General features: G+C 54.2%; 2 protein-coding genes across 11 annotated transcripts in view; one reads left to right on the top strand and one right to left on the bottom strand.

The window, feature by feature from the left end:
• The window catches only part of FGFR3 (fibroblast growth factor receptor 3), a 15,479-nt gene extending 5,125 nt beyond the window's left edge, over positions 1-10,354 (top strand). Inside the window, exons 3-18 of one of the 10 annotated variants that reach the window (XM_041752992.1) lie at positions 643-912; positions 1,019-1,072; positions 2,798-2,967; positions 3,044-3,167; positions 3,245-3,435; positions 5,242-5,386; positions 5,896-6,086; positions 6,450-6,595; positions 7,007-7,128; positions 7,212-7,322; positions 7,405-7,595; positions 7,686-7,808; positions 7,929-7,999; positions 8,162-8,299; positions 8,453-8,558; positions 8,650-10,354. In XM_041752992.1, coding sequence (XP_041608926.1) covers positions 643-912; positions 1,019-1,072; positions 2,798-2,967; positions 3,044-3,167; positions 3,245-3,435; positions 5,242-5,386; positions 5,896-6,086; positions 6,450-6,595; positions 7,007-7,128; positions 7,212-7,322; positions 7,405-7,595; positions 7,686-7,808; positions 7,929-7,999; positions 8,162-8,299; positions 8,453-8,558; positions 8,650-8,796 — 2,300 coding nt within the window. In that variant the 3' untranslated portion in view covers positions 8,797-10,354. Of the gene's footprint in view, positions 1-642; positions 913-1,018; positions 1,073-2,794; positions 2,968-3,043; positions 3,168-3,244; positions 3,436-4,364; positions 4,516-5,241; positions 5,387-5,895; positions 6,093-6,446; positions 6,596-7,006; positions 7,129-7,211; positions 7,323-7,404; positions 7,596-7,685; positions 7,809-7,928; positions 8,000-8,161; positions 8,300-8,452; positions 8,559-8,649 lie in introns of all 10 variants that reach the window. The other 9 variants (XM_041752990.1, XM_041752988.1, XM_041752985.1 and 6 more) reach the window with 9 other exon arrangements.
• Positions 10,355-14,565: 4,211 nt separating this feature from the next.
• On the bottom strand, positions 14,566-56,219 carry LETM1 (leucine zipper and EF-hand containing transmembrane protein 1). The gene is made up of 14 exons (XM_041752316.1): positions 55,960-56,219; positions 50,603-50,663; positions 42,519-42,969; positions 36,596-36,739; positions 35,924-36,061; positions 35,046-35,249; positions 27,553-27,672; positions 25,588-25,719; positions 25,167-25,313; positions 24,477-24,611; positions 20,830-20,964; positions 19,478-19,668; positions 18,390-18,528; positions 14,566-17,449 (listed from the first exon to the last, which is right to left on the bottom strand). The coding sequence occupies exons 1-14, from the start codon at positions 56,036-56,038 to the stop codon at positions 17,300-17,302; spliced, it is 2,226 nt and encodes a 741-aa protein (XP_041608250.1). The 5' UTR covers positions 56,039-56,219; the 3' UTR covers positions 14,566-17,299.
• Between the last annotated feature and the right edge of the window lie 13,389 nt (positions 56,220-69,608).

Here is a 69,608-nt window from a genome sequence, read left to right as displayed (position 1 = left end):
TTTTGGTACCTGGCCCATGGCGAGTCCTGTTCTGGGAGGTTTGGCCACTGCTGCCTTCTTGTGCTGGGGAGGGTCTGTTCTAGGGAGGGAACTGGTTTTGAAGCCAATATGAGGGATGGGGGGCATTCAGTGGGCCCCTCCTGCTGGGTAAATCATGCTGTCCCCAACCCCATCCTTCATGCCTTGAGCCTCCATTTTAACCAGAGGTCTGTGAGGTACTGCCTGCCTGTTGCCTGATTTTGTGCAGCCTGTTAGCTCAGGGTGGATTTTGCATTTCTAAATGGTTGGAAAAAAACCAAAGGACAGTAATACTTAGTGACAGTTGGCAACGTGAATTTTCAAGGTCCATACATCTAGCTTGTAGCCGTAGCCACCTACTTGCGCATCATCTACGTCAGCACTGGTTCTTGGGGCAGGGCTGCACGTAGCACCGCCTGGCCCTCTGCGGGACACTTGGCAGGACTGCAGGCCTTGGACGCGGTGGCCTTGCCCCAGCACTGTGGGTCCTAGACGCTCCTGCTGCCTCCTCCTCTCAGTGTCCAAGCAGTGGGCATGCCATGGTGCCTCCCGGGGGGCGTGTGCAGGTGCTCAGTATTCCTGCTTTGGGGGCACCTGCCTTACGGTCTTCCATCTCCCCTACAGAGGCCCCGGGACCTGAGCCTGGCCAGCAGGAGCCACTGGTCTTTGGCAGCGGGGACACTGTGGAGCTGACCTGCCCCTCACCTATAGACAGTCCCACAGGGCCCAGCATCTGGGTCAAGGATGGTGTGGGGCTGGTACCCTCAGACCGCATCCTGGTGGGGGCTCGGCGGCTGCAGGTACTCAATGCCTCCCATGAGGATGCTGGGACCTATAGCTGCCGGCAGCGGCTCACCCAGCGCATCCTGTGCCATTTCAGCGTGCGCGTGACAGGTAAGTGCCTGTGGGGGGGTCCACCCAGGGCAAGCCTGGGAGCAGATGCTGGACAGGTGTGGTCAGGGGGTCACCTCCTGCCCATTCCCTGCTGCCTGCCTTTCAGATGCTCCATCCTCTGGAGATGATGAAGATGGGGAGGATGAGGCTGAGGACACAGGTGAGTCCAAGTTCCAGGCATGTGGGGCTGGCCAGGGTTGGGGGACTGGCTTCCTAACCACCAAACCCTCTGTGCTGCAGGTATGGGGTCTCCTGCTCATCGAGCAGATAGGAGACCAAGGCCTGTGGCTACCTCCCCAGAATCACACCGAGTGTAGGGTCCCCTCAGGGCGCAGCGGCCCTGAGCTCTCTGGGCAGAAGCTAGGGGGGTGGGGGACATTGTACTGCAGGTGGGACAAGGAGGTGGGGGGTGGCTGCAGCGGGGGCAGGAGGGCCTGTGGGTAAGATGGTCCAGGCCAGGTGTGAGCATAGCTGCTGTGGGGTTGATGGACATGGGGTCAGAGGCATGTAAGGTGGGAGAGGAGGGTGGCTGTGGCTCCAGGACAGCAGGTTTGGGCCTCTGATTGCTGTGAAGGGGATGCTATAGCATCTGCTGGTGCAGGCTGTGGGGGCGGGGTGAGGTAACAGCACTCAGGTGTTTAAAGCCCAGTACGGTGGCAGGTACGCTTTGCCTGTCATAGAGGGGCTGGTTATGGGAGGTGGGCCGTCTGTTTTTGGAGGAGCCAAGTTTGAGATGCCAAGAGATGTGAGATAGGGGCAGGGGTCCTGTGGGGTCTGGTGGGCAAAGAGGTGAGGAGGAGCCAGCCAGGGAGGCAGAGCAGGGTGGGGATGTGGGTGAGGTGAGGAAGGGTCCCAGGAGAGGAGCCAGGTGTGGGGTGCTTAGGACAGCTCTGCCTTGGGTATGTGCCCTGCCAGGGGCGTGGAAGGGGAGCCTCGAGGTTTCATGCTTCTTCCCTATTTCCTCTGGCTGCCAGGAAGTTCAGAAGCCAAAGTCCAGGCTCAGTTGCTCTGTCCTCCCGACCACCCTGGCCACATGGGGCAGTGCTGGTACCTCCCCGACCCCAACCCAATCCAGTGGGCTCAGGGGCCCCAAGGGCCACCTCCAGGGCTGCCCTCCACAGGCACTGTCGGGGGTGCTGAGTCACCATGGTCTCTGCCTCCAGAGGGCTCCCTGCCTGGGCCTCAGTGCCCTTCTTCACCAGATGGCTATGTTGAAGGCAACAGGGCAGGGGTGGGGGTGAGAGGGGTGTCTCTCCCCGGCCCTGGGGGATGCCCATCCAGCCTCCAATGACAAGAATGCACCCCTTACCCCAGCATTGGAGGATGGAAACCACTTAGGGTGGGGATGGGCTCAACCCTGAAAACCAGGAAAGGGCAGGGCCTCCCGGATGCCACATCTGTGCCTTGTTGCCGCGTCCCCTCCCGCTTCCATCAGGCCCTGGTATGAGCTAGAGGGTGACTTGGGGTCTCATGAATCCTGGCAGGCACCTGGCTACCTTTAAGACTCAGGGCTCTGTGGGTGGTTGGGTCTTACATCCTGGTAAACTGCTTCCAGAGCCTGGCATGCCCATCCCGCTGGGCTCTGTGCCCTAGGCTGACCTGGTTCCACTGCCAGCGGGGTCTCCATCAGTGGGCCTGCCCCAGATGGGCCTCCCCTGGGAGGTACCCTGGTATCTTGAAGGCTCCCGGGTCAGGGAGCCCTCTTGTCGGGAGTGGGTTCCTGGGGAGGCAGTCAGGGAGGGACCATGTGGCTTAGCCTTGAGAATGCCAGGAGGTGATTCTGGGACCATCGAGGCAGAGGGGATGCTGAGGCTGGAGAGGCAAGGGACAGGTGGGCCTCTGCTCCCCTCGGGGGGCTAGCTGCCATGTGCCCCTCTGCCAGCAGGGGCCCCGTACTGGACGCGGCCTGAGCGGATGGACAAGAAGCTGCTGGCTGTGCCGGCCGCCAACACTGTGCGCTTCCGCTGCCCGGCCGCTGGCAACCCCACGCCGTCCATCTCGTGGCTGAAGAACGGCAAGGAGTTCCGAGGCGAGCATCGCATTGGTGGCATCAAGGTGGGCCTGGCGGTGGGTGGCGCTGGCCGGTGGGGGCCTCGGCCTGCTGTCCCCTCACCCGCGCGCCCGCCTGCAGCTGCGACACCAGCAGTGGAGTCTGGTCATGGAGAGCGTGGTGCCCTCGGACCGTGGGAACTACACATGCGTTGTGGAGAACAAGTTTGGCAGCATCCGGCAGACGTACACTCTGGACGTGCTGGGTGAGGCCCCAGAATGCGGGCAAGGGCTGGTGGCTGGGCAGAGCCAGGGGCAGCGCTGACCCCATCTGCCCCCCCAGAGCGCTCCCCGCACCGGCCCATCCTGCAGGCCGGGCTGCCGGCCAACCAGACGGCCGTGCTGGGCAGTGATGTGGAGTTCCACTGCAAGGTGTACAGCGACGCCCAGCCCCACATCCAGTGGCTCAAGCATGTGGAGGTGAACGGCAGCAAAGTGGGGCCCGACGGTACGCCCTACGTCACTGTGCTCAAGGTGGGTGGCACCCCTGGCTGGGCGCCGGCAGATGGGACCCAGGCCTCGCACCATCAGGGGAGAAGTGGTACAGGGAGGCCCGGCTCGGCTCAGCACTGGCGGTGTTGGGGAGGGGAGGTTGGAGCATGTGGCCCTGCTGTGAGTCCTCAGTTTCTCTGTCTGCTCTAAGGGTTGGCCTTAGCCCTGGAGGCAGGCCTGCAGATGGTGCCCTAGGCCGGGCTCAAGCTCCAGGCCTGGGGCAGGCAGGTGGCACGTTCTGGGCCTGAGGTGCTGTTAGCCACTCCTTGTGCCACCCTCACCCAGCACCGTCCAGGTGTGCAGAGCACGGCTTGCTGCCTGCCTGCCTCCCTCGGCCCTTGCTTGAGCCAGCAGGGCCTCAGCTTCGTTCCCACAGCCTGAGGGGTGGGGGCCACCCGAGCTGGGAAGGTTGCAACACTCTCAGCCCAAAGAGAAACATCTGTTGCTGGTGGGGGTGGGGAGCAGGCACTTGGGCTGAGGGCAGGAGTCCAGACCCGACTGGAGAGGCCATGGTGGCCTGATCGGGTGAGATCTCGACATGCATGGGAACATGCTTACCGTGAGCCAGGCAGCAACATAGCAGGCCCATCCAGGACCCCAGGGGCAGGCAGGCTGCAGGCCAGCCCACGAGGGCCTCTTGGAGGGCTGCCTGCCAGGGCTGTACTCTGGGCTGTAGTGGGTGCACGTGGAGAAGGTGCCTCCTGTGGAACCATGGCCTGCCACTGGAAGGTGCTTCTGTTGTCTCCTCCAGGCAGCCTTCCTGCCTGGCATAGCCTAGCCACACCCCCGTCTCCATTCTCTGAGGGCCACCCTCGTGGCAGGGTCTGTACCAGGGCCTGCTCCTGCATGGCCACTCTGTGCCCGGCCGGGCTGCCAAGGGCGCGCCTAAGCCGGGTCTCTTGTCCCCGCAGTCCTGGATCAGTGAGAGTGTGGAGGCCGACGCACGCCTCCGCCTGGCCAATGTGTCCGAGCGTGACGGGGGCGAGTACCTCTGTCGAGCCTCCAATTTCATAGGCGTGGCTGAGAAGGCCTTTTGGCTGCGTGTTCACGGGCCCCAAGCAGGTAACAACTCTGTCCCATGCTGTCTGGCACGCCGAGCTCCAGCTCCGATGCCCTGGCCATGCGCCCACCTGCACGCCCCCATCCTGCTCGCTCCCCGCCCTGTGGCTCGCACTGCACTCCCGATGGAGCCGCCTCTGCCATGCTGGTGTCTCTGGTCTCCACTGTGACCGCCTGCTTCCAGCCCCCGGGCCTGTGCTGACCCTGCCTGTGCTCCCACACACACCCCCAGGACTTCAGCTCCAGTGGGGGCTGTACCTCTCTGAGCTTCTGCTTCTGCCCCTGCTCCCGTGTGTGTGCGTGCGTGTTGGTGTGTGTGCACACCGGTGTGCTGTGTATCTTGCTCTCACCCTTTCCCGCCCCTGGCCCCGCTGCCTACTCACTTCCCATTGGTCTGTTTGTCCGCCCATCAGTTCACCTATTCTCCTGCACCCCCCAGCATACACGCTAACCCTGCATGCTGCGTTTGCGCAGCCTGCTGCTGGCCGCACGCCTGGCGCTCACCTGGGACAGAGGATTCGCCGGTGGAGGGACTGGCTTCGGGCTCTGTGTGGACGCACGAGGCAGAGGACCCTTGGCGCCGTGGCCGTGGTCACGGCAATGGTGGTGGTGGTGGTGGCGGCAGCGTTTTCTTTGCAGCCTGGCGGGATCGTCACCATGTGGACTCTGGCTGTGGTGCCCGTGGGAGGTGCTGGCGCTCGCCTATCGCGCTCTGTTCTCTCTTTATAGACGGCGGGCGCTAACACCACCGACAAGGAGCTAGAGGTTCTGTCCTTACGCAATGTCACCTTTGAGGATGCGGGGGAGTACACGTGTCTGGCGGGCAATTCTATCGGGTTTTCCCATCACTCTGCGTGGCTGGTGGTGCTGCCAGGTACTGGCTCCTGCTGGTGCTCGCTCTATTCCTGTCCTCTTGGGGTCGCTGGCTTGGGACACTCCACGGCTGCCAGGGACAGGCAGGGGGCCCTGCAGCTCACGGCCACCTTCCTCCGCAGAACTCGTGCGCCAGGCCCTGTGGCTGATATGGGAGCAAAGTTGACATGCGGTGTCTTGGCTCAGAGGGGCCTCCCTGGAGCCCCCCCACTCTCAGTCAGGTCCCCACAGCCTAGGTGGCAGCTCTGGTGTCTCCCTGGGTGGCGGGTGTGAATGCTGCTGGCTGTGCTGGGCTCCTTCTCTCTTGGGTGTCCCCCTCCTGACCCAGCATTTCTGACTGCAGGACCCTCAGTGAAGGGGGGCCACTGAGGCCGTGGCGTTCCCCCCCCCCCCATCCTGGCGTCTCAGTCCCTTCCCCCATGCCCACTGTGCCTCTGGTTCTGGCCCAGGGCAGCCCGTGGGGGCCCCCTGTGTGGCTGGGCCAGACCTGCAACACCCATGTCTTTGCAGCCGAGGAGGAGCTGGTGGAGGCTGGTGAGGCTGGCAGCGTGTATGCAGGTGTCCTCAGCTACGGGGTGGGCTTCCTCCTCTTCATCCTGGTGGTGGCAGCTGTGACACTGTGCCGTCTGCGCACTCCCCCGAAGAAGGGCCTGGGCTCGCCTACCGTGCACAAGGTCTCCCGCTTTCCACTCAAGCGACAGGTAACAGAAAGTAGATACCAGGTTCCGAGCCGCCTGGCCTCCCGGACATCCCCACGGCCCAGGCTTCCAGGCTCCTGAGCTCAGGGATGCCCTGCGGTGTCTGAGGCCTGGGGCCTGCCCTGGGGTGCAGGTCTCTGTGGTGGCTGAGCCAGCCCAGCCCCTGTCTAAGCAGTCCCCACATGGAGACTGGGTTATTTGTCTTCACCAAGTGACACCTGGGAGTTACCCTGGCCCACACAACCTGGCCATCCCTGTCTACACGGGCAAAGCTGAAGCCTTGCTGTCCCCAGGGGCACCCTGCCACCCCTACCCCTGCTGTGGTTTGGCCCCGTGGCACCAACCTGTCCCTGCCGACCCAAGCAGGTGTCCTTGGAGTCCAACTCGTCCATGAATTCTAACACGCCACTGGTGCGTATCGCCCGGCTGTCTTCTGGGGAGGGCCCTGCACTGGCCAACGTCTCTGAGCTGGAGCTGCCTGCTGACCCCAAGTGGGAGCTGTCCAGGGCCCGGTCAGTGTTGGTGATGTGACCATGTGTGCTGGGGCTGGGTCCTGATCTGGTGGGGGTCAGGGCACATGTGGGGTGTGGCCCTGTGGTAGGGGAGGAGGCACCACTCAAAAATATGATTGGGTTTAGATCAGAGGCAAGTAGGAATCCGCATGATGGGCAGTGTGATGACTGCTGGATGCAGGGTTGGAGCCAGATGCTCCTGAGGTGCGGGTCACCCCTTGCAGAGTGCTCTGTTGGAGGGCCCTGCAACAGAGTGAGGCTGGAGGGTCAGCGTCCTTCATCCTCATGAGCAAGGTTGTGGGGCAAGTATGGAGGGCTTCCTGGAAACAGCAGCAGTGGGCCTCAGAGACCACCCAGGACAGGGCCCCAAGCTGGTGGGAATACTCATTGCTTCTGTGTTTCTGCCTCCAGGCTGACCCTAGGCAAGCCTCTTGGGGAAGGCTGCTTTGGCCAGGTGGTCATGGCAGAGGCCATCGGTATTGACAAGGACCGGGCTGCCAAGCCTGTCACTGTGGCTGTGAAGATGCTAAAAGGTGAGGAAGGGGAGGGATGTAGCAAGGGGAGCTTGGGCAAGGGCTGCTGTGGCGGCACCTGACGCACTCTCCCTCCGGCACAGATGATGCCACGGACAAGGACCTCTCAGACCTGGTGTCTGAGATGGAGATGATGAAGATGATCGGCAGGCACAAGAACATCATCAATCTGCTGGGAGCCTGCACCCAGGGTGGTATGTGCTGCGGCTGGGTGGGCCGCTGGTGCCGGCCAGCCCCGAGGGCAGGGGCCCTTCTCTCAGCCGCCTTTGCTCCCAGGACCCCTGTACGTGCTGGTGGAGTATGCAGCCAAGGGCAACCTGCGGGAGTACCTGCGGGCAAGGAGGCCCCCGGGCATGGACTACTCCTTCGACACCTGCAAGCTGCCTGAGGAGCAGCTCACCTGCAAGGACCTGGTGTCCTGCGCCTATCAGGTGGCACGGGGCATGGAGTACCTGGCTTCCCAGAAGGTGAGCAGGAGGTAGGAGGAGGGTTGCTGGGTCCCTCAGCCTGCCAGGGCCACTTGGGAGCTTCAGCCCTGCCCCCCGCCCTGCCCCCAGTGCATTCACAGGGACCTGGCAGCCCGTAACGTGTTGGTGACCGAGGACAATGTGATGAAGATTGCAGACTTTGGCCTGGCCCGGGACGTGCACAACCTTGACTATTACAAGAAGACCACCAACGTGAGCCCAGCTGGAGGGGGGGGGGGGCAGTCTGGGGAAGGGGGGGAGGGAGAAGCTGCCACCCCCCCCCCCCCCCCCGCCAGGGCACCTGGCCGTCAACATGCCCCCTCCCCCTCCCAGGGCCGGCTGCCTGTGAAGTGGATGGCACCCGAGGCCCTGTTTGACCGAGTCTACACCCACCAGAGTGATGTGTATGTGGTCTCCCAGACCCGGGGTGGGGCCGGGGGTGGGGAGCTGCAGGGATGAAGGACAGAGCTGGATGTGGCCTCTCGGGCTCTCTGCTCTCCATGGGGTCCGTTCAGGGCAGGCGGTCGGCTGGCAGGGTAGGCTGACGGTCCGATGCTCCCCGCCAGCTGGTCCTTTGGGGTGCTGCTCTGGGAGATCTTTACCCTGGGGGGCTCCCCATACCCTGGCATCCCAGTGGAGGAGCTCTTCAAGCTGCTGAAGGAGGGACACCGCATGGACAAGCCAGCCAACTGCACACACGACCTGTGAGTGTACGCGCCCTGCAGTCCCCTTCTGAGCACTCGGCCCCACAGGTGGTGGCAGCCAGGGCCTGGCTGGGGCCAGGGTCATGGGAGGCAGTGTAGGCTGGGTGCAGGTGGGCACCGGGTGGAAGCCTCACCCCAGCATGATGCTCCCAGGTACATGATCATGCGGGAGTGCTGGCATGCCGTGCCTTCCCAGAGGCCCACGTTCAAGCAGCTAGTGGAGGATCTGGACCGCATCCTCACTGTGACGTCCACTGATGTGAGTGCAGGGTGGGGGCGGGGGGCCCAGGGGGTGCAGCATCCCCTGGACTGTGCAGTGGGGTACAGCACTGACCGCCACGTGCCCACAGGAGTACCTGGACCTGTCAGTGCCTTTTGAGCAGTACTCACCGGGCGGCCAGGACACTCCCAGCTCCAGCTCCTCGGGGGATGATTCCGTGTTTGCCCATGACCTGCTGCCTCCAGCCCCACCCGGTGGTGGGGGTCCTCGGACGTGAAGGGCCACCGGCCTGCAGGCTGAGCCCCCGTCAATGTGAGAGCAGACCTCAGCTCACCATGCTGCTGGTGGTGTGCTGTCAACCACTGGGGCCTCCTGGCCCAGGCTTGAGCCCTGGGCCAGCCTGATGGACAGACGACTTTCTGTCTGTGTGGGCACACATGTGTGTGGGTGTGTCTCGAGGCCCCGGCGCTGGGATCCCTGGGGCACCCGCCCTGCTGTACAGTGACCTCCTGGCCACCTGTGCTGGCTGGCAGCACCAGGGGGACCGAATGTAGAATGTAAAGGGGCTCCTCCCTGGGGCCCCTTCCCCCAGGCTCCCCCATTCCCTCAGCTGCTGCCCCACATGGAGCCTTCAGTGTGGACCCAGGCCCCTCCCAGTGCCTGAGCTGAGCCTGCAGGGAACCCCCACATGGCACACATCCCTCCCAAGTGGCATCTTGTCCCCGGGGGGTGGAGTGAGCACCCCCACCCCAGCCTTCCCCACTTCCCACCCTGCTCCTTGGAGACTGAATTACGGGTACCCGAAGGCAGGAGCCTTTAACTTCTGAGAGGTTCATCCAGAGACGAGTGTACATTTATATAAATAGAAGCTGTGTATAGGACACACACATATATATATAAATATCTATATGGGAGAAGAGCTGGTGTCGCGGGCACGGGACCCCGGAGGGCCAGGGAGGCTTCCAGTGAGACTCAGTGCGGAGACGACACAAGAACCAGCAGAGGATGGAGGGCTTTTCTAGCACTGCGGTTTTGTTTTAAAAATTGTACCTGGACCTGTATATTTGTAAAGCTATTTATCAACCCCCAGACCCCCTATCCCTGTCCCCCGCCATGTTTAGCCCGCCGCATGCAGAGAAGTTTCAGTTTTAACTTATTAACAGCTGAGAAAGTCCAAGCTTCTGTTGGCAGGATGGCCCCATTGGAGGGGCAGGTGCTGGGTGCGGTCAGCGTCACCCCAGACTTGAGCTTGGTCTCCAGTGCCCGCCAGGGTCCTGAATAGTTTGAGGTGATTCTAGCGAGGATATTCTATTTCCTTTGGCCTCCTTTTGCAGGGGAATTAGATTTCTATAGGGTTTTTCTTTAGGAGATTTATTTTTTTGGACTTCAAAGCAAGCCGGTATTTTCATACAAGTTCTAATTGCCGTGTGTTCCGGGCGGGGAGGCCATTTCCAGTGGGGGCCAGCCCTGTGCGCCGGTTCAGATGTTATTAGATGTTACAAGTTTATATATATCTATATATATAATTTATTGAGTTTTTACAAGATGTATTTGCTGTAGATTTAACACTTCTTACGCAATGCTTCTAGACTTTTATAGCCCGGACTGCTACCTTTCAAAGCTTGGGAGAGAAAGCCGTGAATTCAGTCCTGTTCTTTTTTGTACTATTACTGACCCAAATTTGGATGGCTATTTTTTGCTCATCAGCTGACCAGCTGGGCAGTGGTTCAGGGTGGTCTTTGTTCTCAGGGCCCCCCGCCTTATGGGGGCCAAAGGTGTCGACCCAAACTGGTAGCCATACCTTCCAAAAAATAAACAGAGACAACTGGCTCACATCCCTGCTCTGTTGCTTTCCTGTTTCCTGTCCTGCTGGGACCCCAAGCAATTCACTGTCCTCACTGTCCACCCAAGGCAGGTTCTGTCATCAGCCCCCCCCAACAACCCAGGAGTGAGGGCTCACCAGCTGCTACCAGAACCCACAGACTGGCTGCCCGGTCACAGTCCCAGGTATCGCCTTGAATAGGACAAGTCCCAGGCAAAGCCGAGGTGAGGGTGAAGGTGGTCCAGTGTGTCCGCTGCCAAGGGGTCCAACACGGCAGGGCAGGACCTCAGGGCCACAGGTGGTCTTCATTGCCTCAGTCCAAGGTCCTCAAGGACAGGGAATGCCGGCAAGGGGGCATCCAGGGGTGGGTGCGAGAGCCTCATGGGATGCAGCAGCAAGTGGAGGGAGGAAGGGCCTGCCAAGCCCCCTGGCTGCCCCCAACTCATGAAGTCCAGGTGGGCTCTGGGGGTCCTGTGTGGGCACCTGCAGCTGCTTTTGAAGCTCTCCCTCCACACCCCACCTACTGGCATCTGTGGTCAGCTGGGGAGGAGAGGTTTCTACCTGGGTGTGCCCCCCCCCTCCCCCCATGGAGCCACAGGTCAGCAAAGCCCTCACCTGGCCCTGGATTCAACTAGACTCAGGGAGGGCGCTTTCTGCTCCGGGGACCATAGTCCTCCTGGACGCTTCCGCTTCCCTTCCCCATCCCAGGCCTGGCACCCCCTCCTGGGTCTCCAGCAGTACCCCCCTGCACTCCACTGCTGCTTCGAGTGGATGGGGCACTGAGGACCCAGTGACAGGATCTGGCCCCTCTGCTCTGGAGTTCTGGGCCTGAGGAAGTAGGGACACAGATCAGGGCCCCCACTCATGCCTCAGTGGTGGGGGGTAAGTCTGGGAAGGCTTCCTAAAGGAGGCAGCAGTGCTCAGGCTAAGTGGTAAGGCTAGAGAGGATTCAGGAACCTGTGGCCATGCACAAACTTGGCCCAGGTCCTCTCCGGACCCCAGTGCTACCCCAGCATCATCTGTCCCTCCCTCCTCTGGCCCAGCTCACCCCGTGTCAGGTTTGACCAGAGGGTGGCAGCTGGTTAACCAGACCCTGGTCTTGTGCACTTTGACTTGGCTTCTAACTGGCTCCCTCTATAGCTGTGTCACTCACTTCCTGGCGTCTGGGGCCTCCCTGGAAGGGGAAGCTGCTAGGGTCCTGGATGGGAACCTAGTGCCGCCCAGTACCCTGACCCCACTTGGGGAAGTACCCCAGCACCCCTCCAGCCTGCAGGAGACCCCTTGTTTTGTGTCCCCAGCGCTCCAGGAGATGGAGGTGGAGGAGGGCGAAGGAGTGCCTGCGGCAGGGCAGGGCCCCAGGCCGTCAGGGAGGTCGGCGGGGCGGGGGCTGGGGTGGGGCTGGGGGTGGTGGGAGCCCAGAAGGGGGCCCCCCGCGGAGGGGGGCCTGGAGTGGAGCCCACTGGCGATGGGGCCTGGGGGGGTGGAGCTCGGCAGAGCGGGTTGGGAGATGGGGAGCTGAGTGGTGAGCCCGCGGGGAGGAGGTATCCAGTGGGGGGGCGTGGTGGAGGGGTGGTGGGGCCTGGTCGGGAGACCCGGGAGGGGCGAATGGCCCTACAGGGGAGGCCGGGGGCCTGGTGGGGGGTGGGGTGCCAGGCCGGGTAAGCTTGGAGCGGGGGTGGTGGGGAGAGCTGGGGAGGAGGGGAGCCTGGCGCAGAGGAGCCCGGTGGGGAGTCCGGGTTGGGGAGCCCACGTGGGAGCAAGCGGGGGTGGGGGGGTAGGAAACTGGGAGGCGGGCGGAGCGCGGGTCGGGAGCGCCCTCTAGTGTCGGCCAGCGTCCCCGCCGCGCCCCCGTCCTCGCCTGCGCGGCCCCGCGGGGCTCCAGAGGCCGGCTCGGGACCCGGGTCCAGGCCTCCAGGGGAGAGGCCGGTTCCCCAGACGCCAGCGGAGACCCCGGGCGGGACGCGGGCGGACAGGGAAACAGGCCAGGCGGGCAGGTCGGGGCGCTGGACACGCAAGTAAGGGTAGCTCCGCCCTCCGCACTGCGGGAAGCCTCCCGCCCCCACCTGCTGGCCCCGCCTTTCCCGCGGCCCCGCCCCCACATGCTGGTCCCGCCTTTCCCCGGGCCCCGCCCCCACCCGCTGGCCCCACCTTTCCCGCGGCCCCGCCCCCACCTGCTGGCCCCGCCTTTCCCCGCGACCCGCCCCCTACCTGCTGGCTCTGCCTTTCCCCGCGGCCCCGCCCGGTCAGACAGCACCTGTCAGGCGGCACCTGTGGCCCTGCCCCTCACCTGCCTGCTCACCTCCTCCTGCAACCCGGGCTGGCAGTTTCCCGAGTGTTCTCTGGTCCCCAGGGCGGGTGGGTTCCGCCCCAGCCCCGGGACAGGCCTCAGTGGCGGCTCAGGGAGTGAGGCACCCACAGGCCTCCAGCCCTTGGAGGGTGGCGAGCTCCTCATTCCTGGACTCGCAGGCCCGGCCCTGTTCACCTTTCTCCCACGCTGCCTGGGTGGCTCACCTGGGCTAAGGGCCTCGACACCCTTTCTGGCCCCCTGCAATCTTGTTCCTAATCTGCCAGCTGCCGCCCACCCACCTGTCCTGCTAGGCTGGACACCAACCATGCACCCCGCGTCCTTCCCCCCAGGCAGGTGGGTGCACACTCTTGGCTGCAGCTGTCAGTCTTCAGGGGAGATGGCCCCACACTAAGCACACTTGCAACCCGCTGGAGTGGAAGGGCTCCAATCGCCCCTACCACAGCTAACCAGTGTGTTTGTTTTTAAAGATTTTATCCATTTATTTGACAGAGCAAGTGAACTCATGCTTGCAGGAGAGGGACTCCCCGCTGAGCAGGGAGCCTGCTGTGGGGCTCAATCCCAGGACCCCAGGACCCTGGGATCATGACCTGAGTGGAAGGCAGACACTGAACCCACCAAGTTCCCCAGGCACCCTTGCGCTGTTTTAAATGGAGACCTCACCTGTCTCTCCTTTGCCCAGACCTGCCTTTCTCTCCTCTTCCCAGAGCTTTCTGGGGGTGTAGCTGTGTCTTGCTGGAAGGCTTTGCTTTCTGGAGATGCTGGTGCTCCTGAGGGGGTCACCAGGCTTTGCTGGGTGGGCACGAGGGGCATATGCCCACGGCCCTCACACCCAGCTCCCTGCCCCCACGACCCCCAGCCCCCAGGGAATGGTGCCGGGGACTCCCAAGCAGCACAGGTGGATTCCAGCGTTTCTGGGGGTCCACAAGCTGGAATTGCCCCTGAGGACATTCCATGGATGGACCCTCCTGGGATGACAGGGGAGCATTTTCCTCTTTCCTTCTAATGAGCTGTTTTCAGTCAGAAACTGGTGTGGTCATTTGCATGTGTTGGGGCAGACAAGTCTGAATATCACCATAGGGGCCTGGATCTCTGCTGACAACCAATTCTCGGGATTCCATCCTTGTTCTGATCAGGAGCACATTCCCCTGGACTGCAAGAGCCACCTCCTTAAACAGCCCCTGCTGCCACTCCCCCCCACTCCTCCCTGCCCTGTCAGCCTCTCCAGAGCCCTGCTGCCTTACAGGCTTACGGAAGCCACTGACCCAGGGCCCAGGCCAGGGAAAGGCAAGGGCTGAGGCCCAGCAGCGCCCCCCACCCCCACGCATGCACCCATAGCAATAACCTCTCCCACGTGGTTCCAGAGCCGTGTCTCAGCTCTCAGGACCTATGGGACAGAGGGGACAGTGGCCAAGGCTGGCCTCAGGAAGAGATGGGATGCTGGTGACAGTGGCCCTTGGACAGGGCATGTCAGGACTCGCAAAGGTGGAAGGATCCCACATAGCCTGCCATGCAGCCTGGCACCAGTGAAGGGGTGAGGCCACTTGAGACAGGGTGGAGATCCTGGGCTCAGGTGGGGTGATCTGTCTGCTAGAGGGAAACTGGGAGGATGGTTCTGCTGCCCACACTCCCCTGAGGCTCTGTGAGCCCTGTCCAGGCTGCAGCATAGTCAGAGCCCCCACATCACCCGGGACCCCTTCAGCAGAGTGCACAGCCCTCGGGCAGCAGTGTCCCCAGCCCCAGGAGTCCTCAGGGTCTTTGAGAACAGAACTGGGCTGGTGACCCTTCAGCCAGGATCCTAGTCCTGCCCACCCTGGTCCCAAGGCGTCCACTGAGGACTGGGGTCAGTGGGGAAAGCCTGGTCAGGCAAAAGCCTCCTTCACCAGTCTGCACAAAGCAACCACCACACAGTGGACAGGTCATGGAGACAGTGCTTTATTCAGCCTTCATACATTGAACTAAGCATCCAGCCACCAGCACAGAGATGGGTCTAGATGCACAGTCTGGCGGGACGTAAGGGCCCATGTCACAGAGCCAGGGGGCACCTGAGGCCAGAGCTTGAGCTCTGGAAGGCCCATGTCCATGTGGAAGCTGGCCTCACAGTGACACCACCACACCCACAGTCCACCCTTCTGCTGCAAAGGTAGAAGCAGACCTCAAAGCAATGGCAGACGCTCCAGCAATTCTGACAGTTACCACCTTGACTTCTGATGCATCACATGGTTCAAAAATCTTACTCGGAGCTATTATAGGAATATTAATTTGGCATTTTAATAAAAACACTATTTCTAAAAAAAAGAAAAGAAAGAAAAAAGAAAGATGTTTATACACAGCCAGGGAGGAAGTGGTTCTCAGGTGGAGCCGGCCCTTGGACCACAGGATGTCCCAGAGACAGAGCTGGTCTCAGGACGTCCATGGGTTCCTGCCCTGTCAGCCCAGGGCCCCACTGGGAGAACCACGGCCTGCAGCTTATTCTCAAAAATTACAAAGTGCCCTTCATTTAAAAACAAAAAGTCTGGATTTCAATATTCCAAAAGGGCTCCAGAAGCCACATGCCAATTTCCGGAATCCCAACTGACGACATGGGTGCTCAGGTGAGGTGAAGGATGAAGCATGTGCTAGGAATTGGCTTCCTTTCCATGCAGGCGTCCACACCACAGGCTTCTCCTCCTGAATTGCGGAAAGGCCATAAGTGCAGCCACACAACATAGGTGGTCAAGACACAACCGCCTCAGAAACCTTATTGCACAGAACTCTGATTTCCAGGTCCACTGTTTGTGGTGCCCACCCCCGGACATGAGCTTCAGCTTCAAGAAATAGCCAAGGACAGTAAAAGGCCACACCACACTGAGAAGGGCACCTGCAGCAGGCCACAGCCACCCTGGCAAACACCTCCGGCCTACATGCAGGTGAGCATCTTTCCCAGATGATGTGGACAAGCTGGGGGTGGGGGGCTGGGGGAGGAGGTGGTGTTCCAGAGCAGGGGGTGCCGGGCTGTGGCAGTGACCGTGTCGTGGAGATGCCCAGGGCACCCAGCCAAGGTGGCAACGGTGAAGACGGGAGTTGGGCACAGCTGACAGGGCCCCTAAGCACTGCTCACCAGAAAGACAACCGCCATCCTCGGGGTGCACGGGCAACCCAAAATACACACATATACTTCCTATGGCTCAACACCAGGCTACTAAAATAGTATAAGGTAATTCATAAATATTTTAATTAAGCATCTAGAATATATATCTTTCTCAAATAATCGAAACAAAAACCCTTTAGAACCCGATACTTTACAAAGGTTTACATTTGAGAATACATAATCTTATTCCTATTTTGTCAAGTTTCCTCTTTAATGGCTGAGTAAAAAGTTTCAAGTAATTTAGAAGCCATCCTTTCTGGGACCTCGTTCTCTGTTCCTGGCTCACCTGGCCACTCTTGTTCCCATGTCTTTCAACTCCTATGCCTGCATTCCCCCAAGAGAACGTTCTACCCATTAACGGACCTGGCCTCAGAAGGATGAGTCCAACACAGCTGAGACCCCAGGGCACAGCCCTGCCTGTCCCCACAGAGCACCAAATATCCGAGCTGCCAGGTGCCAAGGCGGCTAGACGCCAAGCCCTCTGAGGCTATCTTGCTCCACCCCAGCATGTGCCAGGCAAGCCTGATACTTCCAAAGCCAGGGGAGTGCCTTTCTGGAAGCCCCTCAGGACGTCCCGCCGCAGGCCCAGGAGCAGACACCAGCCTGCTGGTTCCAGAGGAGCTGGGAGTCACATGGAGACCCCGACACTGCACAGCTACCCTGGGGCACGGTTATGTCTGCTGAGCGCCCCCACCATCCTGGGGCCCAACACCCACACGGGTGATGAGGTGCTGACACCCTCAAGGTGGGAAACTTTCTAAAAACCACAAGAGCGTGATAAATTAGTTGAATGGAAAGGCTTAATCTCCAAGTTCTTCATTACTATCTCTCTCAGCCTCAATCACATCAGCTATTCTAGGTCAGACAGGCTGTCATTTGTGGAAATTCTGTACTAGTTAACTGGTTAAAGGGTTAAGGTAAAATCAAAGGTTAAACCAAGTAAGAGCTGACACGCACAACAGGGGACTTGCACAAGGCACCATGTTCCTGTCAGAGAGCTGTGGATTTCCAGAGGCCATTAGAGACACTTTTGCAAATGAGCGTGAAGCAGTGCCATGTATGGTGATGGTCAGGAGTTGCGTCCACTGGCCGATGGGGACATCTTCTCCAGAGCTGAGCAGGGCTGTGTGTCGCTAATCCCCATCTGCACACCTCAGGATCCATGGGCACAGGGAGTCCACAAGGCTGGTCCTTTCTCCTCCGGGGACAGGCACCAGCAGAGTGAAGCCCATGCAGGGGGTCTGGCCAGGCTCACTCTGGAGCCAGGAGGCCTGTGTGCGGCCGATGGTGGGCTGCCCACATGACCACCACGGCTGGGGCCACTGTGTGAATCCAAACATGATTCCCGGGAAGGGTTCAGGGATTCCAGACTGAATCAATCTTCACGGAATGATGAAAATTAAAAATTACTTGATTATGGAAGTTTCTGATTTATTCCAGACAAAATATTAGATCTGTCACTAAGAATCACGTCACAGCCATCACTATCACAGCAGGGCCGGCAGCTGGCGCTGTAGGGGTCCCTAATTCTTTACTTCGGCAGCCTCCTTCTCCGCCTTCTCCTTCGCCTTCTCCTTCTCCTCCACCTTCTCTTCCTTTTCCAGCAGGGCCACGATCTCAGCCACCTGGCTGGTGGAGATGTGGACATCTTCCTTGTCCACCAGCTCAATCACCTATGCACACAAGAAAGGGACAGGGGCTCAGGGATGGCCTGGACCCTTGCAGCACTTTCCCCGCAGGGCACACAGCGGAGTCAGAGCATATCTCCGTCATCCCAGAGAAGAGCCACTGGGGTGCTCCAGCATCAGACCCCACCAGACCTTAGGAGGCCCACGGGGTCCAAAAGCCCCAGGCCAGGTGAAGAGCTACGAGGGAGAGGGGCTCAGAGAGCAGACATGGGGATGAGGGTCACAGCTCTGTCAAGGGCTAAGGATACGGGCATGCAGGGCACAGGCCTCCCAACTGCCATCCACACCACGGATCTGGCCCCAAGGAAGGGGCGGCTGACATGGGCTCAGGCCTCCCAGCCCCGGCTGCTGGCAAAACAATGGTGTCCAGCATATGCACCTGATGATGCCTTGTCTTACAAGCGGACTATAGTCAGTCAACAGCTAGCTATACTTGGTAAATGTGTGAAAAAAAATCACTATCTGGACACACTGAGAGCCATTTAGACACTGTGAAGGGGTGCTCTCCTCAGACCCCCTTATGAAAGTGGAAGCCCATTCCAAGTCTCTTGGGCTGCCCAACACCAGGTACCTGAGTGTTCCCCCATTTTACATCCCACCCCCCACCCCTACCCCCCGCCCAGGAATTGGGCGACCCCTGCTGAAGCCTGGCTCTGGGGACGGTCTGACGCCACCATCCTCTGAGGTCTGGTGCCCCAGGGGCACTGCTGCTACCACACTTCCCAGACCGCACCGTGGCCCACTGGATGCTTCAAGCAGATGGGCTGCTCTTGGTGGACATTAACTATGCTTTTCTTCATTTCATGTGAAAAATAAGCCAAGGGTTTAGTGTGAGGACAGAGACAGGGCCACGTGTGGACAGTGCCCTCCCCAGAGTGAGCCCTCAGCTGGTCTGTACAGCCCCAACCCAGTCCCACCAACTCACCTTGACGAGGTCATCAATGTTGATCTTGCCGTCCTTGTTTTCATCCAGAGCTGAGGCCAAACTCATGAGCTTGTTTTCTGGAATGTGCTTGATTTGCTTCATGGCACTGATGAGCTCATTGATGCTGATGACATTGTCTCTGGGGGGGGGGGGGGGGGGGGGACACACACACGACACAGCCTGTATGTGGCACCACCAAAGCCTCACCAGGCCTCCTATGGGTTGGACCCACACAACCTCTTCTTCCAGAACTCCCTTGCCCCTGCCTGTGGAAACACCCAACCAACTCAGACGCAGAACCAGAAGCCTTCACGCATGTGTGCTGTACCCGGGCCAGCCTGGTCTCTCCACTGCTGCTGAGGACAGAGTCCCATGGGTACTGGGCAGCGCTCCTCAGGCCAGTCTGTGCTGGGGCCCAGGTAGGAGGGTCCGAGTATGGCTGTGCTGCCTTCTGACCAGTGAAGGCAGGCAGGCACACAAAGCATAGCAGGTCAACTCAGGAAGCGACATGGACCACGTCTGGGGGTGATGGTCTCCGAACCTGAGGACCAGCCTACCTGCCCCCTTGGAGACGTGGGAGCTAAAAGCAAAGTGCCCAGCCAACAGGAGCACCGGTGCCAGCTGCTACCACCTGGCAGGGCTGTTTCACCAGCCTGACCACTACTCACACAGCGACCAGGGTGGGGGTCGTCATGAGCGCCACTCTGTGCCTGTGTGAAGGGCATTCAGAAAGAGAGAGAGGAGGGCCCAGGGGTCTCCAGGGGAGCTTCCAGTCCTATGTACATTCTGGAAAGGTGATGGCAGCCTGGAGAGGTGTGTGGCCCCTGGTGGCCGGGGGGGGACCAGCCAAGCCAGGGCTGTGGTCCTAACAGTGGCCAAAGTGTGTATGTGTACGTGTGTGTGATGAGATGATTCCGAGAGCTACTTCAGTAAAATGGTTACCCACAAGTGGAGACTGAGGTGTGGCTGGGCTTCTGCCCAGAACTGCTGGCTCAAAGGGCAGGGGATGGGCATCATAGCTGAGAAATGCACCACATGGTTAATAAGTCTGAGAGCCTCCCTGTGCCTGACCTCCATGCCACACTCACCCCACAGGCGGGCTCTCGGCGGCAGGGCCCAACTTGCCAGCCTTCTGGTCCATCTCCAGCTGTGAGAGCAGGCTATCTATCTGCCCGATCATCTGCTGCACCCTCTTCGTCAGCCTCTTGCTGGCTTTAGACTCCTCCACATAGATCTCTTCGCCAGTCTTTGAAAGTTCCTTCTTGATCTCTTGCAAGTCCTAATGAAATTATTTGGTTTTAAGAGAATGTCTTAAAAATGGAGAACCCACTCACCCCAGTCACAGAGCTGCAAAATCCTATCTGTATCCCTCAAAAAAAATTTTTTTTAAGATTTTATTTATTGGGGATCCCTGAGTGGCTCAGCAGATTGGCGCCTGCCTTTGGCCCAGGGCGCAATCCTGGAGTCCCGGGATCGAGTCCCACATCCGGGCTCCCGGCATGGAGCCTGCTTCTTCCTCTGCCTGTGTCGCTGCCTCTCTCTCTCTTTCTCTGTGTGTCTCTCATGAATAAATAAATAAAATAAAATCTTAAAAAAGATTTTATTTATTTATTCATGAGACAGAGAGAGAGAGAGAGAGAGAGAGAGGCAGAGACACAGGCAGAGGGAGAAGCAGGCCCCATGCAGGAAGTCTGATATGTGGGACTCGATCCCTGGACTCCAGGATCATGCCCAAGGGCGAAGGCAGCACTAAACCACTGAGTCATCCAGGGAACCCCTATTTGCTCTTATTTTTGCACTCAAATATTATTCCTATAGTAAAGGAAATGGCATCTATCTGAACCTCAACTTTCTTCATATTTGTTTAAAAAAACAAAGATATGAATGAAAGAATCAAGGAAGAGAAAGTGATTTCTTAAATCCCAAGTCTTGACTGTCCCCATGAGCAAGCATCACAAGGAGGAATGGTTGGTGGGGCTGGAGACAGGGAAAGGGCGCTCAGGCTTACTGGTGAACTCCTAATTTCCAACAGAAAACCCACCACAGCAATAGGGTTGCTATAAAAATGGCTAATTATTTTTCCAATCTCAAACCTAGTCAAATTTTCCTAATGGATCTGTGAAAACATAGTTCTTTTATAAAGCAGGGTCCAAAGCCCAGGTGGGGCTTGAGTTCACAACCCCAAGATCAAGTCACACGCTCCCATTGAGCCAATGAGTGCCCCGAAACAGCTCTTTTCAATCAGATTCAGAAATATTATTTATAAAAGACATATTTTCTTAAAAAAAAAAAAAAAAGACCTAGGTATAAGAAAGAAGTGTCTTCTGGGGAAACACGAATAAGAAGAGTTTATTTATGAAGCAGCCAGACTATCTGTCTGGCACCTTCGCAGGTCCACACACTGCCAGGGTGCATACCCCACCCGGAGCAAAGGGCCCACCTCGCTGTAGTCCTGCACGTCCTCCTTGAGTAGCTCCAGCTCCTCCTTCTCCTTCGTCAGGGACGACTTCTGCTCCTTCAGCTTCGAGCAGGCATTGCTCAGTATGTCAATCTCCTCTTTTGTTATCTCCTCTTCCTACAAAGAAGACACATGAGCACCCCCAAAGGACACCCAGCTGGAGGGAAACCATCACTGCCTCCCCTCACCCCCGGACTCAGCGCATCTTCTATCCACACCGTCTGCTCCTACCGTGCCTGGCAGAGGCCTGCAGACGTGCACAGTCCCCACCCTCGCCCCTGCAGCACCCCGCATGCCAAGTGCACCCATGCTGTGTGCATGTTGGATACACACATGAATTTGTGAAATCATCACACCTGATAGAGACCTGTCAGCTGCCCCAACCATTTCTATCCCCAGGCCACCACCTTGGAGCTGCCTTCCAGCAGGTCACACAATCACACCCCAGACTGTGAGCTCATGCACAAAGGGCATCGTCGGCCTCTTACTCAGAGACCCATCCGCATTGTCTCGTGCCCCTAGGCGCTTAATGGCATCCCATCCAGAGCACAGACCAAATTTGCTCATCCACCACCAGCTATTTTAGCTCCTCTGAATTTCCATATACATTTTATTAACTTATTTTTTTAAAGATTTTACTTATTGAGAAAAAGAGAGAGAGCTCAGAGGGAGGAGGAGACTACACCCTGAGCAAAAAGCTTGATGTGGAGCTCAATTCCAGGACCCTGAGATCATGGCCTGAGCTGAAGGCAGACACTTAAATAAGGCCCCCAGGTGCCCCTCCATATACATTTTAGAATAAGTCTGCCAATTTCAACAAAAAAGCCTGCTGGGATTTTGATGATTTTGAATCTACGGCTCATTTGCAGAATTCCTATCTCATCAGTGAGGACCCCCTGCACCCACGAGTGCAGGAAATCCATTTGAGTGAATTACCCTCAACAACACGATAACATTCACTGCACAGTTCTTCATGGCTACTTTCAAATGTGTCCCTAAGTGGCTCACTTCAGGGGACTGTAAACGATATACTTTTGAAATTTCAATTTGATTGCTCATTACCGGTACAGAGCAGCACAGCTAATTTTTAGCTGCTCACATCCTCTGTAAAGAGGCAGTTTCACTCCTTCCTTCCAACTGTGTGGCTTTATTCTTTTCCTTCCTAATCCTGGCCAGAACCTCTGCACAATGCTGAACAGAAGCAGTGGGAGTGGACGCGTGCGCCAGCACCCTGCCATCAGGGACCCAGCTATCTGCAGCTGTTTCCACAGATGCTCTTCATCAGGTTGAAAACATTTTCCTCTACTGGCTCACCAAGAAATTTTTTTTTTTTTTTTTTTTTAATCAGGAACAGATGCTGGATTCCGTGAAACGCTTTTTCTGCATTTATTGAGATGATCACATGTGATTTTTCTCTTCACTCTGTTCATACACTCATTACATTAACTGTTGTTTTGTATCCTCTGGACAAGCCCCAGATCATGACAGATTACTCTTTCTTACAGAGTAGCTATATCTGATTTGCTACAAGTTTTTTTTTTTTAAGATTTTATTTATTTATTCATGAGAGATGGGGGCGGGGGGCACAGGCAGAGGGAGAAGCAGGCTCCATGCAGGGAGCCCAATGTGGGACTCGATCCCAGGTCTCTAGGATCACGCCCTGGGCCGAAGGTGGCGCTAAACTACTGAGTTTACTCAGTAAACTCAGTAATAAACTACTGAGTTTATTACTAAACTAATAAGTTTGTTAAGAAATTTTTACACTTGTGTTCCATTCCTCTCCCGTGGACCTGGTACTGCTATCAGCTAATGCCCATCTCAGAATGAGCTTGGACACTCCCCCTGCTCGGACTTTCTGGAGACAGTCTGCATAGCTCTGCAAGGATCTCTTCCTTACATGTCAGGACTCACCAGGAGCTTCACCCATGAAGTCACATGGGCCTGGGCTTTCTCCTACAAGAGCTACCAGACTGCTCTCCTCACAGGGGCAGAGCTATTCAGGTTTCTTGCCCCCACGGCAAATGGGCACCATGAACCTGTGAGGTCGCACCGCCGATGGGGCCAAAGGCACTCGTCCTTCCTGTCCTTACGTATCTTTCCAGGGACACACGCCTGTCACTGAGAGTTCTGTAAAGGTCTGGGCTTCCTGCTAAGAAATCCTCGGCAATCCTTAGTTCTCCTGACAGTCCTACAGTCCCTTCATATCTAGGCCTTTATTCCCTAGAAATGGGATGCATCTGTTTCCACAAAGACAGCCGACGGTGCACCAGTCCTATTGGATGACAGGCGCTGCTTCTCCCTGAGCTGCGCTCCATGGGCCCAGTCAGGCTCCATCTCTGCCCATGTCTTAGTCCTGCACTGCCTCAAAAATGACCCTGATACCTTGGGCCTGACCCTTCCCTGGGTCACCCTTTGAGCGAGCATGGCCCCTCTTCCTCCAGGCCTCCTCCACAGGCCAATGCCACCACAGGGTTGTTTCCATCTGTCTCTGAGGCCATGTCCCAGGATGGCCCTGGCCTCCTCCACAGGCTTGTCCCATCCACTGTCCTACGCCTAAACACACGGCCTCTGAGCCTCATGGACTATCTCAGGCAGCAGCACCAGCTCCAACGTGCCAGCCCTGGTCTTCTTGTGCCAACGGTCCAGATCTCCCCAGAGACCCAGCTCTCCTTGCTGCCTGCTCCAGCGGGGTCCTTCCTGCCGCCCCTTGCAGGTCCACCCTGAGATACCCGCAGGGGAGTTTCTCCTTCCACCTCCACTCTACACTGGCTCCCACAAGGCCACGGACTGCCTCACCCTACCTGTGGGAGTCGGGTTTTTAGGCCTCACCCATCCAGCCCCTCAACACCCCTGACAAAGCCCACCCTCCCCTGGATGCAACCCTCCCCCCATGAGCAGTTGCCCCCACAGCCTTGTCTCTCCTCTGACGCAGAGGCCACCCTCTTCCGACCTCAGCTGAAACCCCCCCGCCCCCACCATGAATCCGCCATCCCGGGGTCTCTCCTGCTCCAGCTGCCAAGCTGACGCTGCCATCTGCCTACAGAGTCTTCCTGTACCCAATACACAGGAGTTCAAGATGGAAGGTATCCCATGTGGGGGAGCAGGCTACAACCAGGACAGTGAGGCCACCCAGAGATGAGTACTGCTAGGTGCACAGCACATCGGGGTGGGGGTACCAGGGCAGGTGACAAAAGTGGGCCTGTGGCGAGAGAGAGAGAGAGAGAGAGAGAGAGAGAGAGAGAGAGAGTGTGTGTGTGTGTGTGTGTGTGTGTGTGTGTAGGTATGTGCACAGTAGCTTCCCTCCTCCACAATGTCCAGCCTAGCCAGTATGGGACCTGAAATACCTGCCTTCAGGCGGGGATGCCCTGCCATTACAGGTACAGAGGGCTGTGGGCCAAGCAATGGGTGCCTCAGCGTGCCAGTCGCTCAGGTATGGAGTGCACCTGGCTCTTCTCACACCACACCACACCAGGTCTCTCCAGAACATCTCCCCGCTGCAGCCTCACCCTCCTCAGCCTAAGCCAGGCCAAAGCACTGCAGGACCACCCCCCCCCTCCCGCCAGCCAGCCCCCTCTTCACTCTCCTGTGAGGCTTTGACAGCCTCTGCTCTGGCGTGCGTGCACAGTTACCTTCAAGCCTTCCAGGACGGGGGCAGTGTCCTGCAGGGCCTCTGACGGCAGGGTCACCTCAGGCACTTCTGGCTGTAGCTTGGCCACAGACCTCCCGGGGGCAGCTTCTGCCACCACGTCTGGCTCCACCTCCTTCTGAAATGCAAGGCCATTGCTGCCTCAGCATCACCTGTCACCCTGGCATCCATCCCGGAGTGGCCACAGCGGCATGGATGGCGGGCATGCTCTTGACAAGCCTGCCTCGTGCTGCTGGAGGTTTGTCGGAGCCTGCTAGCTGGCCATGGGAGACGCACCTTCTGGGAAGCATCCTTGCAGGACTCCACGAGGCACATTTACACAACTCACGCAGCGCCCCAGGTCAACTGTGGCCCCCTCCGAGATGGTACCGGCACCTAATTCCATCTCTAGGCCTCTCCTGACAACTGTGCAAAGCTGCCCCACGTCTAGAGCTCACACCTCGAGGATACCCACAGTCCAAGCCAAGGGACCAGCACACATCACCCAGAGTGCAGCCCCCTACTTCAGAGCCACAGCCCTCTGCCCCGAGCGTCCCTTCCCCCACCGTGCCCCCCACCATTCCAAGACAAAAGAAGACGGGCCAGAGAGACCTAGATGCGTTCCACAGGTTCTGGAAGAGCCTGAGCAGACAGCCCCCATGTGGCACCTGCTCCACTGCGGCACCCTGCTTACCACTGCTGCCTCAGAGAGCCTCTGCAGCTCCTTCTCCCGGTGCTCCTGCTGAATGGCCGCCTCCTCCTGCAGCGTGGCCTCCAGCTTTGCCTTGTTGTCCACCTGCTCCCCTTCCACTTCAGCCACTTTCACCTGTGCTTCCTTTGCCTTCAGAGAGGGGACACCTGTGAGGGGCGGGAGGCGCCTGCGGCCCAAGTGCTCGCCGAGGCACGGCAGGTTCAGCCATAGCCAGAGAGACCCATGCAGTACCCCCAGCCCACCTACACCACCCCATGTGACAGCCATCAGGGCTTCCAAGGGGAACAGAAACACTGCTGGGCCCTGACTGTTGCCAGCACCGCCAGGCAGCCGAGAGCCAAGTGGGGGGTGAGAGGGCTGCTTCCAGAGCCGGCTGCACAAGGGGTCTCCTGGCAGCACATACCACGATCTCTGGGAGTGTCTGCAGCGTGGACTTGAGCTGGTCGGCAGGTGAGAGGGTGTCTGGGAGGTACATGGCCCGGGACAGAATGAGCAGCGACGTTGGGATCTCCTGATGCAGGTGCAGCTCCAGCCACTGCAATTGGGAGTGGAAGACACAGACTCGCCTGCTAGCCATCCCATCTGCCTGTCTTGGAACCTGGACCCTAGAACTTTCCTCTCTGTTCTGTCTGATGGGAAAGGGGGACTTGAGTAGGTAGGCGCACTAGGTCACTGAATGGAGTCCTCCCCAAAACAAGAGTTCTCAATTTCTACAAGGCCTACCTACCGCTGCCGCTTCTGACCCGATGCCCGCCATGGTTGACCAAACACAAGATGCTTCAGGATCACGAATGAGCACCTGCAACATGGCTGCTGGGCTCAGAAAGCACTGAGCAAGATGACCAAACTCTCCCGGTAATGAAACTCTTCACTTACACATTTTTTATTTTATTTTACTTTGGGGGTGAAGGGGACAGAGGGAGAAGGAGAGAAGCAGACTCCCTGCTGAGTGTGGAGCCTGACAAGGGGCTCGATCTCACGACTGAGATCATGACCTGAGCAGAAATCAAGAGTGGGATGCTCAACTGACTGTACCACCCAGGTGTCCCTTGAAGCTCTTCACTTACAAGTGGCACAAAACCCACAAGGGTGGCATCCCCCGCATGCCTACAAAGGACCCAGCGGTATTTGAGGGGTATTTTTTTTTTTAAGATTTTATTTATTTATTCACGATAGACATGGGGGGGAGGGGCAGAGACACAGGCAGAGGGAGAAGCAGGCTCCTTGTAGGGAGCCCAATGCAGGACTCAATCCTGGGACTCCAGGATCACACCCTGAGCCAAAGGCAGGCGCTAAACTGCTGAGCCACCCAGGGACCCCCAATTTGAGGGGTATTTTAGTGACACAAAGACAATGTTTAAACTGACAAGGAAGAAACCCACACACTCTGATTTCCAACAGTGTCCCAAATTCACACATGTCCCAGCTGTGCTCAAAGAAGGCTGGGAACAGGGATGCCTGGGTGGCTCAGTGGTTGAGCATCTGCTTTCAGCTCAGGGCGTGATCCTGGAGTTTTGGGATTGAGTCCCACATTGGGATCCCTGTGAGAAGTCTGCTTCTCCCTCTGCCTATGTCTCTGCCTCTCTCTGTCTCTCATGAATAAATAAAATCTTTAAAAAAAAAAAAAAAAAGAGGGCTGGGAACAATCCCAGGCACACTCAGGGAGGACACAGGGACATTCACCCTACAGAGGAGGTTCCACCCGGGGGATCACATATTAAACACCATTTGTTTTAAAAGAGAAGAAGCAGGTGGTAACACATTTCTGTCTACATGTAGAGGAGAACCACCAAAGAGGGAGTTGGCCTTGTGGGTCAAGTTGGAGGGGGGCCGGCTGGCACAGGCAAACCTCATGTCTTCCAGTGTGATGGCTGAATTGCTGTGAATGTGGCCGCTCCAACATCTAACCTACTCGAGATGATGCCAGCTGCAGACCTGGCCTTTGGACTCTGACCAAGGACCCTCTGAGAAAGTGAGATGCAGCGGAGAGTGGCCCTCAGGATGGCCGTTGGGCTGGCCTGGGTCCTATTTACCCAAAGGTCTTTGGTGTCAGTTATGAGACAGACTGGAATTTTAAGGGAAGTTAACCTAGTCCCCATCTGTCCACACGGGACCAGAAGGCGGCAGTAAAAGTGTTAATATCCACTGAGAGCAGGTGAAAAAGACTACAGCTGTGAATGCAGGGGGCGTGTCAAGACATGACTAACCAGGTTACCACAGACCCTGGTCCAGGCCCCAGCCAGGTTGGAGCCCAAGGCCAAAGAGGCACCTCACCAGGCCTGGCGGCCACTGGAGCTTCAGAAAAGTCCTTCCACAACAAGCCCATCTATGCGAGTCCGACAGAAGAGGAAGCCCTTCCCCCACACACCTGCTTCAGCTGGTCCCTCAGGCGATCCTCCGTGACGCCAAGGGCCCGCATGCCTCGTGCCCGACACGCTGACTGCAATTCCTTGACATTCAGGCTGTCCACCCCTTCCTCAGCGATCAACTGTAAAAGAGAGTCAACTAGCCACATGTGGCAAGGTCAATACAGAGTAATGGTGTTTATGTTAATGTGCCTGGGAACAAGTGTCTAATTGTAAGACACTTTCCTACTCTGCCTTCCCAAGCACAGAATGAAGCACCACCACTAAGCTGTGTGTCTGCTGTGACCAGAACCATGTGACAGAGTGGGGACCTTGGGGAAGCATAGCGGCCAGGACTAAAGCAGCCGAGAAGCAAAGCAGCTCACCTCTGCCCAGGCACTGCTCAGTCCTCCTCCTCCTCATGGTCACCCGTTTTCCTTCCTGCACCCCATGGCCCTCCAGCATGCACAGGACAGCAGGTCTCCTGCCTCAGCCAAAGGCCCCCTCCCCTCCTCCGCAGCCCAAGGTCACTGTGATCCAAGTGAGAAAAGCAAACCAGAGTCCTAGTGATAGAGGACAGAATGTCAAGAACACTTTGCAAGGGTGCACCTGCCACGTCAGTCGGCCCCATACAGCCTCACAATGACCCTGTGAGGGAGACTGCACCATGACTCCCCTCTTCTGAATGAAGCTTTCCATTCTGAGGACTGCAGATTAATGTGCAAACATAACCAATGGGTTTTCTCCCAATGGCAATGCTCAATTGCTTACAAAGTCATAGCCAGCACTGTGGCAGGAGACCATTCTGTCCCTACAAGGACCTAACGCTGCCCTCTTATAGACACACTCCCACCTCCTGAACCCCTGGCGACCACCAATCTGTTCTTCATTTATGAAATTTTTTTAAAAAGATTTTATTTATAAGAGACACAGAGAGAGGCAGAGACACAGAGGGAGAAGCAGGCTCCATGCAGGGAGCCCAATGTGGGACTTGATTCTGGGACCATGGGATCACGACCCGAGCCAAAGGCAGATGCTCAACCGCTGAGCCACCCAGGCATCCCATTTCTATAATTTTGTATGTGAGGCATGTCACATGACTGGGATCACAGAGCATACAGCTTCTGGGGATTCCCTGAAGACCTGTGCAGACAGCCAGCTATGCCTGTGAGTGGTAGATTCTCCTTCTGTTATTGAGTTGCACCACACCCTAGAACATCCTGGTTTGAAGGAGCTGGGTTTTCCCAGTTTGGGATTATTGCAAAGGGTAGGAACCTCAGCCCCCATTGCCCACTTAAGGCACACTTATCTCAGCGTCTCCTTCCTGGGGAGCCACACCGCACAGCACTATCACTACTTCAACCATACTTAATTTATAAGGCATACAAGAAGAACAGTCTATTGGATTTCCTATATTTTGCTTACCACGTTCAAAATGTTTTCTTTGTAAAAAAAAAAAAAAATTTTTTTTTTGTTTTCTTTGTGCTCTAGGGTTCCTCCTATTATAGCTGCCCCGTGAACAACACAGGCTTAAACCGTGCAGGTCCACTCATGCTTAGCTTTTTCTTGACAAAGGACAGCACTGGAAATATCTTTTCCTTAAGATTTTAATAACATTTTTTAAAAATTTTTTTTTATTTATTTATGATAGTCACAGAGAGAGAGAGAGAGAGGCAGAGACACAGGCGGAGGGAGAAGCAGGCTCCATGCAACGGGAGCCTGATGTGGGATTCGATCCCGGGTCTCCAGGATCGCGCCCTGAGCCAAAGGCAGGCGCCAAACCGCTGCGCCACCCAGGGATCCCCTTAATAACATTTTCTTTTCTCTAGCTTACTTTAAGAATACAACATATGATACATATCATACACAAAGCAGGTATTAATGAACTGTTTATGTCATCAGCAAGGCTTCTGGTCAACAGCAGGCTATGAGCAATTAGATTTTTTGGGAGTCAACAGTCATACATGGAGGGCCTGGCTGTGCCCCCTTCCTGCCTACCACTGAGGGATATAGAGCCAGAACACTCCCTCCACTTGTGTTTTTAATGGGGTCAAATCCAATCCTGGGCATTTTGTTTCTCTTCCTGAGAAGGTAACTTCAAACACTACAGAGCCAAGGATCATATAAAAGGTGTGACTGTAAATGTCACACTGTTTTATACACATTCACAATGTACCTTTGCTGCCTTCTATATAATTTATTTTGTAACACATTACTGTAGTTGTAAACAACTTCTGTACGGTAACATCGCTTATGTATAAAGAAATTAGTGGGCTCCAATGTCCCTAATCCCCATATTGTTCAAAGGTTGACCATATCCTTTCCGATTAGAGACCCTCCTTTAGGAGGGTCTTTGAGGGCAGATCTGCTGGTGGCATGTCTCTTAGTTTTCCTTCTTCTGCGAATGTCTTGATTCCCTTCTTTCTTACAGACTATTTTCACTGGTCATAAGATTTTTTTCAGCACATGAAAAATATTTTGCCACTTCCTTCTGGCCTCAACAACTTCTGATGAGCAGCTCATTGTCCTTTGTGTCATCTTCCCTGTGGGCTGGACGCCGGGCACATGCACTGCTGTCAAAATTACCTGTCTTTAGTGTTTGATGATGATGTGTCTTCTTGCGGATTTCTTTGGGTTGATTCCATCTGAGCTTCACTCAGCTTCTAAAATGTGCTAAGTGTTCAGCTGTTATTTCTTCCAGCACTTTCCCAGCTCTGCCCTCCCTCCTCTTTCCACAACTCTGACAAGTACGTTAGATGTTTTGCTTTAGTCCCACAGGTGGCTGAAGCCCTGCTCGGTTTTTTTAAACTATTTTCTCAGGCATTCAGATGGCTGATTTTCATTGTTTTATCTTAAAAGCTCACTGACCCTGTCTCTTCTGTTCCCTTCGCTATAGAGATCATCCATTGAGCTTTTCACACTTTTTAAAAGATTTTTACTTGAGAGAGCGCATGCACACAAGCAGAGGGAGCAGCAGATGGAGAAGCAGACTCTTCACTGAGCAGGGAGCCTGATGTGGGACTTGATCCTGGGACTCTGGAATCATGACCTGAGCCAAGGGCAGATGCTTCACTCACTGAGCCACTCAGGTGCTCCTAGCTTTCTACTCAATTTTATTTTTCACTTCCAAATTTCGATTTGGGGGGCACCTGGGTGGCTCAATCAGTTAAGCATCCAACTCCTGGTTTTAGCTCAGGTTTTGATCTCATGGTCGTGGGATCAAGCCCAACGTTGGGCTCTGTTGCTCAGTGCAGAGTCTACTTTAGATTATTTTCCCTCCCCCTCTCTGCTGACTCATGCTATTGCTTTATCTAAAATAAATAAAATCTCTATTAAATTAAAATCTTGGGATCCCTGGGTGGCTCAGTGGTTTACACCTGCCTTTGGCCCAGGCGTGATCCTGGAGTTCCGGGATCAGGTCCCACATTGGGCTCCCTGCATGGATCCTGCTTCTCCCTTTGCCTGTGTCTCTGCCTCTCTCTCTCTGTGGCTCTCGAGAGTAAATAAATCTTTAAATAAATAAAATAGGGCAGCCCCGGTGGTTCAGCGGTTTAGCGCCACCTTCAGCCCAGGGTGTGATCCTGGAGACCCCGGGATCGAGTGCCGCATCAGGCTCCCTGCATGGAATTTGCTTCTCCCTCTGCCTGAGTCTCTGCCTCTCTCTCTCTCTCTGTGTGTCTCTCATGAATAAATAAATAAAATTAACTAAATAAATAAATAAAATAAATTTCCATTTGAACTTTCTGATTTTCCTCTGCTAAGATTATGTTTCCATGTAGCTGTATGACGGCTGTTTTACAATTGTTGTCTAGTTTTCACTTCTCTGTTGTCTCCATTTTTGACTTTTCTTATTCACTTTGAGAGCCTTCGGTTTTATTTATTTATTTATTTATTTATTTATTTATTTGAAAAGATTTATTTATTTATTCATGAGACACACACAGAGAGAGAAAGAGAGGCAGAGGCACAGGCAGAGGGAGCCCGATGTAAGACCCGACCCCGGGTTGCCAGGATCACACCCTGGGCTGCAGGCGGCACTAAACAGCTGAACCACCAGGGCTGCCGGGTTCTTTTTATTAAGCAATCAGGCTCCACGCCCAGATGGAGCCCAATGTGGGGCTCCATCTCACAACCCCGAGATCCAGACCTGAGTTGAAATCAAGTCGGATGCTCAACCGACTGAGCCACCCAGGTGCCCCAAGAATCTCTGGTTCTTTTTTTTTTTTTTTTTTTTAAGATTTTATTTATTTATTCATGAGAGACACAGGCAGAGGGAGAAGCAGGCTCCATGCAGGGAGCCTGACATGGGACTCGATCCCGGGTCTCCAGAATCAGGCCTTGGGCTGAAGGCGGCACTAAACTGCTGAGCCACCGGGGCTGCCCGAGCCTCTGGTTCTTAACATGAGGAGTGATTTTTCAGTTTAAACCCAGATGTTTTGTGTATTAAATATGAGATTCTGGACATCGTCTGTCTTAGCTGGCTTCCTCTGACAACACCCTGGCATGGGAGTGGCGAGAGATGTTCTAACCAACTTCTATAGATTTTGTGATTGATGATCTGGCATCTATTGATCCAAACTAACAAGACTATATGGCTGAGATCTCCTCTGCGGCCTGGCTTTCATGGGAATGCAAGAATTCTGTCTCAAACTCTGAAACCACAAAGCTTGAGCCCCATGTATCACTTGCCACCGCTGGCTTCTCCTTCCACACTAGAAATAAAGGCCAAGTCCCAGGTCCTCCCTGGTTCCCATGTGTGTCAAGATCTCATCTGGCCCTCAGTGGGCCTATGCCCCCATTTCTGGGGGAAATGTGAGTCATAAGCTCCCTTCAGTGGCTGAGCTCTCTGTGCTATCTCTCAGTTATATCCACAAATTACATCCATGGTACAGTCTGGAATAGGTAGGGTGCTGCCTCATTGCTGCCAGGCTCCCCATTCAGCCTCCACTGAGCCAGTTTCCCACCAGGGCTCCACATACCTCCTGGGCTAGGAGGGGCAGGCTGGCCCCACCTGGTTCTAGACACCATCCCAGTGGGATGCATGGGGAAGGTTCTGGAACTGTCAGGTGGAGGTGGAAGTGGAGGTCCTGGCCCTTGCTGGTCTACTTGACACTGTGCCCAGGAGGAGGAGGGGCAGCTTGTTACCACTGGCTGGGAAGGAAGGAGCCGCTCTGGTCAGCTGGCCTTCCCTGACACCATCCCAGCTGTGACATCCTGAAGAGGGTGGAGGTCTCAGCCCTCAGCCAGCAGTACATGTGGTCGGGGTGACATTATGTCCCCTGGTGTCTGCCTGGGGCAGAGCAGCTGCCATCTGAAGTCCTCTGTATGAAGCAGCCCTTTCCCTGTCCTCTGGCCAGAGACAGCAAGTTTGTTTGGGGTTTTTTGGTTTGATTTTTTTTAAAAAATTTATTTTTAAGTAATCTCTACACCCCACATGAGGCTCAAACTTACAACCCTGAAATCAAGAGTCACACACTCCATGGAGGGAGCCAGCTGGGCACTCCTGTCAGGGCTCTGCAAGTCTATGCTCGGAAGTACCTCTTCAGCGTGGCCTCTTCAGCCTCCAGGCAAAAAGACCCACCTGGTTGGTCCTGGGCTGCCAGGGTCTTCTCCCACTTAAAGTCTTCTTGTGTTTGTTTTTTACTTAACACCCAGGAGAAAGGATGCCTTTCCACCTTCCCAACAGTGAAGGTCTCTGGAGGTCTGGCTGCTGTCTTATTTCATAGGATTCTGGCACAAGATCACAGAGCACGTGAGTGGCCAGGACTCAACCCTAGGCCACCTGCCTTTAAGCTTCCTCTCCTAAAGTGGGGCAGTGGAGGTTGAGGGTAGCATGCTACAGGCTCTCTAGGAGTGAGGCACATCGAGGACCGCCCAAGTCAGCTCCTCACTCTATCTCAGTGGATGTCCTGAGCACCCTCCTACACACAATTTGTACCATGTTGGAGAAAGGATTTCTTTTCATTCTTTTTTTTTTTTTTTCTTTTCATTCTTAAATGCAGTGATACTCTGCTACTTTTAGCTCGAATAAGGAGCCACTCTCATCAGACCAACACCCCTACTGAGAGCTACTAGAAAGCCAGATAAAGCAAAATAAACACAAATCCACATCTGGGAGGCATCAGAAAGCTAACGCAACTAGGCTCAGGGACAGACAGCTTTATGTGGACCAGGAGAGACCAGGTGACCAAGAAGGTGGGAGTCACTGGGGACCCAGGAACACTTGCCAACTCTTAAGGCAAGCTGAGAGTCCTGTCCAAACAAAGGCCACTGCCGAGAGCCAGAGACATCTCGCTGGCTAAGATGACAGCCAGAGACGAGAGGTTGCTCAGCAGACAGGATAGGAAATAACCGTGGTATCAGGCTCTCCCACTAAGCAGCCAGAGCCAAGAAGCTAGGCAGAAAACCCTCACAAAGCAGAGGGGCCTCCAAGGGCTCTGTTATGGAGGTGGCATGGTGGGAAAGGGATGCGGTACAGCTGCAGGCCCAGCCCTGAATCGAGGTCAGTGACTCTAAGGGGACCAGACCCTTCTATTACAGAGTGGAGTCGGGTGGACTCTCCTGGGGCAAGATAGCAATACCTGGAACCTCAGAAACTTCCCACAGACAATATCTGCCTTCAGGAACAACGAGATACTACAAACACACAATCCCAAGAAAACAAAACGAAACAAAAAGGACCTACAGACCACAGTTACTAGAATAATCAGGCAGGAACTCTGATGAGCTATTCCAGAAAAAGGAGGACAAATGGTCTGGGACTGAGGCTAAACACCTCTGAGGTGGGCCTGCAGAGCTATCAGAACATCAGACACCTCAGATGCAAAGGCGAAAGGCACTAGTGGAGAAAAAGAAGAGTGTTTTAGGAGCTCCTCCTGAGAAAAGTGCACAGGGGACACACACAGCAGTGGGTCTGTAGCCACTGGGATGTGGGCAGGGCAGGTGGGAGGGCACAGAGGTCAGCACAGCTCCTGGAGCAGTCTGCTTGCAGGCAAGACTTGCTTCTGACCTCCTGCCCTTCTCCTTGAGAGCCCCAAGTGTAGGTCACTCTTTTTATAAAAACTATCAAAGATCTGGAACAAAAATCCATGTTAAAGAATGTGTATTACAGCTCTGTTTAAAGTAGCAAAATATTAGCTAAACTGATGCTTAATAAATTATGATGTGTTCACATAATGAAACATCAAGCAATTGCTGCCATTTATCCTTTTAACAAATACTCAGTGACATGGGCAGGTCTCCTAATGTCATGCCAGGTGACAAGCTGTTGGGCTGTACAGTTCCAGCCTTGTTCCAGTACATGTACACTTACATTCAGGCTGTGTGCAGAGCACCAAGCGGGCAAACAGGCACAAAATGCCAACAGCTACAGTCTGGGCAAGACAGGACAACAAGGGATTTGATCCTCCTCTATCGTCCAGGACTACCAGGGCTTTACAGTGAGGACAGCTGCTGCTTTTGCAACCAGAAACCAAAGGTACCTGGAAAGGCAGAGCCTGAAATGCAGGCTGCTCACCTTGTCGTCAGCCTTGATAGACCGCAGCCTCATGGTGAGCTGGAAGCGGAGGAAGTTATTGGTGCCAATGGACTGGAGCTCCAGCAGCTTGCAGAGGGCCACCAGCTGAGGCCGTGTGAGGTTATCCAGGGTCAGCTCATCTTCAAACAACTTGGAAAAACGCAGGATCTCCTCATTACTGGGTCTCTCACCTGTCTCTCGGATCTGCAGGAACAATCACATGGGTTACCCACTGGGTGGTGGGGGTGTGTTCCCCAGCGCCATCCACCGTCTTGGGTCACAAGCCTCAATAAAAGAAACTAAGGAGGATCAGCTGGAAGAGCCCCTCCTTCAGACCCACTTTGTTCTCTGCTCCTACTGGGGAGCAGCCCCTTGGGGGCTCCCCATGGGGGATGCCTCCAGGTAGCACGCACTGGCTGGCCCCTTTCCTGCCCATGCCATTAGAGCCAAGGTTGCTAACTGGCAAGAGGTTACCCACTGTGGCTGTAGCTGTGCAGTAGCTCTGGGGATCTGCGCCCTCCTCTCCCAGCCTGGCCCCCCAGCTCATCACAACTGCAGTCTTCATTCCTCATTGGCCAAACTCTACCTCCCCTGGGGCTGCTACCAAGTCTGGAGACACAGGCAAATAATTCTGAATGTCAATGTGGTTTAAGCTCTCAGGAGAGGATGGGGGGGCAGGGTGCTCCTGGTGACCCCCCCCCCCGCCCCCACAGCACCAGCCCATGCTTGTCTGGGAGTTCCTCTTGCTTTGTGAGGTCAAGAAGAGGGAAGAAAGGAAGCAAGGCATGTCCCCACGTAACGCAGGGCAGCCCTGAGGCTCTAGCCAGCATACTGGACCAGTGGGCTGAGGCCAGCACGGCTCTGAAGCATCATGGTACCTTCTGGAAAAACACAGAGAAGTCTTTGGTGGCATTCCCCTTGGCTGCTTTGTTCTTCAGGGCCATCTCTTCAATGGTGTCCTGGAGAAACTTGGCCAGCTCCAGCTTGACCCGCAGCTCCTTCTTCAGCCTCTCCTCCTGTGAGGTCAGAGAGGGGGTGTTTCACTCCTCTGGCCCCTACCCTGGTCCCCCCCATGGCCTCCTGGATGGCACCAGTCAGGGCAGCTGCTGCCACTGTTCCGATGGAAACCCCTCAAGCCAGTGCCACCCACATTTCCCTGAACAGCACTAACTCCCACCCATTCTAAGACTTCTTCTTCTATTTCATGGTTTCAAAAAATATTTGTGTGGCCTTTTGGAGCAGGGACTGCGTGGTGTGAACCAAGTCCATGAGCATGGAGGGCAGTGCAGCTGCCACCAGCTGGGCCCCAGGGCTACAGCAGGTCTGCCCTGCCTTCCATGGGTCTCACCCCCGACCAGCAGCCTCAACCTGTGGCCTGAAGAGGTGGGCAAGTGAAACTGTATTCTAAAACATGTTTAAAGAGAAATATCTCCAAAGCCCATCCTGTACTCGTCACAGTGTGGCATGACTGAATCATGGAGGAGATGAGAACGTCAGAATAACGCCCAATCTGCCCTGGAGCGAGCTCTCTGCCCCCAGTTCCCCATTACCTTGATGGACTGGGTCTCAAACGTGGATGGCAACATATTGGGGAAGAGCTTCACAGCGACAGGAAGCAGAAACTCCATGAAAGGCACCACCACAAAGACCAGGAAGGGGACCAGGCGGAAGAGGTCAGCGCATATCCGGAGAAACTGGGAAAAGGTGGAAGGGATCAGAGCCCCGGTATGACCACACTGCTCCCGCCACCCTCAGGGGTGCACCGCACCTAACGCCTGGCAGGGGTCAGCCAGAGTGCTACGTTCCAAACAGCCCAGCCAGCTGCTCTCAAAGCCAGCTCTTCCTCCCAAGACTAAGCCATGGGAAGACAGTCTTCAGAAAGGAGAGGTAGAAGCTGGCCTGAGGAGTGGACCACCTCCCATCACACACCACCCACTGGGGAATCCTGCTCTGCAGACATGGCTTGACACCGCCATGGTGCTGCCCACTGGCCTGCAGGCCAGCGGGATGGGAGCAGCAGGCGACGACTGGCTCTTGCTGGCAGCAGCAAGGGCCACCAGGGGAGTATCATGAAATGCTGGATACCAGGATGACCTCTCCATCCCTGGTCATCTTTGCTCTGCAGTCACTTCTGTCTGGTGCTAAGGTGGCCACACCAGCTTTCTTCTGTTAGCACCACTTCCCTTTTCCTACTGTTTCACTTCCAATCTATTTGTGTCTTTACATTTAAGGTGTTTCTTGTAGACTGCATATAGCTGGGTCTTGTTTTTTTTTTGTTTTGTTTTGTTTTGTTTTTATCTAATCTTACAATCTCAACCATTTAAGCAATAAAAAAAAAAAAAAAAGTAAAACCATATAATCACCTAAACAGATGCAGGGATGTCTGGGTGGCACAGTCGGTTATGTGGCTGACTCTTGATCTCAGGGTTCTGAGACTGAGCCCTGTGTCGGGCTCTGCGCTGGGCAGGGAGCCTGCTTAAGATTCTCTCTCCCCTCTTAAAAAAAAAAAGAGATCCCTGGGTGGCTCAGCGGTTTAGCACCTGCCTTCAGCCCACGCATGATCCTGGAGACCCGGGATCAAGTCCCACATCGGGCTCCCTGCATGGAGCCTGCTTTTCCCTCTGCCTGCGTCTCTGCTTCTCTCTCTCTCTCTCTCTCTCTCTCTGTCTCTCAAGAAAAAATAAAATCTTCAAAAAAAAAAATTCTCTCTCCCTCTCAAGCCTCCCAAAAAAACCAAAACAATAAAATACTGTAACAAAAGATACCAAAATAACTGACTTTGGTAATCTCCAAGACACAAGATCAATATATAAAAATCAGTTGTACTCCTGGGGCGCCTGGGTGACACAGTCAGTTGAGTGTCAGTGAGTCTTGATTGTGGGTCAGGTCCTAATCTTGGGGTTGTGGCATGGAGCCCCCTATTGGGCTCCATGCTCAATGGGAAGTCTGCTTGGGATTCTCTCCCTCTGTCCTTCCTGTCACCCAAGCATACATACATGCTCTTTCCCTCTCAAATAAATAAATATTAAAAAAAAAAAATCAGTTGTACTTCCATATATATATAGTACACCCTTGAACAACACAGAAGTTAGGGGCAGGGACCCTCCCACCCAGTCAAAAATTCACACAGAAATTCTGACTCCTTCAAAATTGCTAATAACTTACTAATGACTGATCAACAGTTGATTAACACACATTTTCTATGTCGTAGGTATCTTATGCTGTAATCTTACACTAAAGCCAGACAAAAGGGGCACCTGAGGGGCTTAGTTGAGCATCTGCCTTTGGCCTAAGTCATGATCCTGGGGTCCTGGGATGGAGTCCCACATCTGGCTCCCTGCGCATCAGGGAGTCTGCTTCTCCTTCTCCCTCTGCCCTTCCCCCCAACTCGTGCTCGCTCACTGTCAAATAAATAAAATCTTTTAAAAAATGTCAGACAGGGGATCCCTGGGTGGCGCAGCGGTTTGGCGCCTGCCTTTGGCCCGGGGCGCGATCCTGGAGACCCGGGATCGAATCCCACATCGGGCTCCCGGTGCATGGAGCCTGCTTCTCCCTCCGCCTGAGTCTCTGCCTCTCTCTCTCTCTGTGACTATCATAAATAAATTAAAAAAAAAATTAAAAAAAAAATGTCAGACAGAAAAAAATACTAAGAAAACCATAGAAGTACATTTATAGTAGTTATATATTTTTATGTTTATACATTTATAAAAAATCCCACATGTAAGTGAATTCACAGTTCAAACTTGTGTTGTTCAAGGGTCAATTGTACTACAACCAACAGCTAGAAATTTTTTTTTTAAGATTTATTTATTCATGAGACACACACACACACACACAGAGGCAGAGACATAGGCAGAGGGAGAAGCAGACTCCTCACAGGGAGCCCGATGTGGGACTTGATCCCAGATCCCGGGATCATGCCCCGAGCCAAGGGCAGACGCTCAACTGCTGAGCCACCCAGGCATCCCAGGAAACTGAAATTTTAAAGACTCCATTTACCTTTTAGAGCCAAAAGATGGAAGACCCCAAGTGTTCCTGGATGGACGGATGTATAAACAAACCAGACACAGTCCACATGGTGGAATGTTATTCAGTCCTAAACAGGAAGGAACTCAGCCACCTGCCACCAATTGGATAAACCCTGAGAACACTCTGAATGAAGTGAGCCAGTCACAAAGGGACAAATGCTCTGTGATCCATGTATAGGAGGCCCATAGGGGAGTCAGACCACAGAGAGAGAAGGTAGATGGTGGGTGTTGTGTGTGGGGAGCTCATGTTTAATGAGGGGTGGAGTTTCGGGTGGAAATGGATGTTCACAACAGTATGATGGTACTTGGTGCCACAGAAGCATCGACCTAGAAATGGTTAAAATGGTAAATTCCAGGGGCACCTAGGTGGCTCTGTTGGTGAAGCGTCTGCCTTCAGCTCAGGTCAGGATCATGGGGTCCTGGGATCGAGCCATGTGTCAGGCTCCCTGCTCAGTGGGGTATCTGCTTCTCCCTCTCCTCCTTACTCCTGTTTGTGCTCTCTTGCTCTCCCTCTAATAAATAAATGCAATCTTTTAAAAAATATACAAAAAAATAAAATGGTAAATTTTAAATTGTGTTATTTCACAATGAAAAATTCCATTTATAACAGCATCAAAAAACATGAAATTGTACAATATTACTGAAAGAATTGAAAAAGATTATTCTATTCCACATTGGTGACCCAGAAGTGCCCCCTGTTTATTTTCAAGTCTTCCCTTACTTTCTGACACAGGCTCATCTCATAGCACGTCACTGATGAGCTATGTCTCCAAGGAGCCCTGGGTCCTCTCTGCAAGCTGAGGGCCAAGTGTGCTCACTACCACTAGGCTGTCACCACTGTCACATCTGGTCACCAAACTGAAGGGAGCAGAAGGCTCGACTGCAGGAGGGTCAAGGATCAGATAAGAATATTCTAACAAAGCCAGAGACAGTCAGGAAATAACACTGATGATGCCAAGACAAACTGGTAACTCTAAGTACTGTGCCTGGCATTAAAGGATGGACCAGCAATTTAATCATCCCAAGAGCATGGCCACATGGTGAGGGTATCAGGCCTCCAACAGGCTCCACCTGAAGCGAGCACTTGGCAGGAAAGCTCTGTGAAGAGGATACATGACCACAAGGAAGAAGCAGGGAACAAATGTCCCCTCCGTGGCCCTAAGCTCCCCAGAGCCCCCAGCTGCCGACCAACCAGGTCTTGGTTGCACCTCTCCCCAGACTGCTTCATCCAATGTCGGCCACACCTGTCAACAGACACACACTGTGACTGCACACTCAGGGCTGCTCCATGGTCCCTCCTGCTAACACTACTACTCTGAGTCATTTCTGTGGGTGAGCCAGATCACCCTGTGACCGAGGTGAGCGTCTTGGGGGCAGAAACATTCCTTCCACCAAACAATTCCACCAAACACGGGGCCCAAAGTCAGAACACAAAATCTCTCTCCAAATAAGTCTATTCCATGGGAATCTCGTTTTGTCATTCTCTACTTAACGTGATCAGCAACCATTCAACAGTTACATGACCTTAAACTCATATTTCAAATACCTCCCGCTTACACAATATTCACACAAGTTATTTTATAATCTCTTTGCCTTTGTAAATATAATTTAAGAGTCACTTTTCTACTTTTCTGTAATTATCAAGCCTGCCAACATTTTGTTCAGATTCAAAGTACCTATAAGGCCTTAAACAAAGGGGAAAAAAGCAAAGCTCCACAAACCCTCTCCTTAACACTGGCAACAGGGATGTGCTGCCTCTGCCAAGCCCATGTCCACCCTGGGACCTTGCCCTGGGAGATGCTCATCTCCTCCAAATCTTTTTTTATTAAGATTGTATTTATTTATTCATGAGAGGCAGAGAGAGAGAGAGGCAGAGACACAGGCAGAGGGAGAAGCAGGCTCCATGCAGGGAGCCTGACATGGGACTCAATCCCAGGTCTCTAGGATTACACCCTAGGCTGAAGGCGGCGCTAAACCACTGAGCCACCCGGGCTGCCCTCTTCCAAATCTTTTGTTTGTTTTTTCTTAAAGTCTCACTGTCTTCAATAAAGTAGCAAACACATGCATCTTTTAAAGCAGAAGTGAGTCCAGGCCATAAAGCATGAACTTGTGCACTGTAATCAACACCTAGCAAGTGCAAACAGTATGATTCTGCAATCCCAATGCCACTACTTGTTCTTCAAATCCTCGACCTGTTCCTTCCTAAAACAGTGTCCCAGGGGACACTCTAGCCAGTTAAAACCACCACCCAGGTTCTCCATGAAGTTCCTGAGAACAAGTATAAAATCAGAAGCCAAGGTAACTGTCAAACATGAGAGCCAATTCCCAAGATCTGGGGATCCCTGGGTGGCTCAGTGATTTAGTGCCTGCCTTTGGCCCAGGGCATGATCCTGGAGTCCTGGGATCGAGTCCCACATCGGGCTCCCTGCATGGAGCTTGCTTCTCCCTCTGCCTGTGTCTCTGCCTCTCTCTCTTTCTCTGTTTCTCATGAATAAATAAAATCTTAAAAAAAAAAAAATTCCCCAGATCCTCTGGCCGGTCAACTTCAAGGGAAGAGACATCTGTGCACCTCTCCTTGGGGAATCCAGGGTGCTAAGAATTTAAAGCTGCCCTTCGCCCCGGTGGCCCAGCGGTTTAGGTGGTTCAGCCCGGAGTGTGATCCTGGAGACCTGAGATCAAGTCCCATGTCAGGCTCCCTGCACAGAGCCTGCTTTTCACTTTGCCCATCTCCCTCTCCCTCTCTTTCGCTCTGTCATGAATAAATAAATAAAATCTTTAAAAAATATATATTAAAAAAAATGCCCTTGCCTCCTGGGAACACACCAAAAAAAAAAAAAAAAGAGTATGAAGGGATGAAGAAAGAAAAGTCTACAGTGTAACCATCAGTTACTTCACACAAAGGAAGAGACCTAGAAGGTCTGGGCTCCTGGAACAATAGGAACAGTCTTTTTTAAGAGATGGTGGATGGCATAGGGCACCTGGGGGGCTCAGTGGGTGAAGCCTCTGCCTTTGGCTCAGGTCATGATTCCAAGGTCCTGGGATCCAGCCCCTTGTGGGGCTCTCTGCTCATTGGGGAGTCTGCTTCTCCCTCCTTTCTGCCCCTGATCGTGTTCTCTCTCAAGTAAATACATAAAATCTTAAAAAAAAAAAAAAAAAAAAAGTCCACTTAGGAAGTCACAGACCTCTCAACAGGAAAGAAGCCAAGGGCAGGGGAACAAGGTCAGAGCAGGAGGCATGAACACCTCTGGTGGAGGAGCCGCCAAAGGACAAGCAGGAAGCAGGGCTGCAATCAGTGGTGTATTATAGGGAAGCTTGTGGTTTCGTTTCTCTGTGGTTTTTTTTTTTGTTTTTTTTTTTTTTTAAAGCAAAAGTGGCAGGAAAAAAAGCCCTTAAAGTGTCTTAAAGCACCCAGAAGTTGAGCCGCCTGGCCCCACGCATCCCTTACCTGCCTGCGCTCCCTGCGGGTCAGGGTGTGGCCGTGGAGGATGCGCCAGAGCATGCGCGCCGCGATCTTGGTGTCAATCCAGAGCAGGCGGAAGCCGTGATAATAGTGCTTCAGCTCGTCCAAGACCCGCTGCCCCAGGGACTTCTTCACAGCCACCTCCACAGGGGGGCTGTACACAGGGCCTCCCTCCTCCAGCTTCTTGTTCTTGTCCTTTAAGGACTTGAGCGACTTCTCCACCACAGAGTCATCCCTCAGTGGGGGTGATGAGTGCCAGCAGCGCAAAGGAAGGAACTGAAGCCCTGGGATGAGCAAGTTGGCCGAGGTGGGGGTCCAGGGCACTCCGGCTGCCACGCACACGCGCTCAGGCCTCATAGTCCAACAGCCACGAGGATTGGCTCTAAAGGCAAGGTGGATGGGGTGGACGGGAGTGCAGCAGTGAAATGGAACATTCCTTCAACAGGGAGAAAGAGAAAGAGCAATGAGGGGCCAGCTCCTGTCCATGACCTCCCAGCACCACAACGAACGAGAGCAACACAGAGCAGAGCCCCAACACAAACACACTCGATCTTCCCGCACATGAAACAGGCTCTCCACTGCTCCCTGACAGCCAGAAAACAGATCAGGAAGACGAGCAGCTCTGTGCAGGGGGGCCTGTCAGGGAGACGAGGGCAGCCAGCACCTCCTGGGCTCATGAGACACTAGAACACCGAAGAGCCTGGGCAGGGACTGAGGGCTCAAAGGGACAGGATGGACACAAATAGTAGAAGCCTGAGCCCTGGACCTCACAGACCAATCCTCAGGGTAGATCTCCCAGGTGGGTTCCCAGACTTAGGGAATGTGGGGGTGGGGCAGGAGTCCTTTCCTCTACCAGGTGACTTTCTATAAAGACCTGTAGCTCTTCAGTGAGTCCTGGAAGACAGTGAGGATGCTCAAATCAACAGTGACCCAAACTTGTGCACCATCCAGCAAAGACGTTTGTGCAAAAACCCAATGAATCATGTCTAGAGCCCACTCCTCCTTCTCTTCCCCATGCTGTTCCCTCTGCTCAGCCCAGAGCCTTGATTACAGTCCAGGGCAGAAGCAACCTACCTGCACGATTCTTGGAGCCCCACAATCTTCTATGTATCTCACCCGTCACACTGGAAATGTCTTTCCTTCCTGAGTGCACAAACCCACTTTTGGGAGGCCACTGGCTCCAACTTAACCTCAGAGGTGTGCACTTATAACCAACATACACACCCCAGCTCCTTCCCATCTGCTGGATCATCTCACTGCACCTGGCCCAACACCAGCAGTGAAGATCTGAGCTCTACAGCTGCCTGTCCCTGTTCAAATTCCAATCCAATACTTATTGCTGTGAGACCTTGGGCAACTTAATTAACCTCTCTGTGCTTTCAGGAGCATCCTCTGTTAAATGTATGTGATAATATAAATGTGGAGGGCAGCCCGGGTGGCTCAGTGGTTTAGTGCTGCCTTCAGCCCAGGGCATGATCCTGGAGACCCGGGATTGAGTCCCACGTTGGGCTCCCTGCGTGGAGCCTGCTTCTCCCTCTGCCTGTGTCTCTCTGTCTCTCATGAATAAATAAATAAAATCTTAAAAAAAAAAATCTCTTTAAAAAAATAATAAAATAAAATAAATATGGAGTACCCAGAACAGTGTCTGCACACAGCAACAACTACCAGGGAGGTGGCAGCTATGATTACTCCCCCATCAAAGCAGTTGAGACGCTGCCAGTCAGCGCTGAAAGGAAGCTGGAGAATGTCTAGTTTAGCAGCACCTATCATGGATGGGGAATACCAAAGCACAAACAGGGACAGACCCACCTCAGTCTGCAACCTGTATCAAGTGGGTGCAGTGGGTACAGGGCACCACCAGCCATCCATTGATCAATACCACACTGGCCTCCTGCCTGTTGGGAGTCCCTGTTCCTGCTTTTGAAGGGCAGTCAATCCTGTGCTGTGAGCCCTAGACACCCTCCACTCCTCCCCACCCCCTCGATCAACACCTGAGCTGGTAAGTGATGGACTTGAACCCACCCTGCTAAGTTACAGTCACCAAGGGACAGGCTGCCCAGGACACAGCAGCGCTGCTCAGACCCTTGGGTCTGTGAGACTGTGGCCACAGCCTGTGCCCTCGGCACCCTGGCCTTGCCTCCCAACATGGGCAAACCATGCTCACACACGGGAATAAGCATTACCTCCTCTCTCCCTCAAACTTAATTATCCAATTTTCCAACCCTCAATTATCAAGGAAGCAAGTGGCTTCCACAAGAAGGCATGATGTCAGCAGTTGCAGGAGACAACCAATAGGCAAAGACAGAGACTCATGAAACCAGAGCGAGTAGAAAAACACCTGGTTTATCCAGCTGGGGCCAGAGATGCTCCAAGATCTGGCTATCTCCATGCATACTGGAGACTATTATTACTGACAATCTAGCCAGAAAGATTTAGCTATTTTCAAAAAGCATAAAATTACATAATCTATTGTTTTTAAAATCTTCGTCAGAACACCACTGACATGGGCACTGCTGCCTTCCCAGGGACAGCTGGGGCACTGCTCTGCCCCACCTCACCAAGAGCCCCCGAGAAGCACACACCCACCTCACCCCTACAAGGCCAGCTTAGGGGCTCCTGTCAAAGCCTCCCACTTTACCTTCAGGTGCTGACTCCTACATCCACAACACAGACAACCTGCTGCCACCTTCAAGAGAAAAACTAGGGGCACTGGCGAGCTCTGTTGGTGGAACCTACAACTCCTGATCTCGGGGTTGTGAGTTCAAGCCCCATGTTGGGTGTAAAGATTATTTTAAAATAAAATCTTAAAAAAAAAAAATAATAACAACAACAAAAAAACAAAAAAACAACAAAAAAACAAAAAAAAAACAGAAAACCACGTAGTACCTGGCAAAGGAACGTGTTCATAGGGTTAGAGCATTTCCTGTGACTCGTGGCATCAGCTGCACAGAGTGGCAGGCAAAGGGACCCATGCCTGTTCTCCCCATGGCACCTTTGTAACTCCTGTCAATGGCTGTAAACATGCCACAGGCACAACACCTGTGGACCATTTGACTCCTAACATGTCCTGTTCTTAAGGGGGCAGTTGCCCCAGACAATGGCCTGAGGCTGGGCATGGGAAGATCCCAAATCTTAACGTGCTACCTTCAGTTCTTCAGGGACATGATGCCAGCAAGGGCAAAGTGACAACAGAAAGGGAAGCAAAGATGGACAATTGAGTAAGAGGTACCAGGACTAAAAGGAATGATTCCCAAAGTGCAGGACATCTCTGCCTGAGGACAAGAGGTGCAACAGTGCCTGCCTGCAGGACAAGGAGCCCCTCTGCTGGGGAACTGGGGACCACTGCCCACAACATCTCAACACCTTTCAGAGCCCTCGAGGCCCTGTGACATCCAGTGTACCCTATGCCAGGAGCATTCTGGGGGGCCAGGGAAGCAGCTGTCCCCATCATTTTAGTGTTTCTGCAACCCATCTTATGAGCATTCACACTGCATGAGACTCTGGAAAGAGCCTCAAGGCAGCCCGTTTTCCCACGGAATGAGCTCCAGGACTAACGAATTATAGTTGGCATATTCCCAATTTTAGGTGCTCCCTCTGTGCCTCTATTTATGAAAGGAGGTCGAGAGCAGTTAGATTAACACCCATGATCAGAAACTCCCCACCTGCTCACCCTTGGGGTTTGGACCATTTTAGCTGAAGATTAATCTCACAGAAGAACCAATACAAAGGGTGCTACTGTGACCACACCAGCCTCGGAACGACATGGACTTCTCTGCCTGGACCCACTTTTGTGCAGAGGTTTTCTGATAAATATAGGACAGTCCTGTAAGTGTATTTTCCTTATGATTTTCTTTTGTCTTGCTTACTTTAAGAACACAGCATATGATATGTATACAAGACATAAGTTAATTGACTGTTTACATTCAGAATGAACAGCTGGCTATCAGTTAAGCTTTTGGGAAGTCAGTCAAGTCATATGTGTATTTTTTTTTTTAAAGATTTTATTTATTTATTCATGAGAGACAGAAAGAGAGAGAGAGAGAGAGAGAGAGCAGAGACACAGGCAGAGGGAGAAGCAGGCTCCACGCAGGGAGCCTGACGGGGGACTCGATCCCGGGTCTCCAGGATCACGCCCTGGGCTGAAGGCGGTGCTAAACCACTGAGCCACCCGGGCTGCCCTTATATGTGCATTTTCGACTGCACAGGAGTCAGCATCCGATCCCTTATTGTATTGTTCAAGGGTCACCTGTACTTATCTATGGCGCTTAATATTTCTTACATTGTGCCACCAAAATGAAAAGCAACATGTTCTGGATACTGAGACTGATGCAAGACTCCAACTCTCGCCTATAATCTCTATTTTAAAATGTATGAGTTCAGCTAAACACCTTCATAGTTCCCATTGCTTAATATTCTTTTTTCCCCTTAAAATCTTATTCTGTTTAAGTAAGCTCTACACACAACATGGGGCTTGAACTCATGACCCTGAGAGCAAGAGTCACCTGCTCCACTGACTAAGCCAGTGGACGCTCCGCATTGCCTACTTTCCAAAGAAAGTGCTTAACTTCCTAAAAATTGTTAACTTATAAAAAATTTGTATTAATAAAGCAGTTTTTAATATGAATCTTAAATGCAGGTACGCTGGACTCTTAAAGGTGCCTGAAAAACTCAACATCCATCCCTAATAAATACATTTTAGGACAATAAGGATAAGACGATAGGGTAGAAACAGTACTAAACACAAAAGCTAACATGACACAGACCACACTAGACACACTGCTGGGGTGACAACATGGGAGGGGCTGTGCTGTTCTGACGCCAGGAGGCTGAGAGAGTAGAGAAGCAGCAGGAGTGCGAGGGTGCCGTGCCCCAGCAGGCCCCACCGCCAAAGAGATGTGGTACAGTGTGAGTTAGAATATGATAAATGGCTGTGAGAAGTGGCTGGACACAAGAAAACTGGTGACTTACGTGCCAGCAATAATCACTTAGAAAAAATCATGAAAAAGGAGGCCCATCCACACCAAACCCAACATATCTAGGCACTGTCTTAGAGGTAGTACATGTGGCCCAGATAAAGAAAATGAGACCTTTTCCTGAAACAGAGAAAAGGTCTTAACTAAATAAAACAGTTTACCCCCAGGAAACTGCACACTTCTGCTTTAATAGTCTCAATTTTATGTTCTTGGTTTTTTTAAAAGATTTTATTTATTTGAGAGAGTGAGAGACAGCACGAGCAGGGGGAGGGACAGAGGGAGAAAGAGAAGCAGACTCCCTGCTGAGCAGAGAGCCCAACACTGGACTCGATCCCAGGATCCCGGGATCATGACCTGAGCCGAAGGCAGACGCTTCACTGATGGAACCATCCAGGCATCCCAATTTTATGATTCTGAGAACACTCCAGCTACAGTCCCAAAAGAACCACTTCAGAAGCGAAAAGTTGGGACACTTTGGTGGCTCAGCGGTTGAGCATCTGCCTTTAGCTCAGGGCATGATCCCAAGGTCTAGAATTTAGTCCCACATCGGGCTCCCTGTGGGGAGCCTGCTTCTCCTTCCTGTGTCTCTGCCTCTCTGTGTCTCTCATGAATAAATGAAATATTAAAAAAAAAAAAAAAAAAAAAGAACTGAAAAGCAGAAGGACTGTCCAGAAAGGAGGCTCCAGGTCTGGTTCCCCGCAGATAAAAGCCAACAGGACTCACCAGGGTAAATGTTAAGCATAGACCACCCAGACACAAGCACCTCATACAAGAGAAAAAGGCCTGGAAGGTTCTGCAGGCTGCTGGGGTCACTGGCAGCACTCCCCACCTCCAGGTGGTGCATGAAGATGAACCAGTCATGGCTGGTCCACACACAGCAGTCCTCTAACCTGCCTTAGAGGCCAGTACTCAAAAACCAGAGACTTTACCCAAAAACCCAGACTTCTAGCTTGCCTTGAAAAAACCCTAAAGTTGGCCTTACAGAGTTACATCCTTTATGGCAAGCAGGGGTTGCACCCCAGGATCACCAGCCACTGTTTCCAGCCTCACACTGGGCCCCATGCCCTTCAAATGCTACCCGCAGATTACAGTTTACTTTAGAATTAGGGCAGCCCCGGTGGTGCAGCGGTTTAGCACCGCCTGCAGCCCACGGCATGATCCTGGAGACCCTGGATCAGGTCCCACGTCAGGCTCCCTGCATGGAGCCTGCTTCTCCCTCTGCCTGTGTCTCTGCCTCTCTCTCTCTCTCTCTCTCTCTCGCTCTGTATCTCTCATGAGTAAATAAAATAAAATCTAAAAAAAAAACAAAAAAAACAAAACACCTTTAGAATTAAATCTAGGGGGCGCCTGGGTGGCACTTCAGTCGGTGAAAGGTCTGCCTTCAGCTCAGGTCATGATCTCAGGGTCCTGGGATTCAATCCTTTTTCAGGCTCCATGCTCAGCAGGCAGTCGGCTTCTCCCTCTCCCTCTGCCTCTCCCCCTGCTTGGCTCTCTCTCAAATAAATAAAATCTTTTTTTTTTTTAAGGAATTTCTTTAAAAAAAAAAAATTAAATCTAGAAACACACTTTGGCAGGAGTAAAGATGTTCTATACCCATTCATTAATGGTCTCACACCATAAAAAGAATGATTTCATGACAAAAATGTCTTACACTGGTCAGAAGAGAAATCTATCTAATTAATATCAAACCCAGGGGCCCCTGAGCAACTGACTCTTGATTTCAGCTCAGGTGGTGATCTCAGGGTTGCATGGTGGAGCCTGGTGCTCGGCTCCCTACTCAACTGGAAGTCGGCTTGCTTGGATTCTCTGTTTCCCCTTACTGCCGCCCCCCCTCCCCACGCTCTAAAATAAATAAATAAAATCTTTAAAATCAATCTCAAGAGCCAGGTGGGAGTACTCTTACAACAGGCAGGGGCCAATAGGGTCTGTTGTTGGGAGGGGCTTTTAAACAGACTGTTATGTTCCCACCATATGCTGCATGTATGCCAACCCCACTCCACAAAGACACTCACACATGCAAGAAAAGCCATGCAAGCCTGCTGTGTTTAAGCACAATTTTGCTTTAACATCAACCAAGTTTTTGTGTATGACTTACACAGTTTTTATTTTAGGGAATTAAATCTGCTCTAGGAAGCATTCTGTAGAAAAGTGTTATAGTCAAGATGAAGTAACAAATTAACAATCTCAAATAAGTAAGAAAACTCAAAAGACTTGATGGCTCATGACTGTGAGGGGCAGCTGGATGGCACCTGCGAAGGAGGTCCAGCCTCTCCAACAGAAAGAATCAAGGATGTCAGAAGAGAAAGATGGGCCCTACTCTGGGTACCTGGAGCAAGTGGAAGTCAGGAGAGAGGTCTGGGCATCCAACTGTGCAAGAGCAGGGGAGCAGAAGGAAACTGTTTGGGGATGTTGGGCAGAGGGAATGGAGGGTGGGAGAGAACAGGAACCCTGAGGGAAGTTTGAGTCCATGTGGGGCAGTGGATAGGGAAGTATGCATGCTACTCCCTACAGGAAGCCTTCCAGCCTCACAACAGTACCACCAAAGGGAAGGGCTAAGTCCACCACATTCTGGGCATGTCCCTAGAACCAGGTGAGGATGAGCCCTGTGGCCAGCACTTGCTCAACATGATGTTCTGCAAAGGACCAAATGGGGTTCCAAGGGAGGGTCTAATGTGTTCACTGACAGAACCCCACACCCACAACACTGCCTGGCACATCCTACATCTTTTTGCACAAGTATGGGAGAAGTCGCTGACAACAGCAGCTGTGTGAGCATGGAAAAGCACACAGTATGCTGTAAGTATACAGCACTGTCTGTTTTTAAAAAGAGACACATGAAAAAAAAACCTAGAATAAAATACATCGAAATTTAATAATATATACAACAGGTACTGGGGTTATAAATGTTTATTTCCCAAAGATCCACTAACATATGAGGTCATATATTTCAAAGTGTAAAGATAAAGGCTAAAAAGAAATAAAAACCAAGAATAGGAAAGTAGAATATACTTCTCCCCAAAATCAGGAGTCACACACCACTCAAACATTTCCAAGCTCCCACTTTCAAATGGATGTCAAGTGATGTTGTTTACTTACAAGTGGCTTATCAACCCCACGGTGCTGGCACAGCTAAGACAAGCACCATCTCCCAGACCACCTACGAGAAAACAAGGAGAAAATGAGAACGTGAGTCTCAAACCAGGCACTTTAATCACTATCACCTTTGAGAATCTGAAGGGGCACGCATCTCTTTTGCAGAGTAAGCTTCTATAAGTGTGTTCTGAGTGTTGCAAGGTTTCAGAGTGTCAATAAGTGAAGGGTCTATCCAGTTAGGAACACAGGGTCTTGGGGTAGCCCTAGGGAAGAAGGGGAATCTGAGGCAGCCCCTGGCTTCACACACCCCAACCAGGGACACCAGGTTCCACCAGCTAAAGGATCCACAGAGCCCAGGACTGGGGGTCTCCCCAGGTAGGACCACTCCCTTAATCACTTTAGCTGGTGCCAGATTGCATGGGATCCCCAGTGCACAGACAGCCCCATAGAGCAAGGGCCCCATCCAAACAACCCAACACCTTCTCTATTCACATGAGGGGGTGAGGGCTATGAGAACTATTGATAAAACAAATGCTAAGAACAAGCCATTTCTTGGATAAACACTACTAGTAAGTATGCAGCACACTCTTAGGATTTTAATGTATTTTTGACACTTTTTCTTTCTTTTTTTTTTTTGACACTTTTTCTAACTCAATGTGGTTTCTACAAGCATAAATTCAGACTTCATTCACATGATCAATGCTCGGGCTTACCTGTGATCAAACCCTGTGCTGTGGAAACCACCTGTGGAGGGAACAAGACAGATGGGGGGGGGGGGGGACGGCAACAGGGCCAGAGGCATCATGTCGACAGGGCGCCAGGCAGCAAGGCTGAAAAGGCAGGCTGGCATCCTAAGACCTTCCAGGAGCAGGAGTGCACAGAGCAGGTGTGGGGTGCTATGGGCCCACTCTGGGCGCCAGCATGAGAAAGGAGGAGAGAAGATGGGCATGGCAGGGGACAGGTGCCAACTCCTGGACACCCTCGGAGCTCCCAGTGGACCCCCTGGGGACAAGGACTTCCACTTGTCACTTTATGTAACTCAGTGCCCAGTGTCATCATGGGCACCTCTCATATTCCTGTGTAGAAGGCTATTCCCAGGGACATCTCAGTGGCTCAGCGATTGAGCATCTGCCTTTGGCTTGGGGCGTGATCCCAGTCCCAGGGTCAAGTCCCACATCGGGCTCCCTGTAGGGACAATGCTTCTCCCTCTGTCTGTGTCTCTGCCTCTCTGTGTCTCTCATGAATAAATAAATAAAATCTTAAAAAAAAAAAAAAAGCCTATTCCCATCAAATTTAGAGCTTTGTAGCACAGGTGGCAGCTTGGCTTTAAGCTGGGGTCTGGGCTCACAAGCAGTTTCCATGAATCATAGAATAATTTCTTATACTTCAAACATTACATTTTTAGTCACATCAAGCCTCACCCCAGCTGAGTACCAAATAGATTTGCCCCACGCCTGGGCCTGTCCCCTTCATTCCTGCCCTGGGCCAGCCCTGCACCTCAAGAACATAGCCCAGCAATGGCTCCTGGCCCTGTGCATTCCACGAAGCAAGTAGACAAGCTGTCACAGCTCCCAGAGCTCCCTGCCCTGCCCTCCCATCATTGCACATTCCCTGTCCTACCTGGTCCCTTCCCACAATCTCCCCATTTTGAAGGCTTCCCTAGCCCTTCCAGGAGCCCTGCTCCTGTGGGATGGTGGAAGGAGCAAAACTACAGGATTTGGACCACAGATGGGTCACTCCCTCCTTCTCGAAGTCCTTTTGTTTCGTTTTCTTTTCCAACAACCAATTCTCCAACTCTGTGACAGCAGCCAGGCAGCCTCCCATTCTCTTCTGACTCTACCCAGAGTTAGCACATACCCACAGGTTCAGGGCTCCGTCCCACAGACTGCTCCACTTCAGACACCAGTTGCAAGCAGGGTCTCCAGATCAACCACACTCTGCCAACTACAAATTTGGTAGTTCCACCACAGTTCTATTAATTCTCTAAAACAAATAAAATCTTAAAAGGGGGAGGGGGCAGCCCAGGTGGCTCAGCGGTTTAGCGCCTGCCTTTGGCCCAGGGTGTGATCCTGGAGTCCCAGGATTGAGGCTCACTGCATGGAGCCTGCTTCTCCCTCTGCCTGTGTCTCTGCCTCTCTCTCTCTCTCTCTCTGTCTCTCTCTGTCTCTCATGAATAGATAAATAAAATCTTAAAAAAAAAAAAAACAAACCACAAGAACTCAGGAATTTGCTTTACTTACTATTTTTATTTATTTATTTATTTATGATATACACAGAGAGAGAGAGAGAGAGAGAGAGAGAGGCAGAGACACAGGCGGAGGAAGAAGCAGGCTCCATGCACCGGGAGCCTGATGTGGGATTCGATCTGGGGTCTCCAGGATCGCGCCCTGGGCCAAAGGCAGGCGCCAAACCGCTGCGCCACCCAGGGATCCCCTTTACTTACTATTATAATTTATTATAAAGGGCATGAGGAACAGCCAGATGATGAGGTTCCTATGCAAGATCTAGAAGATCCCTAAGCTCAGGAGCCTCTGTCCCTGTGGGGTTTACATCTTCACACGCCACCAACTCCAAAGCTCCCCAAGCCTTCCTATCTTTATGTCCTAGGCCTCACTGATTATACCCTAGGCCACTGGCCATCTCATTCGATCCCAGACTCCCCTCCCCTTCCTGAAGGTTGGGATTCTACAACAGAACTGAACAATCCTCCAAACTGTCAAGGAAAGCCTGAGAAACGTGTCACAGCCTGGTATCCTGGATAAAGTCCTGGGACAAACCAAGACATCAGAATAAAATGCGTGCACAACAAAGGAAAGGTACTAACAAATAAGCAAGCACAAGCAAAATAAAGTATGTAAATAACAAAGTAAAAAAATCAGAGTAAAGCCTGAGACAGAATAAAAGAAATCTGAATACAGTATGGTCCTCCGTTAACAACAATGTACCAATGTTGGTTTGCTAATTGTGACAATGAACCAGGGACAGAGAAGGTTAATACTGGGGAAATGTGCTGCAGAAAAAGGCCACTGTGCTCAGCTGGGAGTGCCATTTCAGAATTGGTTCAAAATTGTGCCTCACAGTCCGGTTGTGGGGCTCCCAGGCTCGACTCCCTGCTGGTCCTACAGCAAACCCTGTCTGACCCACTCTGAGCCCCTTCCTGTACAATAAAGAAGAGTGCTAACTACAAGAAACATTTGTGTTCCCACAATGATACAACTACAAAAACAAATTCAGCTCACTTTTTTAAAAAAAAAAAAAGATTTTAGGGGATCCCTGGGTGGCGCAGCGGTTTGGCGCCTGCCTTTGCCCCAGGGCGCGATCCTGGAGACCTGGGATCGAATCCCACGTCGGGCTCCCGGTGCATGGAGCCTGCTTCTCCCTCTGCCTGTGTCTCTGCCTCTCTCTATCTCTCTGTGACTATCATAAATAAATAAATAAATAAATTTAAAAAAAAAAAGTTAAAAAAAAAAAAAGATTTTACTCATTTATTCATGAAAGACATAGAAAGAGAGAGAGGCAGGCTCCATGCAGGGAACCCGATGAGGGACTCGATCCCGGGACTCCAGGACCACGCCCGGGGCCCAAGGCAGGCACCAAACCACCGTCAGCTCACTTTTAAACTGTAAATATGCTCCAGAAATCTGAAGTGGCCTAAGTATTTCTATTACCATCCTTAACAGAGAAGAAATACAAGGAGAACTCTAAGCAGAAGGAAAGACTAAAGGCTGGACTGGACCTAGACCATTCATATGGTCAATTCTTGCTGCTCAATGCCCTTCCCAAGGCTCCAAAGTTCTAAGCTGCCAACCAGCCACTACTGTTAAAAATTACAAGAATCAGGCAGCCCCAGTGGCTCAGCGGTTTAGCGCCGCCTTCAGCCCAGGGTGTGATCCTGGAGACCCTGGATCGAGTCCCACATCGGGCTTCCTGCATGGAGCCTGCTTCTCCCTCTGCCTGTGTCTCTGCCTCTCTCTGTGTGTGCGTCTCTCATGAATAAATAAATAAAATCTTTAAAATAAAATAAAAAAAATAAAAATTACAAGAATCTTGGTTTCTTGGGAGTGCTTTTGTGAATCATGATGTACTTTGAAATATATTTCACTTGATCTCTATTACTCTTTTTTTTTTTTAAAGATTTTATTTATTCACGAGAGACGCAAAGACACAGGCAGAAGGAGAAGCAGGCTCCATGCAGGGAGCCGATGTGGAACTGCATTCCCGGACTCCAGGATCATGACCTGAGCTGAAGGGAGGAGCTAAACCACTGACCCATCCAGGTGTCCCAAGTCTCTACTATTCCTTAGGGAAGTCCTCAGCTTAACAAATAAGGAACAGACTCAAAAAGGTTAATATAAAAAGTCAGAAAGAGAGTCTGGGCTACAGACATGCGGACCCCCAGCGCTCAGAGTTAGGTGTGATCTCTATGTGGACAGCTAGGGTCACGGAGGCTGGGCATACCAGGGGACCCGCCTGGTGCCATGCACAGACACACAACACTACTGTAAGGATATTGGCCCCACCGATGTCATGCAAGCCCGCAGATCAGCTCGTTTGTGTCTGCCAGGCCAGAACCTGAGGGCTATCTCTCCTCAAGAGTCCTAAATGTGGCCCAAGGGCACGAGTGTCCACCACGTTCCACCAAGCTTAACCACGACAGGCGTGCCCAGGCAGTCCCAGGGCTGGCCGTCAGCGCGCTGCCTTCAAAAAACTTTCCAAACCCCGCTCGGGCCGCCACGGCCAGCAGCCGGGCGGCTAAGGTCACAGTGCGAGTGAGTCACAGGCCGCCGCCCCGCGCGGCACCCACACTCCGACAATCCTGACAACGGGCCGGCCCGGGCGGGGCGGAGGGGCGAGGCGGCCCACAGGCCCTGCCCGTCGTGACCCCACCCCGGGCCGCGTCCGAGCGCCCTGACCCACCACCCACCGCTGCGCCCCCGCCCCCCACGCTGGGGTGCCGCGGAGCAGCTGGGCCCGAGGCCCTCTACCGCTCGTCCGCCTGTCTCCGTCCCGGCCCGGACGCTCGGCTCCCTGCCCCTGTTCTCCTAACGCCCCTGGCCCCGGCTCCAGGCCTCAGCCCTGCCCGGGTCCCGGCCCCCAGCCCCTGTACCGGCCCCCACCCGGCCCCCTCATCCGGCCCCGGCCTCTAGCCCCTGCTCCAGCCCCCTTATCTGGCCCCCCACCCGGCCCCCAGCCTGTGTCCCAAGCCGCCACCCGATACCCCCTCCCCCGCCTGGCACCAGCTCCCGGCCCCCGGGTTTCGACCCCCCAGCCGCTGTCCCAACCCCCTTCCCGCCCCCCTCCCCGGCCCCCGGCGGCCCGGCCCCCAGCTCCGTACTGTCTGCGGGGCGCCGGCTACTCACCTCTCCCGGCTGCGGCACGGGGCGGCGGGAGGCGAGCGGGCCCCCGGCCGCGGCAGCTCCTCAGTAAGATGGACGCCATGTGCCCGGGCCCGGCGGCCGTTCCGGCCTCCTGCTGCTGCCTCCTCCTCCTCCGCGGTGGCCGCGGCTCCTCGCCGGCCCGCCGGCGCCTCGGCCCGCCCGCGCGGACGGTTGAAGGCGGCGGTTGGCTCCCGGCGGCGGACGCTCAGCTCAAGGACCCGGCACCGGCGGCAACCATGTCCCGGCACAGCGTCCGGCGGCGCGGGGCGGGGCGGCGCCGCCGCCGCTCCCATTGGGCCCCTCAGGCTCCCGCCGCCCGCCAGGTGGAGGGCGGACCCGCGCCACCGCGGACTACGAGTCCCGGCGTGCCCCGCGAGGCCGCGCGGCATTCTGGGGCTTGTGCGCCGGATGCGCATGCGCGCTGGGCCCATCCGTATTGGAGCGGCAGCGGCGGGCGTCCGGGAGCACTTGCGGAGGAGCCCCGCGGAGGGGCGGGTATGCTGGGGTGTTCTGCGAAGTCCTGGTGCGCTGTTCGCCAGTCCCGCGGGGCCCTCCCGGGGGCCGGGACCAAGGCGGCGCCCCCACATCGCGGCCTGACCCGCACCCTGCTCAGACGCCCTCCCCCCCCCGAGCCCTCCTACCCAGCCCGGAGCCCCACGCTCGCCTTTCCTAAGATGGGGGGTCGTATTCGCAACGGTGTGCGGGGACAGAAGAGGTGATGGAGGGAACGCGGGGGTTGGGGGCGGCCCCTGAGGTCGCCGCAGTCCCCAGAGGCCACTCCCGCTAGCCTGCGCTCCAGCCCGGTTCGCGGGACCCGCCGCGCTGCTTCCCCCTCCTTCTGGTCTCGCCTGCCGGCCTCGGGTTCACCGATGTAATCCCCAGGGTACCTCCTGGCGAAGGTTCTGAGCTGCGTCCTCCGCGCGAATCTGCACGCTCGTCGGAGGCTGAATTTGGTTGAATGGCGTTTCTCACTAGAACGCTCCCCCGGCACTCAGCCCTCAGCGTCAGGAAGTAATAGCCTGGCCCGCCCGGTTTTCCTTTCCAGAAGTGCCAGATACTGGACTGGGAGAGGCTGGAGTTCCCATCTCAGGTGGGAGAAAGTGGAGGGCACTTGAGAGGTGCTAGGAAGTGCTCGTGCTGGCCCTGGGCAGTGAGCGCTGCAGATTTAACCTGAGCACGTGGGTGCCTGAAACAGGCTTCCAAGGCCCAAACCCACAAAACCAGGCTCCTTTCCTATACATTCCCCCGGAGGCAGTGGTGGGATAAGGAAGGACAGCGCCTGTCTCCCTACCAAGGGTCAGATCTGAGTCAAAGTAAACAGGTGCTCACCATCAGACAGGACTAGCCTTTCAATGCCCATAGTATAGGAGAATGCTTGTGCTAGTCCTAGTAGGTGACGTTGGCCCTCTGCCCGGAAGGCTCTGTTCCAAAGCCATCTAGGGGCAGGCGGCGAGGCCCCACAGAATGGGTGGGAATCAAAGCTGGTCTTCATTGATGCTGCAAGTGTCTGCAGGACTTTGAAGGATAGCGGATGGGGGGAAGGCCCCACCTGCCTCTGTGTTGCTTGAGGGGCCAGGTGTGAGGAAATGTGGCAACGATGTTCACATGCCCTTGACACAATTCACTTGTGGCCCAGTCAGGTTGCATGAGAAGGGAAAGCCAAAAATAAGGTCTCTATAGAGAGGGGCTTCTAAACACCCATTTGTGATGCTTTCTGCAGCTTCACTGCCATGGTGGAGTTTTACAGAAATTCATTTTTTAACAATAACTGGGTTTTCTAATTAGCTAAAGAATGCATGCTTGTGGGGATCCCTGGGTGGCTCAGCAGTTTGGCACCTGCCTTCGGCCCAGGGCATGATCCTGGAGTCCCAGGATCAAGTCTCATGTCAGGCTCCCTGCATGGAGCCTGCTTCTTCCTCTGCCTGTGTCTTTGGCTCTCTCTCTCTGTGTCTCTCATGAATAAATAAAAAATTAAAAAAAAAAAAAAGAGGAAGTGAGGGATAAGTGGGAGTGGCTCAGGATGGTGGGGAGTGGCAGGACCACTGGAGTCAGGTACCACAGCACGTGAGCTGGCAAGAGAGGGATGTTCACAGGGGGTGGTAGCTGACCTGCACTTATTGGCCATGGCAAAGACTAGGATGTGAGCCTAGGAAAAGGGCCTGACGTGAGGCTGGAGGGCAAGGCCCTTGGGGGAAGAACCAGAACACCTTTGAGCACCTTGGAAAAAGCCCCCTGCCCCCAGCAGGTCCCTCACTTAGCTATTTGTCCAGTCCTCCATTGGGTCATCTGCCTTTTTCTCATTGATTTCTAAGAGTTCTTTGTATGTTGTGGATACAGGTCAGATATATGTATTAAAAGCATGTTCTCCCATTCAATGGACTACCTTTTCAACTTTTAATGGCGTCTTTGATGAATAGTTCTTGACTTTAATTATTTAATCTTTATTTTTGGTGGCGAGAAGAAATTTTTGCTACCCCAAGTTCATGAAGACATTCTCTTATGTTTTTTTTTAAAAGATTTATTTATTTATTCATTCATTCATGAGAGACACACACACACACACACACACAGAGGGGGGGTGAGGTGGGGCAGAGACACCGGCAGAGGGAAAAGCAGGCTTCATGCAGGGAGCCCGAGGTGGGTTTTAACCCCAGGTCTCCAGGAGAACGCCCAGGACTGAAGACGGTGCTAAACCGCTGAGCCACTGGGGCTGCCCTTCTCTTATGTTTTATCCTAGGAATTTAACTGTTCTATATTTCACATTTAGGCTTATGATAATTTGAAATTGGTGCTTGTTTTGTATATTGTAAGACAGGCATCAGGATTATTTTTCCCTATGGGTAGAAAATAGACCCAGCACCATGTATTCTTTAGGCAGAACAATAGCCACCAAAGATACCCATATCCCATCCTGATCCCAGGATTTATGAATATATTGCTTTACATGGAAAGAGGGATTTTGCAAAGGTAATTTTGTTAAGGATCTTGAGATAGGGTTTTGTTCTGAAGTATGCAGCTGCGCCCAATGTCAGGGTAAGCATCCTCAGAAAAGGACTTGAGAGGCATATGTGAGGCATAGAGGGAGATTTGACTCCAGAGTCAGAATGATGCCATGGGTTGGGGACCTGCACAGCCTGTGCTAGCTTCAAAGGTAGAGGAAGGGCCTTGAGCTGGGGAATGCAAGGAGCCTTTGCAGGCTGGCAAAGGTGAGAAAATGGGTTCTCTCCTGGAGCCTCCAGAAAGGAATGCAGCCCTGATGACACCTTGATTGTAGCTGAGGAAGACCTGGGTCAGATCGCTAAGTTGATCTGTTGTTAAGCCACTAAGACTGTGAGAACTTGTAACAGAAACAAACAACTAACATACCCCACTGAATTAGTGGCACCTTTATTATAAATTGAGTAGCCTATTGGGACTCTATTCTGTCGCTTTTTCTTTAAACTTGAGTCAATACCAAGTGGTTTTAGTTACTACAGCTTTATAACCTGTCTTGGTATATGCTGTCAGACCTCCAGCTTATTCTTTTTCTTCAAGCCTGTTTGGATGTTTTTGGTGTCCTTTCATGAACCAAAGTTCTTAATTTTAGTATAGTTAAATTTGCCAGTCTTTCCTTTGAGAGCTGTCCTTTTGGAGAAAACTTCCTTTTTTTAGAATTTTTTTTTTAATTTTTATTTATTTATGACAGTCACAGAGAGAGAGAGAGAGGCAGAGACACAGGCAGAGGGAGAAGCAGGCTCCATGCACCGGGAGCCCGACGTGGGATTCGATCCCGGGTCTCCAGGATCGCGCCCTGGGCCAAAGGCAGGCGCCAAACCGCTGCGCCACCCAGGGATCCCAAAACTTCCTTTTTTTTTTGGAGAAAACTTTCTTGACCTAAGTCAGAAGTGTATTCACTTAGCTCTTCTACCAAAAAATTTACTTTAAAAATATATTAAAATTAAAAATAAAAAATAATTTATTCATGAGAGACACACAGAAAGAGGCAGAGACATAGGCAGAAGCATGTGCCTTGCGGGGAGCCCTACATTGGACTCAATTCCAGGCCCCTGGGATCGTGACCTGAGATGAAGGCAGATGCCCAACCACTGAGCAACCCAGGTGCCCCTTCTACCAAAAGATTTAGACATTTTCTTTTACTCTTTCTTGATCCATCTCAAGTTTCCAGGCATTTCTGCATATAATGTGAAATATAAGCCCAACTTCATTTTTTACCATATAGATAATACAGTACTTTCCCAGATTGCCTAAGTGAACAGTCATATAACAAAGCACCAAGGGAGTCTGTTTCTAGACTCTTTCCTCTTCCCTTTTATCTCATTGGTCAGCTGCTCCCTACACCACTAACCCACTCATAACTGGATGCACAGTTGCCTGAAGCTAATGAGGCATCTGCATGAGACCCTGACCAGTGTATTTACACAGTTCTTTTCTTGGTAAAGTTTGTATAAGTGTGATATTGGATTGCAATTGGTTAGGACCACTGACTCACACAGCCTGCCCTTCTGGGTTTTGTGTATTTTTAAAGATTTTTAAAAAAGATTTTATTTGTTTATTCATGAGAGACACAGAGAGAGAGGCAGAGACATAGGCAGAGGGAGAAGCAGGCTCCATGCAGGGAGCCCAATGTGGGACTCAATCCCAGGACCCTGGGATCACACCCTGAGCCAAAGGCAGACGCCCAACCACTGAGCCACCCACATGTCCCTCTAGATTTTGTTATCTTCCTTTGACAATGACAACGTGTGCTTTCCCGTCACTAAACACTCTGCAGCCTCTGCCTTTCTCGCTTTGGATTTCCACTCTGGGGGAAGCCAGACCCTATGTTGGGAGGATACTCCAGCAGCCCGTGGAAAGGCCCACATGGGGAGGAACGGAAGCCTCCTGCCAATGGCCAGTGCCACCTGAGTAAGCTGTCCCAGTAGCCCAGGTGAAGCTCCGGCAAGCTTTTGGATGATGGCAGCCCTGGGCATCATCTTGTCTGTAGCCAAAACTAGCTGGTTCACCCACTCCCAATTCTGACCAAAGAAACTGCATGTGATAGTCAATGTTTACTGTTGTTTTGAACCACTAAGTTTTGGAGTAACATGATACACAGCAATAAATAACAGATAAGATGTGTCTAGAGAATGTTTTGCTGCAGGATGAGGCTCCAATTCCTAGGGCATGGACCCTGGGGTCTCAGCCGCATGCCCAGGGACATTCAGGAGCTTGAATGAGGTGTCCACTCTAGCTGCCCAGAGCTCCCATGACAATGTTCTCTGGAAATTCTGGAAGCCTCGCAGCCCAGGCCTTCAGCCCAGTCTGGCAGCCCAGTCTTCAGCCAAGGGCAGTGGGACATCTTAGACTCCCCTCTACACACTTGCCTGCCCTCCAGTGCCCTGTCCACAGATTCCCACTGCATCACTGGCCCTTCAGCTCAGCCATGTGGTGTGCTCTGGCTGGACCCCATCTCCCTGTGCCATAGTAGGAGACTGCCACAAGTACAGAGCTGGGTAGGCAAGGTGTACCTTGTGTATTTCCCTTCACTGGGGATTGCAGTCCTGCATTTCCTGTTTTTTTCACATTGAGAAAATGGCTGCCTCATCTGTTTTGTCCATGTTAATGGTCATTTACTGTGGGAGGGCCAGGATTCTGACAGAGTCTGCACAGAAACCTCAATTGAATTTGCCTGTTTTGTTTATTTTAAGACAAATCTCTCTGGGTGCCTGAATGGCTCAGTGGGTTAAGCATGGCCTTCCGCTCAGGTCATGATCCCAGGGTCCTGGGACCCATCGAGCCCTGCAATGGGCTCCTTGCTTGGCAGGAGCCTGCTTCTCCTTCTCCCCCTGCTGCTCCCCCTGCTTCTGTTCTCTCTCTCTCTTTCTGGAATAAATAAAGTCTTTCAAAAAAAAAAGGATAAATCTTTCTACATTTGTGGGAAAACTGGTGAGCTCTGAATCAAGCCTAGAATTTAGTTAGTGGTAACAGACTGATGTTGGTTTCTTAGTTTTAACAAAGCTGCCGTGAACATGTAAGCTGTTGACACTAGGGGAAAGAAATGGGGAAACTGCATCATCTGTGCTTTTCTGTAAGTGTAAACTTATTACAATGAAAAAAATTAGAAATGATCCCTCTGGTTGGGGGCAGGACAAGGGAAGTAGAGGCCAGGTTCCCTGTCTGCGTGGCTGGCTAGCAGCGGCTCTGCTCAGTCCCCAGCTCAGACTGGTGAAGCTGGGTCACTAGTCTCCAGCAGAAGTGGTCCAAGGCACTCCCAAGCGCTTAATGGTGCTTATACTTTGCGGCTCGCCCAGGGTTTGGGAAGAACTTTCATTTTCTTTTCTTTGCTGTTTTGGGTTTTAATTTCCTGGAATCTTCACAATTAGAAAAAGAAGCCCAGGGACGCCTGGGTGGCTCATTGAGCGTATGCAGGCTCAGGCCGTGATCCCTGGGTCCTGGGATGGAGTCCCTCATCTGGCTCTCCGCAGGGAGCCTGTTTTTATTTAAAAAAAAAAAAAAAAAAAAAAAATATATATATATATATATATATATATATATATATTAAGAAAACGAAGCAGAAAACAACGTTTCTTTAGCCACAGCTTGAGTGAGTGGGCCTCGCTGGCTACGGCGCCCTGACCTGGGTGATCCTGGACCTGGGGCAGCCCCTGCCGGGGATGGGATTGTAGGGGCCACAGGAGGGGGCACAGGAGGGGCATGGCACTGCGAAGGTCGCCCGTGTTCTGGTTATTGCCCTTGCTTCCTTCCCTCCTCGGGAGCCGCAAGGCTCACTCTGCCGGCCAGCTGGGAGCAGCCGGCTGCAGCCTGGGCGGCGTCCGGTCGCCGGCAGGAAGAGGAGCCCAGGAGCGGGCAGCGGGCAGCGGGCGGGGCCAGGGCTGTGGGCGGGGCCTCCCGGCGGGCGGCCAATGGATCGGGCAGGACTGTAAGGGCGGGGCCAGGACGGCGGTACTTCTGTACGTCCTCCCCCCAACCCCTTAGCTGAACCAGGTCCCTAACCTCCACCGCCCGGGGCGCCGCCGCCTGGGCCAGAATAGGCACGCCTACCCAGCTGCTCCCGCCCGGCTGGGCTTCCACTGCCCACGCTGAGACTGCCCGACCATCCCCCAGGCCATTCCCCCCGGCCATCCCCCGGGCCAGTCGCTCCCGGCGCCTTCTCCAGGGAGTGCAGCGGGGCAAATGGGAGCACGTGTCCTTAGGGAGGCAGGCTTTGACTTGAAGCAGCCATCCCTTACCGTCGCCGCTCCCATAGGGGTTTACTGCACTACTGCCACACAGCGTCCACGGAAGCCTCACACCCTGCCCAAGGTCTGGCAGCGAGTAGGAGATGTTGTGGGTTGAACTATTCCCCAAAAGATAGGTTCAAGTCCTAACTCCCCTGCCTGGGAATGCAACCTTATTTGGCAACAGGGTCTTTGCAGATGTAATCAGATTAAGAGAAATCCCCAGGTGGGCTCTAATCCAATGACTGACATCCTTAAGAGAAAACAGGGGTGCACTGCATCCAATGACTGGCATCCTTAAGAGAAAACAGGGGTGCACTGCTGGCTCAGTTGGTGGAACAAATGACTCTGGGTCTCACAGGGTTGTAAGTTTGGGCCCCACTTTGGGTGTAGAGATTACTTAAAAAGAAAGTCTTAAAGAAAGAGGGAAGAGAAAATAGGTGGACACACAGGGAAGAGACCATGTGAAGATAAAGCCTGGGAGTGGAGTGATGCTGCCAGGAGCCCCAGTACACCAAGGATTGCCCACCATCACCAGAAGCTGGGAAGAAGCCAGGAAAGAAGGAGCATGGCCCTACATATGCCTTGGCTTTAGGCTTCCAGGCTCCAGAACTGTGAAACAATAACTTTGTGTTGTTTTGTGGTACTTTAGTGGGGTCCTAAGGAACCTGTTCAAGGAAAACAGGACTAGAAGACTGGCTGTCCAGCCCCAGGCAATAGTGCCACTTGGAGATAGACACAGAGTTATAGGTACTCTCCAGGAGGACTCAGCCAGTCTGGGAGAAGTCAGAGGAGACTTCTGGAGAAAGTACTATCCCAGGTAAGATATGGCATGGGGACAGAGAAGTTCAATTTGATACCTGCCCAAGGTGAATGTGTGTGGCTGTCCAAGGGGTGACATCCAGTGGGGAGTCAGCTTCATACTTGAAGCTCTGGGTTTCAGAGGCAGAGCTGGACATCCTTCCTGCTCCTGAAAGTCCAACACAAGTCAGGCTGAGGAGTGGGTTTCATGTGAGGGGCACTGGGAAGCCATAACACGATTTTTAAATTTTATTTATTATTTTATTATTTTAAAAAGATTTTATTCATCCATTCATGAAATACACACACACACACACACAGGGGGAGAGAGAGAGAGAGAGAGAGAGAGAGGGAGAGAGAGAGAGAGAAGGCAGAGGGAGAAGCAGGCTCCACACAGGGAGCCCAATGCGGGACTCAATCCCGGGTCTCCAGGATCATGCCCCGGGCCAAAGGCAGGCGCCAAACTGCTGAGCCACCCAGGCTGCCCGATAGCACGATTTTAAACAGTTGGATGATATGGTCAATTTTGTGGGTTTTTTAAAAAAGATTTTATTTACTCATGAGAAATACAGAGAGAAGCAGAGACACAGCAGAGGGAGAATCAGACTCCCTGCGGGGAGCCCCATGTGGAACTTGATCCTGGGACCCCTGAGCCATCCTGGTGTCCCAGTTTTATGGTTTAGAAACATTCTAGTTGAATGCAGAGAATGGACTGGAGGGGGAGAAAGCTGCCTTTACTGGAGAGAGGCTACATTAGAGGGGATTTAGGAAGTGGAATTCCTGGGGGTTAGGAGGCTGGTTTTAGACCAGCTCAGGTGGAATCTCCAAAGAAGCAGCTTTGGGGGGCAAGATGGGTCTGGGTCTGTGGTTGCCCCAGTCTGTGGTTTGCTCTTGGAAGGACCACTGAGACTCTGTTGACAGGCACTTCAGACTTCTTGGGGGCTACTGGGGTCAGCCCCGAGGTGGAAGGAGAGAGGGGTGGCAGGCAGAGCAGGTGGAGAGGCCTCCTGCTCAGGCTTTTTAGCCAGGACAGGACCCCCACTTAATGGAGAGTTGCCGATGTGACCAGAAGGAGCCTTGCAGTGCTGCCTGCTGGCTCCCGGCGGCTGCAGCTTCTGCTCCTGTGGGCTGTTCCAGTGGACCAAAGTGGCCCTTGGGCCAGGTGGGAGCTGAGGCAGAGCCAGGCCTTGGAAAAGGCAAGTTTCCAGTCTAGAGAGCAGAGTGGGCAGGGCTGGAAAGGGGCTTCTGGGAAAGTGGGGTAGAGGGAGGCCCCCCGCCCCTACTGCTCTGCCTGAGCTGGGGGAAGGGCCTTTATTCCTTCCCTCCTTGGAGGCAGGGGCCACCTGGGGCATGGGAGGAGGGGTGGCTTAAGACTGCCAGTTTCCACTTGGAAGCCCTCTTTATTTGGCCAGGGATGGAGAAAGGCTGGGGTCAGAGTGCATGCATCCCCATGGAAACAGCAATGAGCCTGGCCCCTCAGGGACCCTGGCCCTGGCAGGGGATGGGGCTCTTTTGGCTAAGGGGCCTGGGCCTTGCCTTTGGCAGCAGCTCTTACAGGGAGGTCAGGCCATGAGCTGCAGGACCTGTGGCAAGAAGGAGCAGGGAGGCAGCGAGTTCTGCGGCCAAGGGCACACTGAGAACAAGGAGAGGAGATTTCAGTATGCCTTCTGGAGCTGTATGCCCAGACTGGGTGGTCAGTGGAAGGCAGGCAGCCAGAGGTGGCACAGCTGCAGACCAGGGGAACTCCCCACCGATCTTGATCCCGGGGCCAGCAGATGGGCCTGGAGTCCTCTGGTCCTAAGACCTTGCTCAGCTTGGCCTTGGCCTGGGGTGGGGGGCCGGGGGGGGGGTTGTGCTGTGGGAGCTGAGAAGGAGGGCAGCTGAACAACTCCCCCCCCCAAAGGCCAGAGCAGAGCAGCCCTCCATTATCCATAATCACCTGCCTTTGAGTCCAGAGTTTTGTCCAGAGAAATGACAGGAGTCTCAAAGAGACCCAAAGTTCAGTCCCAGCTGCTGCCATCCTGGTGTGGCCAGGATCCCTCTGAACCCACCAGGCAGGGGGCTTTGCCTCTCAGGGTCCTCACCTACCTGCCAGAAGCCTGTTTCCTAAGAATATGCTTTCTAAGTCTGTAGTGCCAGGGAAAAATCCAGACTCAGAATTTCCAAGCTCTGTATGCATTGAAATTGTTGCCCGAGGGACCACTGCCCACCTTTGGGAGCCTCATATGTAAGCACTTGTGGGGGGCCCAGTCATGAGAAATAAGGTCCCTGCTGGGTGAAGCTCCTGGAGTGTGCAGGGCTGGGGGCTGTCCTGCTGGCCAGACTTGCTGGAAAGGGCTCAGGAGCTCCGCAAGACAGCCAGGCTGGGCCTAGGGAGGCCTGCACTGGGCAGGAAAAGACCAGCCAGCCCCAAATAACTTTCTTCAAGAAAATCTAAACACACATTTGCATATTTTAAATAAATTTGCATGTTGAACACTATCCTAAATGCATTTTTCCCCCCAGGAGATTTAGTTCCAAATATGAAATCAGATGAGATATATTTGTTTTGTACTACAGGATTTAAAAGGTGCAGTTTTCAGGTATGTGCCTCAGAGGGATCCCAGGCCTGGAGAGGGCACCTATTCTTCCCACAGCCATAGGGATAATATGGCAAAATGCAAATGTTTATGAGCCACTGCCCAGCTAGAGCCTTTCCAGGAGCCCCTCTTGAGTTCTGGCAGTGATTGCTGGGGGAACGGTCTCTCTGGTTTCTCAGGATCTCCAGGGTCTTGCTAGGGCACAGCACACATTAGGACTTCACGTACAGGTTTTGGCTGAAAGCGAGCGATTCTATAATTCAATGGAGACACTGGGGAGGGTCTCATCCCTACCCCGGCTTGCCCTATGCCAGTTCCTGCCCTGGCGGGTCAAGGGGAGTAGTATGAAGTACCAACTTCTCTGTCCTGTTTCCTACCAGAGCCCTGCATTGGCAGAACTGATCATGCTTTTGTGTCTCCATCCCCCTCGGTCACTGGATATGGCAGCCCTGGGAGAGGAGACCCATGGCCAGATGGCTCTTTGCAGCTGAGCTAGACCCGCAGGAGGTGGCAGCTGGAGGCTGAGCAGGAAGACCTTGTTTGGGAGGGGATCTGAATGGCCCATCTGTGTCCAGCCGACCAGCCCACTGTCATCACCAAGTTCCCAAAGCTGCACTCTGGCTACAGGCTGGTATTCCAGGGCCTCCCTGGTAGCCCTTTCTGCCCTGCGCCTCTGCCCCACTGCAGTCTCACTGGCATGGCACATCCCCCAGCAGTTCCAGGGACTGAGCCCTGACTCCGACCACAGATCCCTTAGGGCACCCAGCTCCAGGCCAGATTCAGGACTGGGGGACTAGGCGACGGGCTGAATCCACGCCCCGCAGATTTCTGCAGGAAAGACTCCAACACCGCCCTGCCGGCCAGTCCTACTTGGGCCTGTTTTCCACGCTCGCTCCCATTGTTTGGGACCATGCAAGCCAAGTCCGTAGGGTAGGTTCTCGGAGCGCAGTTGTGCGCGCGTGTGCACGTGCGGAGGTGCCCTCCGGGGCTGCCAGCTGGCCTTCCCTGGGTCGGGCCACTCGGAACTTGATCTCCGCCTTCCCTGCGCCACCGCGCTTCCTGTCCCGGGAGCCCTCTTCCTGCCCCCGAGGTCGGGGCGTGGGACCACCGGGACGCCGTGCTGGCGGCCCCTGGGAGCTGACCCCGCCGTGCCCCGCGCACCGGCCACCGGCGGCTGTCCGAACGGCACGTGCCATAGCAGGACACGCCGGGTGGCGGCGAGCAGGCGGCGCGGGCCCCCGTCCCCACTCCGTCGCCGCGCGCCCCGGGTCGAGGCCGCGATCGCGCGGGGCCGGCTCGCGGGCCGCGATTGGGTGCGCGGCCGTGACGTCACCTCGCCCCGCCGGCTCCGGCCTCGGGCTCCCGGCTCCGGGCTTTGGGTCTCGCCGCCGCCTAGCGCGCGCCCGGCTGAGTAGCGGGAGCGGGACGCGCGCCCCGCGCTGGTCTGAGACCGCTCGCGGGGTCCCGCGGCCCCGGCCCCCGCGGCTCCCCTTCCCCCACCCCGCCCCCGCGCCCCCCCCCGCGCCCCGCCAGGTCCCCGCCCGCCTCGCGCCCCGCCCGCCCGCGCGCCCCGCCCGGCGCGGATTTGAAAAGCCCGGCCGCAGCCCCGCGAGCGCGGCAGCCAATCAGCGGCGCGCACTTTCCCGCGGCTTCTGCGAGGCGGCGGCGGCCCGGCGGCGGCGGCGGCGGGCGGGAGGCGCGGGGGCGGGGTCGGCGCCGCGCGCGGAGAGCCTCGGCCTGGCCGCGCTGCGCCCGCCGCCGCCGCCGCCCCCTCCCCTCCCTCGGCCCTCCCTCCCCCGCGGCCCCGGCCCCCTCCCCGGCCCGCCGCCGCCGGAGCCGCCGCGCCCGGAGAGTCGCCGCCGCCGGAGGATGCGACGCACAACAGGTCACTGGAGCCGCCGGCCCAACCGCCGCCGCCGCGGGCCTGAGGGGCTGAGGGGGTTGAGGGGGCTGAGGGGGTTGAGGGGCCGGGGCTGCCCGGGGGGAGAGGGCGGCGGGGCCGGGGGGAGGGCGCCCGCGGGGAGGACGGCGGGGAGGCTGGGGGAGGGAGGGAGGCCGGCGGGGCGGGGGCGGCCGCGGCTAACGGGGCCGGGCGGCGGGCGGGCGCGGCCATGTTGGGCCCGGCCGCCGGCGGCTGCACCTGTGCCGGCCTGCGGGCCGGGCGGCCTTTGTTCGCGGCGGCGCCGGGCGGGCCGGGCCGGCCTTTGTGAGGCGCGGGCCCGGGGCCGGGGACGGCGGTGGGAGGGGCGCGCCGGGCCGGCGGGGAGGCGCTTTTTGTCTGCGGAGGGTCCGCGGGTGACACTGGCCGACGCCGGCCGTTGGTCAGCGCGGGCGCCCGGCGGCCGGGCCGGGCCTTGGCAGGTGGAGGCGCGGGGCGGCCGTGGGGACCCCGCCCGGGGCTGTCGGCGCGCGCGGCCCGGACCGGGCACTGAGCGAGAGCAGCCCGAGGCCTTCGGCGCACAGACGCGTCCCCCGGCCGCACGCTGGCTCGGCCCCTCGCGAGCGGGCGGGTTGGAAATCTCGGCGTTTGAGGAGCGCTGGTGCGGAGGGTGGATGAGGAGCCGGTGGGCCGGCGCCGGGTTCGGGCCTCTCCGTGCGCGCGGGGCGGGAGGGTCCCGGCTGTGACATTAAGGTGGAAACTTCGGACCCCCGCCGCCCTTCCGCCGCTGCTGGGTCTGCGAGGGGGGGGTAGGGGACGGGGGATGGGGTGCTGGGGAGGGGGGCTGCGTGCGGGGCTCGGAGCCCCCGGGCGGGGCAGGCGGGGGTGGGTGGGTCAGAGGCTTCCTTCGGGCTGCGTTAGGGAGCCGGCGGCGCTGACAGCCCACGCTTAGGTTCCCGGGCCTTGACTTTTCAGTGAGTTAAACACCGTCGTTCCTTGGTCACTAAAGCACATTGCGTCCCTCACGGACGCACCACGCACCCATCCTCCTGACTATGATTTGTGTATTTTTAAATGAGCTTATCGAGAGATGAGGTAAGAAGCCATCCCGTTTATGCAGCCGCGACCCTAACGTGTATTTTTTTGTAATGTCCT

The sequence above is a fragment of the Vulpes lagopus genome, chromosome 4 (genome assembly GCF_018345385.1).
Source record: "Vulpes lagopus strain Blue_001 chromosome 4, ASM1834538v1, whole genome shotgun sequence".
NCBI lineage: Eukaryota > Metazoa > Chordata > Mammalia > Carnivora > Canidae > Vulpes > Vulpes lagopus.
The sequence above is the reverse complement of the archived record's forward strand: the minus strand, read 5'-3'. Positions and strand labels throughout refer to the sequence as shown.

Excerpts from the sequence above, each read along its gene's own strand:
- LETM1 (XM_041752316.1), bottom strand. The coding sequence starts at position 56,038 with ATGGCGTCCATCTTACTGAGGAGCTGCCGCGGCCGGGGGCCCGCTCGC. Across the intron at positions 50,664-55,959 it reads CCGTGCCGCAGCCGGGAGAG|GTGGTCTGGGAGATGGTGCT; the intron begins GTGAGTAGCCGG and ends GTTTTCTCGTAG. Across the intron at positions 24,612-25,166 it reads GGCTCTCTGAGGCAGCAGTG|AAGGAGGTGGAGCCAGACGT; the intron begins GTAAGCAGGGTG and ends CTTGCATTTCAG.